At 38.1% G+C, this 72,089-nt stretch overlaps 2 protein-coding genes across 4 annotated transcripts; both read right to left on the reverse strand.

Moving 5' to 3' along the window:
- Positions 1-15,896: 15,896 nt before the first annotated feature.
- On the reverse strand, positions 15,897-24,849 carry khdrbs1a (KH domain containing, RNA binding, signal transduction associated 1a). Of its 3 annotated transcripts, none has more exons than XM_036575099.1 (10): positions 24,527-24,849; positions 21,777-21,898; positions 21,438-21,554; positions 21,087-21,233; positions 20,158-20,297; positions 19,490-19,742; positions 19,310-19,383; positions 18,735-18,793; positions 18,078-18,227; positions 15,897-15,981 (listed from the first exon to the last, which is right to left on the reverse strand). In XM_036575099.1, exons 1-9 carry the CDS (start codon positions 24,684-24,686, stop codon positions 18,121-18,123), a joined length of 1,179 nt encoding a protein of 392 aa, XP_036430992.1. In that variant the 5' UTR covers positions 24,687-24,849; the 3' UTR covers positions 15,897-15,981; positions 18,078-18,120. The 3 variants fall into 3 exon arrangements, 2 of the variants coding, with proteins under 2 accessions (XP_036430992.1, XP_036430991.1); XR_005007451.1 differs by having other exon boundaries at positions 15,911-15,981; positions 18,055-18,227; XM_036575098.1 differs by lacking the exon at positions 15,897-15,981 and having other exon boundaries at positions 17,266-18,227.
- Positions 24,850-28,218: 3,369 nt separating this feature from the next.
- Positions 28,219-45,808, reverse strand: chp1 (calcineurin-like EF-hand protein 1). Its single transcript, XM_036575100.1, has 7 exons — positions 45,392-45,808; positions 41,962-42,034; positions 37,613-37,693; positions 35,749-35,876; positions 33,011-33,072; positions 31,462-31,584; positions 28,219-30,093 (listed from the first exon to the last, which is right to left on the reverse strand). Exons 1-7 carry the CDS (start codon positions 45,456-45,458, stop codon positions 30,040-30,042), a joined length of 588 nt encoding a protein of 195 aa, XP_036430993.1. The 5' UTR covers positions 45,459-45,808; the 3' UTR covers positions 28,219-30,039.
- Positions 45,809-72,089: the final 26,281 nt, after the last annotated feature.

Raw genomic sequence — 72,089 nt, forward strand, 5'->3', positions numbered from 1 at the left:
TGTGACAAGCAAAGCAAACATCACATGAGATGGTTGAGACTGGTACCAGCCTGCAATAAAGCTTCTCACAGTTTGTCTAAATGAGCTCTTGGGATAACTACTTAAAATTGGCTGCGATGGGAAATCCATATTTAAGTCAGAGCTGGAGTCTGGCATGTCTGGATTTTGTGGAGGATGAAAGTTTGCTGCCCTCGACTGAGGCAGTAACATTTTGCTCAGTGTTGGTAGAAATGCTGGGTTCCACAGTGGAGGCAACATGCACTAAAGTTGAGGGTGCCTGCTTTTTAATGAGCCATGTATCCATGCTATAAGATTTACTTATGCAGCAAAATGAAACTAATCGTGTTGACTATGCACACTTACACCTTCGAAACAGTCAATAGGAAAGCAGTGCATTTTTTGATGACCAATGACAAAATTACAAAAACCATTAATGCTCAAGAAAGTAGCTATAATCATGATTTTATTAGAGTTTTCATTGGATGGGCAGATGATTCCTCTGGATGGGCAACGCCCACCCCTGCCCACCCATAGACATGCTGATCTGTATTCAGTCTAAGTTACATTTTGTAAAGGCAGTATTCAGAATACACTTACTTTTTACATTATAGGTAAATAGTTTTAGAACACTTAACCATATTTTCAAAAGAAACACCATCAGTGCTTATTTATTAACTATTTTAAAATCAGCACATGGCATGTTGGCAACATGCTCATTAAACAGACCCTAAAAAGGAGGTCAATTCATGGCTTCTTTACAAACACTGAAGTTCCTGCTAAAGCCTGAGTAGACTGATAAATCAATGTGATGATCTGTTATTAATCTCAGTGTTACTGAGCTCTGCTAAAGCCTGAGTAGACTGATAAATCAATGTGATGATCAGTTATTAATCTCAGTGGTACTGAGCTCTGCTAAAGCCTGAGTAGACTGATAAATCAATGTGATGATCAGTAATTAATCTGTGTTACTGAGCTCTGCTAAAGTCTGAGGAGACTAATAAATCAATGTGATGATCAGTTATTAATCTCAGTGTTACTGAGCTCTGCTAAAGTCTGAGTAGACTAATAAATCAATGTGATGATCAGCTATTAATCTCAGTGTTATTGAGCTCTGCTAAAGCCTGAGAAGACTGATAAATCAATGTGATGATCTGTTATTAATCTCAGTGTTACTGAGCTCTGCTAAAGCCTGAGTAGACTGATAAATCAATGTGATGATCCGTTATTAATCTCAGTGTTACTGAGCTCTGCTAAAGCCTGAGTAGACTGATAAATCAATGTGATGATCAGTTATTAATCTCAGTGTTACTGAGCTCTGCTAAAGCCTGAGTAGACTGATAAATCAATGTGATGATCAGTTATTAATCTCAGTGTTACTGAGCTCTGCTAAAGCCTGAGTAGACTGATAAATCAATGTGATGATCAGTTATTAATCTCAGTGTTACTGAGCTCTGCTAAAGCCTGAGTAGACTGATAAATCAATGTGATGATCCATTATTAATCTGTGTTACTGAGCTTAATAACTGATATTTCCGAGAATGGGAAAAACGTGAATTACCTACGGTGAATCACCAGTCTACATCATTGCACTGCTTTCACCCCACAGGCCAGCTTCTCTTTTAGCATCTTTGATTGTGCAAAAAAACCTTTTGAGATGCTGGCTTGTCTGGCGTCTCTGCTTCTCCAAGGTCTCGCCCAATGTTTCTGTACAACAGACAAAAACCAACGTGAAGAAATGAAAACCATGGTTGGAAAATGAAATGAACTGTTTATATTAAAAACAAGCACACTGTAGTCACTTAGTGCCTTGTGTCAGCACTTCTTACAGCGGCAACATCTTGATATATCTGGTGTATCTGCAAGCAGTGGGATGTTAGTTCATGAGAGCAGGTAGGTTAGGCGACTGATGGATGTGGCACTGCATGTGCAGCAGTGCTCAATTTCAGGTGTCAGAGTGTTTTATTAATGAAATATAATGTATTCAATATCAGTTCTTTCAAAAAAAATGGACCATGTCAGAAATCATCATCAGGAATCAGTTAACAGGGCAAACTATCTGTGCTGTTTACCCACAGGGCCACCCATAATAGTGCATTTGTGAGGTCAGACACTGATGTCAGACGAGAGGGCCTGGCTTATAGTCTCTGTTCTAGTTTATCCCTAAAGTGTTTGATGGTGTTGAGGTCACGGCTTCTGCACCAAACTTACCCAGCCCTGCCTTTATGGACCTTGCTTTGTTCCCTGGGGCTCAGTCATGCTGGAACAGAAAAGGGCCTTCCCCAAACTGTTCCCACAAAGTTTGGAAGCATAGAACTGTCCAAAATGTCTCGGTCTGTTGAAGCATTAAGATTTCTCTTCACTGGAGCTAAGGGGCCTAGGCCAACCCCTATCTTCAACAGAGAATAAGCACTGTGCGCTTCAGCACTCTCTGGCCCCACTCTGTGAGTTTGCGTGGTCTATCACTTTGTGGCTAAGCTGTTGCTGTTCCTAAGCGCTTCCTAAGCGATTTTCATTAAAATCTCCCATTATAATTTATTTCTCCAGAGAAATTGTCCATGTGAGTGCTCAAAGCCACCAGTGTAAAAATGCTGTCAGATTGTAGGACGGTGGTCTGTACAGAACTGCTGCTGTTTACTGATCTGAGGAATAATGAACATCACACTCAACGTTCATACATGCTAAATTAACAAGACTGCAGTTAGTATGCTCTTCATAATATACACCAACACCACCATGTTTTTACTCCTTCAGTTCTGAAAACATTACTTCTCTACTGTCCTATGCAAGACATCTTGGTGTGCTTGTTTCTGTTATGCAGACAATATTAGCTTCCATACATCTCCTGTCTTGTTTTAAGGTCTGTGTGACACGCTAATCCTTGAACATTGTGCAGAAGAATTTTGCATGATGCATGTGGTGCTGTCTTTTGCATATATACCACTCTCTTTGAAATCTTCCACTATGAGTCCCTGCAGAGACGTTACACGACTTAAAGCCATATGTGTTTGTCCTCCTGGTTCTGTTGGTGTTGTTTTTTTTTTGAGTCTGTGTTTCAGGCATGGCTTTTTTGCTCTTAATCCTTTACTAGCTCTTTATTTTTGAAGGGAATTGCTCATCAGTATCAAAACATACTTCTTTAACTGTACCAAATTCACCATTTAAGTCCATCTGAAACATCAATGTTTTTAATTAGCATGACCCGTGCATTGACATCTATATGAAGTGACTGTGGCAGACATGTGTTGCAAACATTGGTTTGATGGGCACATTTTCTTTCCAAAGGACCAGTTTTAGCAACCCTCTCGTAATCCTAGGCACTAACAACAATAGGGTTTGAGCAACCTGTTGTTCATTGGTTGCATAAATATGGAGATCAGGACTCTTCTCTCCTTCACCTGTTTCACGTAGTTTCAGCACAGAGATATAATGATCTAGCATGACATCAGCTTTCTTGCACTTTCTTGCAAACTCTGCGTCTTTTTGTCTCATGAAGTCTGTGAGCTCAGCCAAAGCAAGATTCACATCCGCAGGCTCAGTGTACAGAGCTTTTCCTTTCATAGGAAAAAGCTGATAGAAATCTCCAACTGCAATGACTGAACCTTTTCCAAAAGCTGAAAAATCTCCTGTTTGTTCAATTTGTCTCAGTCTGCCATGTGGTGGTCGATAAGGCAGCTTTACATCTGTTCCAATACAGCAGGATGCATGAATTGTTGCAGCATCAATGTTGTACGCATTGATACCAGTTGGAGCTGCTATTAATACAGGGTGATTCAAAAAGATTCATCCAAATTCAAAATGATTTATTTCACTTGTAAATCATTACAGAACAATGCAGTAAATTGTAAATGCTTTAAATAATGCTTTCTCATGCTAAACACTGATTAAACTGAAGTCTTACTGGTTGGCCCTAAACCTTTACTATCAAAATCATCCAATTTTTCAGTTAGTATTGATGGCCTGCTCGTTAAGCCTGCACCTGTTGTTAGAAATCTTGGTGTTTTACTCGACCCATCACGTACATTTGATCTGTATATCAAGTTCCTCACTAAGGCTGCATTCTTTCATTTACGTAACATTGCTTGTCTTCGCCCGTTCCTGACCGATAATGATGCAAAAACTTTGGTTCATGCCTCCATTATGTCCCGTATTGACTACTGTAACTCCCTCTTTGTTGGTCTCCCCGTGAAGTCTATACAAAAGCTACAGTACATTCAGAACTCTGCAGCTAGAGTTCTCACTCATACTAAGCGTTCAGCTCACATCACCCCCATTCTCTTTCAGCTACACTGGCTACCGGTCCCGTCACGTATAAAGTTTAAAATTTTACTACTCACTTTCAAAGCCCTGCATAACCTTGCTCCCCCCTACCTCAGAGAACTGCTGACCTCTTACACTCCCTCTCGCTCTCTCAGGTCTTCTTGTAATAACTTACTTGCTGTCCCAGCACCAGACTTGTCCACTTTGGGAGGGAGATCCTTCAGCGCCATGGCCCCCAAACTCTGGAATTCTCTTCCTCAGTCCCTCAGGGACTGCTCTTCTTTCTCCTTCTTCAAATCTGACTTAAAGACTTTTCTCTTTAATCAGCATTTTTCTTCCTCCTTCACTGCTTAGGAATTTTTTTTTTTTTATAAAATTTCTGTTAAGTGTTGAACTTGGAGTGTTTCAGTTGGCTATCCAGATAATGAGGCAAAAACAGTTGCAAATTGCTTTGATCATATTTTTCTAGATTCTTTGTGGGTAAAAACTGAGCATATTGAATAACAGCAGCCTCTGTACATGACCTTCTCTTCCTATCAAGCTTTACACTGTCAGTAGATAAGCTCTCACATTCAGACAATATTACTATTCTGGACAATTTTGCAAGGCACATTTCTGCCAGTTTGTTTTTGGTCTTCTTTTATATTTGTCATTTATGCTGTTCATCCAAATGTACTTACTGTCTTCTCCACAACATTCAGCTTTCTTTTCTACGATACTCAGTGGCAGACTCATCCTGATTGCATCTACATCTCGTTCCTGAGCTGAAACCTCACAATTATGTAGGAAAATCCTGCCAAGTTTGCATAAAGCTTGTTTTGCATCAAAATTGCCTTGTTCTGAAGCCTCTTTTTGAGTATGTGACAACAGCAGTCCCATTTCTCTTTCTGCTTTGGATCTGAAGAGATAATGTACACAATACAGAAATATGCATCAACAACATACTGGACAGCCATAGTTGAGTTCCAACAGAGTAAAAAGGCCTTTGCTACAGTTCAAAAGCGGATCTTGACCGCCCCAACATGGCGGACGCGCAGACGTATGGCCTCCAACTGAGAACAGCAGGCAACGCGGTATCAGGTATATCTATGGTCAGGCACGACCGAAACAAACAGACGGACCAGTCTTGCTCAGCCACTGAGCATGTGTGCTGTCTGTAAGGATATATACTCAGCTCGCTCTGTTTAGATGTTCATACAAGCTGTGAACTTAGGACGAGATGAGATGGCGACTCTGGCGCAACAGCAGAAACTGGACACATGGGCTACTGGACACGTCCAGAGGTTCTTGCACAATGTAAGCCCCGTGAAGATCTAAATACGCAACTGCAAGTATTTCAGCTTTGTGCTGCAGACCAGTCGTGAGGAGTTTCCCCGCGGCGTGGTCTTCTCTCCAGAGAAGCACGAGGTCATCCAGCCAGCAGCGCGGCGGAGTAGCAGTGCAGCTGGTCAACATCAGGAAAACTCAGAGTAAGTGGCCACCATTTGTCCACAGCAGAGGTTCTCAAGCTTTTCCACCTCAAGTCCCGTCTGTTTATCTAGAAAGCATGAAGGCACACAAGAAAACACAACAACAGTTTTGATTAAAAATGTAATTTATGGGAAATTTTCACTGCAGTGATGTGATATGTGGGGGTCAACTCTTGCAATATGGGCTGTGTATCAGTGAACAAGGAAGTATCAGCAGAATATTGATGTGAGTGGACAACTGAAAGGTCAGCTGTTTCTAGGAAAAAGGCAAAACAGCTGCCTTTGTGCACTGCTATTGTGGGGATTGTATTAATGCTGCTAACTGTCTGAAAACATTTTATATTTCTATATTATTGTTAAGTCAATTATTTTTTCACTGATTTTTAATGCCAACATGCCATCTCAGGCCCACTATGGACCACTGGCTCCTCCCATAGGTCCAAGGACTACCACGGGGTGCCCTTGGTTGAGTGGTTCAGAAACCCTGGTCTACAAGATGTACTTACAGTGCAAAAAACGGTATCTTACCAAGACAAATTATCTTAAATGTAGCTGATATATCTCATCTTTCATGTTAATATTGTTGTTATAAGCTCATAAAAAGAATATTTAATTCCACAATTTTTATTTGTTTTGTCATTTTAGTAAGTTAGATTATCTGCTTCTTATTAAAAATATGCATGAAACTAGCAAAGTTATCTACGAGGAGAAAATTTGAGTTAAGGTTAAAGTCGCTGAAAACCGTCTCTTGCCAAAATACCATTTTTGCAGCGTAGGAACAGAACATCCCAGAGTGACGTCACAGTAATGACATATTCTTTAGGTTTTGTTCTGTAGGATGTTTTATTAATCAAGTATCCTTAAATTCAACACATACTACTGCTCAGTTACATTAATTACAGTAGAATTTTGTTAACTCCCAACATTTTCATTTAGATCTTCAAAATGCTCAAGCATTCAACTCCAGTATATTTGCCCTTGTCCATCACAAAAACGCCGATCATACTGATCTCACTTTATTAGTTTAGCCTACATGCTGAGTGTATTTGTGCACATGCACTGATCCAGGAAAACATAACTTACCGGACTAACAATATGCACAAGCTAAATGAGCACATTATTCGTCAAAAATATGCGTATCTTTATCGGACTTCTCAGATTTCTTCACTTTTAAAACAGACGTGTTAAAAAAACAACACATTCTTTCTCTAACTAGACACACAGTTTGCTGTTACTTTTAACACAGAATGTGTTAAATCAGAAAACAATATGACACAAAAAGTGTTAAAATGGGTAACACAAGTTATTGTGTTGTTATGTAACACATCACTTTTTAGCGTTCTGTACTGTAGAACGGTATACGACATGTTTCCATTAACAATAATTTGAAAAATGTGCATGCTGTTAAAATCGAATAATGATCACATTATTATGCATTATTATGATCTACAAATGAAATTATTCTACACTTTTTACACTGTAAGCAAAAACAATAACATACAATGTCTGGACTCTGTTGCATGCAGTCTTATCACACTGTAAAAATGACACCTTTGTAAATCAAATCATATTAAATCTAGTCAAAATATGCTATGTTAACTAGATTTAACATGATTTCACTTGAAGAGACATTATTTCCCGCACTGCCTGTTCAGCCATCACTACACACTGAGCTCATGCTGAAAAGTGCTACTGCTGTATTTTTCCTACCTAGCTACGTTTTGTCCCTATGTATTTTCTATGTTTAGATTTGCACATTATCCCTGGAAACTGCCTCAGTAATATGTCCATAAAATGTACTGATCACTTACATATTTTCTTTTCTTTTTTTTTTTTCAAATTCAATTTACAGACCTTGGGGGTGGCTATGATGTACAGGTACATCAAGGATCCAGCACTGAGCCTACAGAAGTGCCATTTGGAATAAAAGCTCCAACAGACAACCGGACCTTCAAAATCACTGACATCATGGCTCTTCCACATCACCAAAAAGTGAGTGTCTGCGCAAATTAATAACTGTAAACCAAAATGTTCTACAGCAGGCACTTCATGGCAAAAATCTTCCAATATACCACGTTATAAAATATAAGACTGCTGTAAGATTATTTAATCCATTTTACTATAAATGGCATTATCTGATAATGAAATAAAATGCTTTCACCAGAAAATGACTTCAAAGTAAATCTTGAATAATGATAATGTTCTTACAACATTTTCACAGAAAGAAACATTAAATATAGAAACTATATTTTAGATGTTTTGTACACAGTGGGGCAGCAGGGTGGCGCATTTGGTAGCACTGTTGCCTCACAGCAGGAAAGGCCTGGGCTTGATTCCCCAGCTGGGCAACACGGGGTCCCTTCTGCGTGGAGTTTGTATGTTCTGTGTTTGTGTGGGTTCCCTTGGGATGCTTTAGTTTCCTCCCTCAGTCCAAAGATGTGCAGTCAGGTCAACTATAGAGGCCAAACTGCGCCGAGTGTGTGTTTCTCTCGGCACACAAATTGCTGTCATAAGTTGATAAACTATTAAAATAAAGGCTTTCACCACAAAAAGAAGCCCAATGTCAAATTAGCCAACTATGTAAACACTCTTTTACTATGGTGATGAGCTCTGCTGACACAATATGATAAACCAATATATAACAGGAAGGTTCACCAGCAGCAGATTGATTTACAAACACAAATTATGTATCTTATCAAGTATCTTCAAACTTTTAGGATGTTTTTTTTTTTTTATTTAAGGTGGAACAGAAAAAATTCAAAAATGGAGCTGGCGAAAAAGGAGCTGACTTTAACTTCATAGAGAGCTGAAAGGCGTAAGAGCATAGCGCCGACTACAAAATGACGATGGGAAAAGACCTGCCTCCATTTCAGACTTCTTCAATCAAAATCCGTATTCTTGTGGGCCCGTGCAAACGGGACTTTGAATTTCCAAGTATGCTTCACTCTGGTATGTGCTGTATACAAGCTCATACCACATAAATATCATATCCCTGCTTATGCGCCACATAAATGTGTAAATATTTACATAAACTACACAAATTCTCCTTATTTACTTTTATTTATTCCAGCATCATGCGGTCAGAAGTATTAATCATATTCAAATATACTTTCTTATACCATGTTGGCACATTCTTTTTGCCTTTTCATTGTGCTTCAGCCCCAGTATTTAAACTGTGCTATGAATAAAACTATTCTTTGTTTGTTTATTGTATCAAACAACCACTTTTCTTTTGGCACAACCTTTTATACACATCCCACACAACAGATTTCTCCGTTTTGCTCGTTCCTCTTTCTTCAACAGATCCTGAAAACTCTACTGCACCTTCCACCTGGTTCAACCCTTCCATTCCATCTCACAATGAGTCAACAGAGCAACAATCTCCATCCAAAAAAGCCAATAAGGTACAGACACACACACACACACACACACACACACACACACACACACACACAACATAGTCCTCACAGATATGCTCATACCCTACAGGCTCTACAACAGAAGATAAAGCACAAACTTGCAGATAACAAAGGAGATCTAACTTCATAAACAGCCTCAACCATATGTACTCCATAATACCATCACTGAATCAGCGCTCAAGACATCGGGTGATAAGAGCTCTACTTGACACTACTTTTTACCACACTACTTGCACTCTCTGCAGCTTTTTGCCACTGTTGTTCAGGTAACTCAAAGTCAGATCCTGGAACACACCAACGCCTACATCTCCACACTGCAACAACAGGTTTCCACACTCCAACTCCAAGACCGAATCATGGTAGGGCTCCATCCTTCATGCTACTCCAGTTGCTTCACCTAATGTTTGTTTGCCTCATCACACCACAAGTACTGCTGTATCTTCACTCACTTTTCTTTGTCCTCCTTTTCCTCAGGCTATTATCTCTGATCAACCTGGATCTTCAACTCCATCCTTGTAATAAAACGTAGCATGTAAGAACAGTAACAAAATGTCTGCTGCTTATGTACACTCCTGCTGCGTCACAGTTCAGGGGCTGCGTCACAATTCAGGGGCTGCATTTGAAGGCCAATTGTGTCACAGCGGCATGACCAGTCTTTCCCATGTTGGCTCCTTCATATGCGGCCAAGAAATGTGTCCTTTTCCATGCCGACAAAGGATCCAACGGGTGGATCCTGGATTGGATTCGACAATATGGCGATGTCAGTGAACAGAGGAGTGAACAGAGATTGAGGAGACAATTTTAAATGTAAATATTGGGTTTAAACCGAGTCAAATAGCTAATGATACAAATGTTAAAAAAGCCAGTGTGTTCTGAAGCGAAACTTACGCTAATGTTTCATTTTGTTTTAGAGAGCAAAGAGCGGACAGAGAGAAGCATCTCCAGCTCTAATAAATAAAAATAAATAAATAAATAAACCCAAAGTTTCTGGCTCAGTCTTTAAAGAACTTTAAAATAACTTGACAAGAGTGGCATTTCTTGATGCAATGGTAAGGGCGGGAACAGTGGTGCTGTGACGCAAACAGGAAATCCGTCATAGACTAGACCCCATGTGTCAAACACAAGGCCTGTGGGCTGGATCAGGCCCGCGACACAATCCTATCTGGCCCACAGAATTATTCTGATTTTCTATGAATATTAGCACGTTTCCTGCAGTGCACTACAATCCCCAGCATACACTGCAGCGTAATCTGTAGGGCAGCGTTTATACACTACCTGCAATCCAGCAGGTAAACCAATGTAAACACCTGGCTAGCTAAAAATATAATTAGCTAGCTAAAAAAATGACCAAAAGAAAACTGGACAGTAAACGCATGGGGTTTTACATCAGGTGGGAGCTTGAGTAATTTTTAACTAATAAGGATAAACCTATCTGTCTTGCAGAGATAATGTGGCTGGAATGAAAGAATACAACATACTACGTAAAAATGAATCTCTTCTGTTTCTCTGTCACACAGCTTCAAAGCTTCAAACCACTTGAACACAGTTCAGCACAACCAAAGTATTGCAAAGTATTGTGGATGCTTGTTATTTGTTTTTAAACATATTTCTGTGCAAACTACACACAGATTTACTGGACAAAAGTTAATGACTACAAATAGTAAACCATAATAAACAAACACCACATTTCTTTTACTTACGTACATTTGAATAAATATGAACTTATTGCCATTCAAACATACTAAGAATAATACAAATCCTTTATTACACACTTCTATAACCTAAGAATAGCTCAGCCAGGCTGCAGTGAAGTCCCTGTAGTTACTGAATAATAAGCCTTAGTATGTAAGTCTGGGATTTTAAGGGGTTAATACGCACCTTCAATAGGCAGCCTATTTAGCTAATACTTTACTGACATCTTGTGGCTGAAACCTGCTATGGCACCATTTTCACTGTTTCCATTACACTTCAGTTGGCATTCACTGCATTTCAAACACTTTATCACTAAGCCAATATTAAATTCACATAAACAGTTTTCATAAAATTCTACAGTAATCTCACGTCCAACAGTGCTGAGTCACTTTAACATGAAACACTTTCACATAGCAACTGTTTGTCCAGTCTGTTGAACCTCTTAACACGCCTCTATGCAGATTAATACAGATGTCTCAATAATCAAATAATGCTTACAACTGACCAGTCCTCACACACACGAATACTCAAATTCAACACATTGTTACATGACTGGTACTAACAGTTAGACCAGAAAGAGCACATTGTGGTTTAAAGTCTGTCATACTATGCACAAACCAAAGATGAAGTTCTTTTCATTGCAGCATTTGTAAATAGCTGGAGGCCAAAGTTACCAATAACAGCAATAAGTTACGTTTTTTCACTCCATCTGATTGACACAGTTCAAATTCCACCCGTTCTACACTGACCATTGCTAATAAGTATACCTAAAAAAAATGACAGTTTCATTTGAAGTTTGTCACACTATGCACAAACCAAAGATAAAGTCCATTTACTGCTCTGTTTTAAAAGTACAAGACAGCCACATTTGTGTTGTGACCCCTGGACTAGGGAAAATAGGCCTACTTCACATTAAATGAATGTAGGAAATGGTTGCTTGCCATTCCTATCATAATGCTTCACCCGCTGGCCTGTTAGTTGTTTGAATCCACCTCCCTCGGCTCTTTTTCTGTTTAATTCTCCTCCTTTTGAAATGCACTGCCTACTGCAAGCACCTAAAATTAACATTACTTTTAAAAAGAAATGCATTACATTTTAACCAATTTGAACAATTTATCTCATAAGGAGGGCATGTAGCTTCTATTAGGTACATGCTCGTTGACTGAAAATTCATCACAACCTGAATGAAGCATATTTAAGAAACACAGTCAGCAGCATATGTAACAAGCTAGAAAGAAATGTTTACGCCCACCTTAGCTTGTTTTTATATCACAAGCTAATGTGAACTTCTTTTAAGCAGCTTGCAATATGAAAAGAGCCAATGTTAGCTTCTTTGACATAACTGTCTATATGTTAGCCAATTAGCTGGCCTAGATACAACTGGTTCATGCAATGGCATAATATATGGCAACATTGCGTGATGTGATGCAAATGTGACCAGCTGTGCATTGCTTAGAAGCATATGTGTGGATGTTTATTCGAAGGGACTCTCACTGGTTATAGAATTTATCATTAATCATTTCCAAAACTTCAAAAGACTCACCTGGAGCCCTCACACAACAGCGTCACATCACAGGGGACGAAGGGCATCACTTTTAGTGTTACATGAGCATGTGCTGCAATTTGAGTGATTACCAGTGAGACCCATGATTTTAATCCTGTACAAATCTGCTATGTTGTTACTTTTTACAAGTCTGCTAAGTAATAATTCCGGAGCACTCTCCTACAATTCGCCAAACTCCCGAACTCCCTCAGTAATAGTGGTCCTGCCAGAGAACTTGTAGAGAAGAGAATTACCTCTTTAATGTCTACCGGGTTTCTCAAAAGCAAGACGGCGCAGTAGCAGTAATGTTAGCGTCCTGCTGCTCAAAACACGTTTTCTGTAGAAACAATTAAACATACAGGAACCTTTTCTTTGTTTTTTTAGTGAAATACATCCTTCTGTTTTCTAAAGTTAAAGGAAAGTTCTGGGCAAGTGATTAGAAACTATTTTAACTTTTCATTTTTAGCCGTTTAGCTCCATTTATCCCCATTCATTGAGGACCCTGTCAAAAAACAGCTCTGGTCCTGCTATGGACAAAAATTCGAACACGGAGCTGGTGAATAAAAAGCCTGAAATCCACAACCCTTTTTGTGATGGCTGAATTACAAGGAGAAGAAAAATCAACTTAAAAGCACCTTTTGCCTGGCAGTGTTCTTGAGCACCATTTGGTTAAGTTGGAAAAACCCACTTTACTAGCCTAACGCTAGTCCGCACAATGTGGTTATTTTTGCGGTGCCTGTTGCATAATGCTGATGTAAACGTCTGTGCGATGCATTCTGATCCGGGCTACCTGGGGTAAAGTAGGGAAATTACACAAATTATTTATCCTGTACAAATAGGCCAGTCAAAACATGCACAACTTACTCCTCTGGTAAAACTAATCCAGCTCTAATAGGGCTTATGACACATATTTTCCATCGGCAGATTTACTAGTGGGCAATATATAGAAGCTGCTGGTGATCTTAGAACAATGACCCTGTCCACCCTGTCCAGCTCTCAACATCACTGAAGACTGAACTTCAGAGATGTGGAAGAATATCCTACGGACGCATATCAGTATCAAAATTAAAAGGAAAATGTAATATGTAAAATGGCAATGTATGTCTGCATTTAAATTACTCCGTCATATATGCAATGTTGAGCTCAAAATGAATATTAAAATTTACTACTGCAATTTTAATTTGCCATTTGATATACTGACATTTTGTTCAGACTTAGATGCTTTGAGTAGCTTTATTTAAATTAAAATGTATTTCCAGAATTGCATATTTATGCTTAATGTGCTTATGTAATAATTTTGTCAATAACATTATAAGCTTTTCACTCTTCAAAAATACATTTAAATTGTATTATCAAAGAGAACAACAAGCTAGAAAAAAGCGCCTCCCATCTTTACTAATACATATTTTCACCTACTGAGCTCATTCTGTAGCAAAATGCCTTTGAAATTGCATTTTCATTTTCATGGACTTCCCAACCTGTCAATCATCTCATCAAGGGGCCAAGAGTGGAAAAGGCTTTATCTAAAAACATGGTGGCCAAAGAGTCTACAGATACCCTTGCATTGATGAGGTGAGGAGAAATACAGCCATTTGTGACACTTGGCGTCTTTATACATGACCTCACGAGAAAGTGTTTAATCAAACGTGTGGCCAAGTTTTCTGGTTTATCAATCTGGCTGATAAAAAAAGAGGCTGATCAAGGCTGACCTGAGGCTTCGTTCTCGTCTTTTCCGGTCCACCTTAAACAGTGCAGCAGGTAAAATTGGGTAATTTTTTTCAGACCTATGCAGATTTTCATCCTAAAAGCCTTTGTATGCTTCCACGTTCATGATTCCATCAATGAACACAAACTCACCAGCATCACTGTATGACAAGCAGCCTCAGTCTTTGACATTTCCATCTGTGCTTTACAGCACTCTCAGTGCAGTCTGGTTGGAATTATTCTCCAGGCTTTTTCCACACTGACTCTACAGTCAGTCTGGTGCTGGGCTAAAAAGTTTTCCTTTGAACCATCACTTGGTTAACATTTGATAAGGTACCATACAGAATTTTACTAGTGTTTACCACTGGTTAAAATGTCACTGTATCTGCAACAGTTATGCGGAGTGAAATGTCTTTAGAGGTCAAGAGAATGGCCTGACTGGTTCCAGCTGACAAAATGGCTAGTCACTACTCAGATAAACACTCTCCGGTGAGCAGAAAACATCTCAAAATGCACAACAAATCTTGAGGTGGATGGACTACAACAGCAGAAGACCACAGCAGGTTCCACTTCTGTCAGTCAAGAATAGAAAGCTGAGGCTGCAGTTGGCACAGGCTCACCCAAAACCGGACACCTGAAGACTGGAAAAACATAGCCTGGTTTGATGAATCTCTATTTCTGCTGAGGCACACAGATCATGCAGTGAATCCATGGACCCAACTTCTCGTGTCCACAGCTCAGGCTGGTGGAGGTGGTGTAAAAATGTGGGGAATGTTTCCTTGGCACCATTTGGGCCCATTAATACCAATCAACACTAGAATGCCATAGCATATTTGAGTATTGTTGCTGACCATGCACATCTCTTCTGGACACAATATACCATCTTCTAATGGCTACTTCCAGCATGATAATGCACCATGTCACAGAGCAAAGTCATCTCAAACTGGTTTCACGAATATGACAATGAGCTCAGAGTTCTACCGTGACCTTCCCAGTAACTGTCTTATGTGGTAAAACGGGTGATTCACATGAACGTGCACCTAAAAAATCTGCAGGAACTGCATGATGCAAATGTCAACATGGACCAGAATCTCAAAGTAACATCTAGTGGAATCCACACCATTAAGAATTGTAGTTGTTTTGAGAGCAATGGGAGGCCCTGCCCAGAACTAGTACAGTGTTCCTAATAGTGCTCAGTGAGTGTTTACATACATTTCTCCTGACTCTAACATCTACATTTGCATACTTAAGCCCATTTTTTACAATTGCCCTAACCGCTTTTTGATTTCCCTGCCCCCCCCACTGAAGACTCAAAGGTTAATGCTGAATTAACAGTTCAGCTATAAAACAGGATTTTTTGGTTACAGTAACAATTAGCTCTGCAAGATACACTACTGCCACAGAAATCACACACAAAATTGTACAAAAAGTATTAAGTTTATTGAAAAGGTTTACACATTAAGACCATCATTAAAAAAAATGTAAAAAATGAAAATTGTTTTTAAAAAGAACTTGTGTGAAATAAGTTTCAAACCCTCACTAAATAGTTACAAGATTTAAAAGAAAGCATTTAAAAATCAATTCAGCTCTCCTTAGGAGATCAGAAATGGCACCAACAGCCTGTTGGGGGCTGGACAGAAAGAAAGAAAGAAAGAAAGAAAGAAAGAAAGAAAGAAAGAAAAAGAAAGAGCAATTAACAACAGCTTAGACTCCTCTTTAATTCTTACATGTCTCATTACTGTCTAGTCATTTACACAGAGAAATTTAAGCCACCCCCCACATCCCACCCCCAATTCACTACACTAAAGTCAACATGGAAAACCTGCCTTTAGTGGCCCTTTGGTCCAGTCACATTACTTGAGCCCTGAGGAACACCATCAGGTACCAGCATCAGCATCTGGTCGACAGTAGAAAACGAGAGTCAGTAATTCATAGAGATCACAGACAACTAACATGTATTACTCTACAGTTATGCAACTCATGCCTTTTTATAATAAATTTTATTCAAACTATTTTTAAAAGACTTAAAAACTAATAAAGCTATTTTATGTATAACTATAATACCGGATTTAGACTATTTTTCAGAAAAAAAAAAAAATCTCATTTTAGAGCAAGAGTTGCACATATTTCTATACAAATTCTACAAAATGTGGTTTTCAAAACCAATTTTAATGGCATATTCATTGTTTAACTGTATCTATAGATTTTGAACTTGTAAAGACCTATTTCTTTTATTTATTTTTGATTTTTTTTTGTTACACAAAGAAAATAACAGTTCTATTAAGAAAGAGATTTAGGGCAGATGTTACCTTTTGTTGCGATTCCTAGACTTTACGCCTCCTTCCTCAATTTTGTTCTTTATTATGTCAGCCCACGAAAGCCAAGTAAGCCTGCAAGTTTGCAATCTTCTTCACAGTACGTGTTTCATTCACACTACACATACAGTTATCCGCGTGGCGAGCACGAGGTAAGAATAGTTCTCTTTTCTTGATACATTTTGATGTACAAGCCCAATGAGATACATTGTTCTTGAGACTTGCTGGTGCCTTTTGATTATACGTTACCTTCCTTTAAAGGGTTAGCTATTTTAGAGGCCACTTTGCAGGTCTCACCTCATGATCCTTTTCAATAGAAGAAAAATATGGAGTGAGTAATAAGTTTTTTTCCTAAAAATAAAAAACATCAGATGGTATTGGTGCAGGTGAACAGTGCACAGTGCACCGACCTCTTTCAAGACAGTAAAACTATTTGCTGTATTGTGTATAAATCATTGAATTCAAAATTTAGCATAAACAGGTAAATTAATGGGGGGGGAAAGTAATTTGCAAGCTACTGAAGAGACGCAAAAATTGGGAAACTGAGCATTTATTTTTCAATTTTAATTGTCTTCGTTAATCAAGTATACAAACTGGGGCCATGGACTTTGAATTATGAAAATTAGAATAAGCAATTTCCACAATTTAATAACAGCCGTCTTAATTGGTTTCTAATTAGCAACGGTTTATACACAATATTTTTCCATGATATTGAAGTGTTGCATGGAACAAACTCAGCTTTGTATAAAAGTACATGTGGTATGTCTGCATGCAAAGTTTTTGAAACAAGGTCAGTTTTGCAAACTTACTTCAGTTAGTGAATGTCATTTATGTACTGACTGCTACAACAAAAGCAAAATACCAGGTTTTGTTAGCTGGAAAAGAAGATTGCGCTTTATTGACATACTACAGAAAAACAGATTTAGTTTCCTATTTAGGCAACGAACACAAGTATACTTATTTTGTGAAACGCAAAGCTATAAACAGCAAAGTAGAGAATTTGAGTTTAAGTAAGTGGAGTATATAAGTCCAGGTAACTTATATACATCATATTAGGCTGGCCATATTTTTCTTGCTGGGAGAGACAAATGTTTGCTCCATCCTTCATACAAAATAAGACAAAATTGCCTGAAATTAATGAGCATTTTGTTTCTGCTAACCATTGTCAAACTATTAGTGTTGGTTCGTACATGTGTCCAACTTTTGTACAAATTTTAAATACTTTCCCCCATTCATTTTGAAGCCTTTGGGTGAAAAGGCCATTTAAGTTTTTGTATTTGGGATGCTCAAAAGCGCTTTTATATAAACTAAGTGTATAACGATTGACATGTGTTAAGTTTTTGAGACAAAATCAGGCTATTCATAGGACCTGCAGAAGAACACTACTTAAGAGACATAGGCCTAAATACTAACCAGAAATAATTAGCTGTTCAAATCATAAGCAAAAATATCAACGCGCAAGACAACAATGCAAATAGGAATAAACAGAAGTCAACAGAATGCCTAAATAAGCATAATCCTTACTGTAACTACAAAAGGTTGTCCAAACAAGTTTTTTTAAGCATTAAAAAAAAAGCAGTCAGTGGCAAATAAAAAAAAAAGAAAAAGAAAAAAAACAAACAAACAAAAACACCGAAAAATAAATCTAAAATTACTTTGAGTTGTTAAAAGGAGTTACAATGGGAGGTGGTTGCCCAGGCAACCCAAGTGATTGAGACGTCTCAGAATCTTCCATATGGATGTTCCCGATATGTTCCTTTGTTCTGCCTTGAAGAAGCAGCTTTTCCCCCGTTTCCACCCCAAGCAGCACCATCCCAGTTATCGTCAGCTGGAAAAGAGGGAGAAGAATAGGAAAAACGTGAACAATCACATGCACAAAGCTAAATCAAACACAAAGCAGCGTTCATACTCATGAAGCCTCTCAGAGTAGAAGTACTAATCTAGCACCTGTTCTTGTCAGGAAAGTAAGAAAATATGACTCTTCCTAAATAAACAGTCCTACTCTGAGAAGCTTTGTGAATACAGGCCCTGGAGTGTAACTCAGCTCAGCTTTGTGAGAATGAAAACCTTAAGAGTCATCTTGCTTGATTGTACCATATTAGGCCACCTCCCACATATCTAGTACGTTTTAAAACTTCAGTGTCCATACTACATTCACCAAAGAGAAGCAATGGAAAACTACGAACCAAGTTATTCAATTATTTAAATAAACATTGCAAACAAAGTGCCATCAAACAAACAGACAGAACATGATTGCAAACAAATTCCATGCAGCCATTTCATTGGTTAATCCTGTTTAAAGTAACAGCGCTGTGTAACATTAGTGGTGTCTTACCATAAGATTCATAGGTATCGGGAGCTTCACCGTGACCGTAGTCGTAGTACTCTGTATCGCTGCATGAAGGCAAGAAAATATATCAACTTAATGCAATTTGATTCTGGTGCTGCTGACACCATGTTTGATTACAGGATTACATTACATTTAACAGACAGTTCACTTCAGTCCTGCCCAAAAACGACCGCTTGGGGTGTGATTTGAATATATGGGGGTCCAGAGTGTCTTAATATTTGTTTATTCACATATTAACATAAAACAAGTTTGGATCTCAGTTACAAACTCATTTAAATATATTTTTGACTACAAGTGACAGTGGCACAAAGTCAGGACACCAACAGCTGATGGTCACAAAATCAAACAAATGATCAAGTACAGATCTTGTGCTTGCTGCATACAAATGAATGTAAGCTTTGTTAACATAGGACATTTCATGACTCACTGCAAAAAAAATTTAAACAGCAAAAACAGTTCAAATGTCCAATATATTATTAACATGCAGCAGGAAGAAGGGGGGGGAGAAAAAAAAAAAATTGGAGGAGCACTTTCTATTGGTCCAAAAAGCGGTGACTTACGCCTGTGGAGCTGACTGGCTGTAGTAGTTATCGTACCCTTCGTAAGCAGGTTCAGCATAGCTCTCATCATAAGCCTAAAGGGAAATTATGAGTTAGCAAAAATCATAAAAACATGCCTCAGGTAGGGCAAACGAGTCAAATATTAAGTCTTTACTGGATGAGCAAGGTGCAGAAACTCACATATTCCTCGTATGATTCTGGTGGCTGTTGGTGATGTGGCTGGTGTTGCTGGTGGGACATTGCAGGGGCAGGGGCCATCCTCTGAGCGGCAGAAGGAGGCCTGGATCGCCCGGCAGCTCCACCACGGTTAGAGGAAGATGGAAGGGGGCCACCACGGCCCACAGGTGCCCCTCTTGCTGAAGCTCCTCGGCCTGGACCTCCTCGAGGGGCCCCACCACGGGGTGCTCCACCTCGTGGGGGCATACCACGACCCCTGAAGCAAAATTTCAATGAATAGGTGCACTTTCTATAATTTGGTCAATCTTTGCATCAGCACTCGCTGACTGTCAATCACTTAAATTTCTTTCAAAAGATGTTTTCTACTGTGTGAAACCATTTCATTTACAATAAAGGTCACATCTGCACGGGTGAGTGAAAACCTTAGGTGCGCAGCATTGTCACAATAAGTCATCAAATCACTAAAAACTACTTTCATTACACTTTCAAGTTCAAAACCAGAGGACTTCCAGTACATTATTTCCATTACAAAAACGAAGTGCAAATACCACAATGAGTAGGTCTCTAGTACAAAACCGCAAACCATTTTCTGATTTTATCATAAGACCCCTAAATGCTGCCTTGTAAAGCATTAATGTCTTAGTTGTAAGAACAAAATGAGATTCCCTCACCTGACTCCACCCAAAGGAGGTGGTGGGCCTCCACGGCCCCTGACGAGACCACCTCTTCCACGACCAGGGACATCCTGAGATCCGTTCAGATAGCCAACATCCATGAATGGGTCTGGGTGCATCTCATCCATGTTTTCCACCTGAAACACCACAGAAAGGGCACTCTTACAACAGATCTCACCCTTCAGAATTTACCATGTACAACTATATACCAGGGAGGACCTGATTAAGTTGAGCAATTGTTACATAAAAACTAAAAGTAGTACATTAAAACTCAATTCACTAACATATGTATAGCCTAAAACAAAATACTGGAGGAAAACAAAATCAATGAATCTCATGAACTGTCCCTACGTAGCCATATAGCCGTATAAAACACTTGGAGCACAACTACAGTAAAATTGCTAGACACTTCTTGAAACTCCTATGATGACAAGATTTTTCAAAGTGTTAGAAGTAGGAGGTTACAAACAACCATGTAAAACAGTGGTTTACAACACGTTGCAGCAGCAAAGCCCTTGAGTAACTTTCAGAACAGCATGCTGGGAAATTTTTTTGGGAATGCGGGGAAGGTTTCTTCAAATCAGCTACTTAAAACGTTGTCCAAAAGGCTCACTGTCATGTTGCACAGAGCAGGTCAGTAGACTGCATGCTGTTGGTGAGTGGTTAGCATTTTGATTTAAGGTGATACATATTTTAAGCCAGCCACCCAATTAACCATACAACAAAGACAAAGCCAGCAATGTCTCACCAGAAAACCTGACAATATTAATTTTACACGTCAGGCTGTTAATTTTTAATTTGAGTAATTCATTTGTCTCTTAACACTCAAATTAATCAAAACACCTATCCTTACTGTAAACTGATGCAAAGGCAACTTGGCTTCAATGGAACAAATCACTGTGCATTTAATTTCACTTGAGACGTACAGGCATAAGGAACTTCTTGACTTCATCCATAGCATGAGCCATACGCAGGTAGCACTCAGGGATTGGAGCAAACACTTCAATGTACACATGCAGCTCCATAGCCAGATGAGCGTATTTGGGCTCACCTCCCTTCCTCAGCTCCTCCTCCTAAAACAGACAAAAGCCACATTTTCAATCAAAACTCTCGAAATCAAGCTGTTTTACATCAAAACAGTTTCATAATTTGATAACTAACACAATGTAAAAAAGGACTGGAAAATAACTGAGAAAAACAAACAGTCTTTAATTCAAAAGACTTTCATTGTGCTAGCCAATTATGTCCTGTACACAGGACAAAAACATAGTAGTTACCTTGTTCTTGTCCCTCATGGAGCCCTTCCCCAGCACTGAGATTTTGGCTCCAGTGTCCTCCTGCAGCCGTTTGATGGTGCTGCCCTGGGGTCCAAGAATCTTCCCCACAAAATTAAACTGAGGGGATAATAAGGATATAGTTTAAATCACCAATTTGTACTGTATGCACGCTTGCTTAGACACTAAGCAAGTGAAATCCTTTGAAGCAAGAAAGCTCATTCACACTTTGGCTAGCTTAACAATATCAATATTAAAGCCTGAAAGGCCCAACACTGAGCAACTGTCCAATATCCACTCAATACACTTGCAATCTACTTTTAATATAAACGTTCCACTCACCCGAGGGTACTGCTTTACAGGAATAAGCACACGCTCCGTCACCCGGACATTTTTGGTGGTGAACAGGTCCAGGTAAGTTTCTTCATCTTTTTTAGGCTCTCCTTTCTGAATCCTTTCAATCTCTGCAACAGTCACAATATAGGCAATGTTACTCCTGACACTCTCACTTTCAGTTTCACAATGCTGTAGCCAACAGGGTCACTATTTAAAATATATTTAATTAAAAAAAAAGAAAAAAAAATGTATACTTGTGGGGGATTGTGTCTCAAACAATCCAGAATGGGTGGTGAAAATGAGCATCAGCCACTTCGGGCAAATATCTGTGATGTACTGAGCAAGATGGTGGGTAACGTTTTTAATGAACTAAAAAATACATACATAAATACATAAACTTGTTAAAAGTACAGTGTAAGTAAATTACCAATGGGGGAAAAAACCTGATGGTCTGATATCTATCTCTACAGCCCGTCAACATACCTGGGTGGGGGACCTTATTTATTAGCCATACGATTTATTTAAAATTCATCCCAGTTTTCACTGTGCTGAATAAATTCAGGACTGTTTCCAATGCACACACTGGTGGAGTGCTGAATGGGTGGCATGGGACAGTGCAGGAGGAAAGAGCACTCAACGTCTACAGCCCACACTCTCCACTGCAAGATTATTGAGCAGCTGACTCATCATAGTTGGTCAATTGCCGGTCCAATATGACAGTTCAGATCTGTTTAAGTGGAAGCTTGCAGCCCTACACAACTGTAAAACTGGCCCTCTAAACACTACACCACACAAGCAATAACTAGGACAGAAGAGGCTTAGTAAGCATTTGCTGGTACTTGGCACCTGCCTTGGAGGCAATATCCCAGCCCATTTTATAAAATAACCCAAATAACTACTTGTACCACACCTGAACCAGATTTTACTAAGTTGAGAATAACACCAAAAAAGGAGTCCTTGTGCTGCTCACTGCAATTCAGAGTCATCAATACAATTCAAGCTAAACCGATTAAACATGCACCAGGACGGCAGCCAGCAAATGATGCACTAATACGAGCTCAAGAATTTGGCTCCACAAACACCTTTCAGGAACTACTTTACATTCCATATTTCATGGTGAGAAGATAAACAGGCCTCGGTACGACAGTTCGCACGGAGTACGTTTATTCTGCACACACATTTCCACTTTCTGTTTTGTAACTCATTTCACTTCCCCTGGTTGTCATCACTGTTTTACAAAGTCCAGTCCAAAACCAGGACTAAATTTCAGGACATAACTGGCTTTTTCCATCAAACACAACAGTGCCATCAGGAGGAGATTACACTGCATTCACTGAATTCTGCCCATTTTATAAAACGAGATTTGTATCTGCCCACACTGAGGGATTCTTTATACAGAAAACTGAAGAGGGAAAATGGTTTGACTAAGACTAAAAATCCAATCAGATAAAATGATCCAGGGCAGCCACGCATATTTTGAACTCATCTTCTCTACACACTTAAACATGGTTTTTCAAGAATGATTTAGTGAAGACAGTGGTTCTATTTAAAACAGAAAACCTTTTGCATGGTGAAAGGTTCTTTAAATCGTGGCGAATGCGTTACTTACAGTTACATGCAGAACCATTGAATATGGTTCTATATAGCACCAAAAAGGGTTCTCCTATTGTTACAATCTCAAGCTTGTAACAATAGAAGAACCATTTTTGATGCTACAGAGAAACGCATGCAGGTTAACATTCTCCACCAATCAGAACTCCTCCCACATGCAAAGAACCAATTTAGCATGCAAATGGTTCTTTATTGAACCATTCCCTCACAGAAAGAACCCCTGAAGCACCACCATTTTCAAGTATGTAGTAAAAGCAGCCCATTCAGATGTCTCTAACTGGACAATGAGTTCAAACACGGGAGAAAAGCGGACTTACTCAAAAGAAAAACACTATTTTTTAAACAGAGATTTAAGATGTTCAGTCCTGTGCGTGCTGCTCTGTAACTTAGCAGAATCTCTCACATTCAGGTTTACATGTGGCTAAATCAGCCTATTGTTTAAAGTGTAACGTTATTAACAGTTGGAAAAAACCTAACGAAGCTTTAAGGTTTGATAGTCTTAGAAAAGTGATAAATTTCTCTTCATTTATTTGAAGCTACACTGAATTAAAAAAAAAATCAAATGTAACGCTACACCGTTTCGTCTGGTTTTCAGTAACCATGGTAAACGCTAGTATCAACACCTCGTGTTTTATGTTCTCAACTGGCTAAATATCGTATTGTCCAGCAACTAAACGAATATTTACAAAGAAAATGTTCACTAAATTAACATTTACAAAGAAAGCTGTTTTCAGTAAACGAACAGTGAAAGGCTCTGAGAATGTGGGCCATATTGTTCAATAGCCGCCTGAAAACAAACGGTTCCCGAGAAACGCAGCGGTTAGCTGAGCTTCAAATTCGCCAAGTTAGTTAGCTCGTTTGAATTTTCCCTTTTCACCCCAAATTAAACATCGGTAGCGTGCAACTGCTGCACCATTTAACGTGGAACGGGAGAATCTGAACAAGAAGGCGGCGAATAAGAAGCTTCGTCATTAGCTGCTAGCCTAGCCTGGCTAACGCTAGGCCTCACTCCACGTTGTCGGCGTTACGGAGCCATTAGCGCGCCATTTTAGCCAACAAACATGCGCTTGAAAAAACACCACATAAACAACAAACAAACAAAAAACAGATTACAGACTATCTGCGGACTATAAGGCGCTGCGCACCTGCAGTGAGGAGTTTCATGGCGTGAGTAAAGGACGAGTCCAGGCTGTCCTTCTCCGCCAGCAGCTCGGGCAGATATTTGCTCTCATTCTCCATTTTGGGGCCGCCGGGGTTCGCCTTCTTCCCTTTATTGTTGTTGTTGCGGTTGTCTTTCACATCCATGTTGGCGAGTTTACACGACGGAAAAACGACTCCGATGTAGTGATGAAGCTGTATTAAAGTGCGGTTTCCTCTGTGGACCCGGCGCTGCTGTTGAACGAGGAGCGGGTTTTATGCAGCTTCTCGAACAAAGAAGCTCGAGGAGGGCTGAGCCGGAGATGACGTCGTGCATGAAAACGAAGCTGATGCCTTTTGAAAAGAGATGCGTCGTTTGTTTGTTTGTTTGTTTGTTTGTTTGTCTGTTTTCACGCTATAGATTTAGGCAAAATAAACGTAGAGTCTGTTTAAGTGGGTCACTGGCAGCGTATCAACCTGTGTAAAATCATATGGAAACGTTTGGGCCACAATAATGTCCATATCGGTGTGTTCTCCGAGACTCGAACAACCCAAAATGATCAAACCGATGGCTAAAAGTGGCTTTTAGCCAGAGGTAACACTAGTTGTGTTTGTTTGCTGTAAGTAAAACAAACAAACAAACAAACAAAAAACATTCAAGAATTATTTTTGTTGTATCATTTTGCCAAAATAAATTCAAAACAGTCCACTATATTTCCTGGTGACGCATACACTCTTTTGTGGCTTACTGTATTTGTTTTAGGTTGATATTTTAAGTGCAAAATACATATTTAGCCATATTTAGTCATTGGATTGTTGTTGAAGGATAATGGTATTTGTTAAAAACTGTTTTTGGAGCCTTTTTGGCGACTTATTGTTTTTTACATTGTTCAATTAACAAAAAGCAATGACATTCCCATTCTCAACCACTAGAGGGCATGGATACACCACTCAGACTACAGCTCCAGCTTTAAACTGCAACCTCTCTAAGTTTTGCAAACAGCAAAGGTTTAAATGTGCACTTATGTTCAAAATGTGATCAAAAGTATGATCAAATATCCGAGAAAGTGCAAGTCTATGACCAAGGGTCAGAATCTAAATAGAGCAAAGATTACAAAAGCCAGTTTATTGTAAAAGGTAACAGAGTGTGTTACTGGATGTTTTGAGATCATTCAGTGTTGCTTCAGCTTTTATGCTCCTCTAACGTAAGCTATAAATATATAGTGAGTTCCAAAAGTTTTTGAGGCTTATTTTTCCACTCACCAAATTATTTGTACAAACATTCTGTGTGAGTGAGATTCTTACAAGATTCTTATACAAAGATGTAAAGAAATATACAGTCCAATATCTATAGGACCTATAGAGTTCTATAGGATTTATAGAGTTCAAAATCATCCAGAAATAACTCTATAGTTGTGGTTCTACAATTACAGATTGTAGCCCATCCGTTGCTCTGCATACTTTGTTAGCCCCCTTGGTCAGGACCCCCACAGGACCACCACAGAGCATTCATTATTTGGGTGGCGGATCATTCTCAGCACTGCAGTGACACTGACGTGGCTGTGATGTGTTAGTGCGTGTTGTGCTGGTATGAGTGGACCAGACACAGCAGTGATGCTGAGAAACAGATGGACTACAGTCTGTAATTGTTGAACTACAAAGTGCACCTATATGGACAATGAGTGTAGAAACAAGGAGATGGCTTTAATGTTATGGCTGATGGCTGAATCTGATTGGTACATCCTTATATATCCTTTCCACAGCTTTCCTGGTGTGTATGCTTTGCTAGGTAGTTTCTGCATGTGCTGAATTGCCGATTGCATCTTTCCCCAGAACTAGTAAAGAGTGAACAGGGAGTGAAATGTAGAAATGCTGGTATAAAGTTTACATTCTTTGTTAATTCAATTTTAGAAGTCAGACGTCACACACATACTCAGCTGAGCGGCTTCAGCAAATCAGGGGGCATTATTCAGTGCTTGCCTGACGATCACCTGCAGATTGCCCCATTGACCACAATGGAAGTGATAACAGGTCCAGCCTACTGGTCTTCTTGTGTCTGTCACCCGATAGTTGACTGCTGTGCGATTCACAAAAGACTGAATGATGGTCCAGTTTATTGTTGTGGCACTGTGCTGTCCCTCTTAGAAATGCAAACAGTTGCTTGGTTAAATGGCTGGACATTAGATCACTTAATCTATTTACAAATAAAGAAAACATATGCAGTAAAGAGATATACAGATTTTCAAATATATTCACACATGAAAGAATATAATTGTAAGGTGTTTTATAGATTGAGGGAAAATAAACATAGAACCTGTGTAATAGGTCACTGGTAGCATGTCAACATGCGTAAGATCGTATGGAAAAATTTGGGTCACATTAGTGTCCATATCTGAATTTTAAATGTCCTTTTTTCTGTATCTTCTCTAAGCAGAAATCTGAAGATATTATCAAAATTGATCAAACTATATGGCTAAACGTGAGCTTTATCATTTAGTTTCTCATATTAAATTCAGTCACATGTGACCACTGATTTTTAATCAAATTATGACAAGCACACTTAAACAAAACAATCCAAAAGAGTATTATTAGATGGTCATCCAATATATAACTATACAACATTTACAAAATCACGTTAGACCAATCAGAAAGAGTTCTGTGGTGTATGCTTTATTGTTACACTAAATATAGTTATTGGACATGAATGGGTTAAGACTGTTTGGCATTTATGGATGGAGTATGGACAGGTAAATTCATTCAATTTCCCATTAGCTTCAAAGACATCAAGTTGCTCAAATATTAGCCTATTTAATTCTATCCTTAAAGAGGAAGTTCACTGTAGTTTCGAATTTTATGTATAATTCAGTCATTAAAATCTAAATGCCTCTAAATCCTACCTGACAAAAATGAAATTGTTATGAATGTGCTGTCTGATGCCTGAGACATTGTTTTATGATAGTTTTGAGAAAAAGTTTTGGCCTAAAATGCATTTTTAAAACACATTCATAGTGGAGAGTTACATATAGATCTTTATAAGGCAAAAATAGTCCTCTAAAAACATGCTTTTTCAGATTTACTGCTGTTTTCTCATAATCATTATTACATATACAACTCATGTAGGTTCAATGGTCATTTTGTACTGTGCATAAACTGGCTGTATTTACATTGTAGACACCATGACCCCTGATTCTGATGACTGCTGTAAGGAAATTGGAGCCTGTATACTGTTCACCAATGAACTACTTCACATTCAGCCACTCTGGACTCTCAGAAATACTAAGGGTACTAAACTGTTACTGGGGTGGTACCCTCAAGGGTACATCTCAGTATCTTTAGTCAGAGAACATAATTGTACCATAATCTATTGAAATCATATTTTCTAAGCTGTACTGGCTCCACACACCCCGTCTCGTCTCCAGGCTTTTTATTTTATTGTTCTGTTTTAAAACATTTGGTTATCAAAAGGTACAAATACTAACTTTTCACCTGGAAAAAAAGGTATTTAAGGTTCACAATTAGACCTTGAAACCACTGTTGTACCTTTGAGGGAACATTTACATTGTTTGTACCTTGATGAACGAAAAACGTACCTGCACAGAACCTTTATTTCTAACAGTGTATATAACTGTTTACATCATCAATTAGAAAAATAGGTGTTCATTTTTAACCATATTCAATCAAAGTAACAACTGTGCTGAAATGACTGTACAACAGAGGTGAACATGGCACTTTTATTCGATCAAAGTCACACACCACGTTTTATAATTTCCTTGCTTATCACAGAGTATATGATCATCAATCACACTGAGTAAGAAAAGAGTAATAAAACTGATTTGCTTCCTAGAGCCAGTCCAGCACTGCTGTAGAGCTTCCTCTGTCTCTTAAAGAGACGCCCCACACAATCAACACCAATCGACGACTGCTATGGGCGCACCGTCCACAACGTTATACAGATCTGCACATGAAGAGAGAATCAGCAAGTCCTGCTGAGTTTCATTCGAAGTACCCTGGATTAATACACAGTAACAGAATTAAAGACAAATCAACAGTGCTTACTCTTACATAGACAATGTCTTCGGTTTGGGATGTAATCTGTGGGCATACTTTAACCAAATAGCAGTGGGTACAAAGCTGGTTTACTGGTATAAATGAGCAAAGCTAGCCAGCAATCAGCCGAGGCATTCTTCTTCTATCAGCCGCTGACTGATTACTGAATTGACAACTGAAATGACAACAGTGTTACCAGCCAAGGCCTTGGTAATCCAGCCCAGTAGCATTAAACCTTCATTTTTCTCCAAAAGCGATAACAGAAAGTGGTTAACTTGGTGGTTAACTTTGTCACCTCAAATGGCCAATTGAACTGAACAGTCAGAAGGTCATCAAACTTGGTTGCCAACAGCATTTAGTTCACTACAACTAATATTAGCTTACATGGCATGACTATAACCTGAGAGAAAAAAAAAAAACAACATTTCAACAGAGACCATCATTTTGGCTGTGAAAGTCTCCAAGTTCATGCAGAAAACCATGGAAAAAGTATACCATGCCACTTGGTGAGAACCCGCAGATGCAAAAGCAAGCAAGAAAGTGTTGGAATGCTCTAGAACAGCTAGAATTTCAAAGAAGAGTTCAATAAAGTCTCGAGAGAAACTCCACAAACAACCTTTGTCTCAGTATCTTAAGATAACTTCCTTTACTGATCTCGCTTTTCCTTCTATCAAGCAGTAAGAGGAAGAAGTACATGGCTGAAGGTCACTGTGAAACCTCTCTTTGTTGGGCTGTGAAGGGACTGTGCAAACATCCCAAAAATATCTCATGACCTGAGCTGCCACATTGATATTAAGAGAAGGAAACAAGGTAACAAGGAAGCGCATGAGCACACCGGAATGACACTATTACCGGAAAAATAGTGTCAAGCAGCTCTATGTTATATGGGCAGAACAGAGATAAGATATGTTTGCATGTTTGCAGGTCATTGTTCTTTTATTGTTCTGGGGAAAGCTGGAAAATAAATATATATATAATTTTATTTATTTGATGATTCATTTTTACACGGACAAGACACAGAACTAAAGACATGCTTAACTTTAAAGGGAAAGGTTTGGCCTTGACGGAGGTATTTTCTGCCCACTGAAATCCACAACAGTAACCCATATTAAAATGTTCGTCATTGCCATCTAAGCCCATTCTATCTACGCTGTATTGCACGGAACGAGAGAAGTGGACCTGAACCGGGAGCGGTCCGGAATAAATACGATTTTAACGTTGCAGGGAATAGCCATAGTGACTGTTTGAAAACAATCGAAGGCACATGAATATTCCCCTTGATCAACAGTTTGAGAAGTGATTTGAAAGAAACAACGAAAATAAATGACGAAAGAAACAACATCAGCAGACATCGTCGAAAGAAGGAGTGAAGAAGGCCGAGCAGCCTGAAATATGAGGGACCAGGTGGTCTTGCTTATATCGTCACGGATGGCCTCCAATCAGAGTTCAGTGTAGATTTAGGCAGGGAGCTGCTTCAGTGCAAGAAGCGGATACTCATCTTCTGCTCAACGTCAACCTTCTCCAGCACCTTAAAGTGAGGAAAAAGACAAAGTCATGCACCCTAGACACAAGACTATGTATGATAAAACCACTCATCATGTCATAAACAAAACATTTAGCTTGTATGAATTATCTACAACTGGTACATATACAGTACTGTGCAAAAGTCAGAGACAAAAAAGCCATTATAATTAATCATTGAGGAGTATTAACTTAGCATATCACATTTTCAGTATTAAGTGTGTCCACCCAATGGATTTATTACAACTTTCTTTTTTTTTTAAAGAAATCTGCAGGGATATTTTTCCACAGCTCCAAAGTTCAGTCTTAGAAGTTGACCATGTTTTCTACTTCACACAATTTAAAATCCGTGCTAAAAAATTTGGATTTATCAGTCCATAAAACCTTTACTCCACATCTTAGATATTGTGTTCTAGTGCAGATTTTTCCCCTTTTTGTCTACTTCCCTTTCTCCGTTACTGCTTCTTGACAGCTACAGCTTTCAGATCCATTTTAATAAATTTTGAACTCCAATTCTGGAAACTGCTGCACACCCATACTTATTTTCCCCTTCCTTATGCAAAATCTTATATCTAATCTCTTCAGAAACATGTCCTTGTACTCAATGGCCATTTTGACACAGTTAACATTTTGGTGGAATTTGGAAATTAAATAAATGAAAGATTGTTGCTACAGACTGGACACAGGATACAAACAATGACCTTGACAAAGGTTTGACTGGGGTTAGACTGGCTTTACGTGGTAGAGCTTTCACCTAACTAGTTGCATGTTGCAAGCAAGCACAAAGCAATTAAAAATAATCAAAGTTGCATGCAACATATTTAGTTATTCCACTAGTTATGTGAGATGGTGAGGTTTGACTGCATTTAGTGACATTATTGAGGTCAAGTACTGCTGTTGGATGAGGAGTTCGGGATCACAAACACCACTACAGCTCATCTCAAAGCTACTGGACGGACTTTAGGCACCAGAGCATCCATTCTGGACACTTAAGGTATTTATCATATCTTTCTTATTATATAAAACAATTTTCTATTTTCTAGCCATCACGGCTATGAAAGAATAAGAAAACAATTCTGTGTTATATTGAGGAGGTCTAGAGAAGAGAAGACAGCTTATAACAGCAGGTTAACAAAGCAGAACATTAGAACCAAGCACCTGTGTGAACCATGTAAAGCCAGCCTAAAAATTCTGTGTTCCTTGTATAATCAATAATCAATAGTGATGTTGTATAATCATTAACAAATGGGCTTTGAGAAACAGGTATGATTATGCTCTGATGAGCTCCCAACTACAAATGGCTGTATCTACTTTCTGAGTTCCACACAGGGCATTTATACACTGCTGACGTAACTGGTGGTATGTGGTAAATCACCTTAATGAACTCGCTAAATGAGATGCACATGTCTCCATTAGTGTCTGCCTCCTGGATGGTCCTGTCAGCAATGCTGCCCAACTGCTCATCAGAAATATTCACGCCAACCATCATCCGCAGCACCTGAAAACACACGTGCACGAAAGTTACACGATGAATGTACGCTACTTAAAAATTGGAATCACTTGTCATTCATATTTACTGTTATGATTTTCAATAATAACTTGTACAGTGTAAATAGAAATACTATAAGCTGTTCACCAGAAAGTGTTTTAAGACATTTTATTAAATAATTCAATTTATTAAATAATTCCAGTTATTTTTTTTTTTAAACACAAAATGTTTAAATAATAAATAATTGCTTTATTTATGTATTTATTGTAACTTCTTTATTAGATGTCTGTCTGAAATTTGATCACCACTTTTCAAATAAATTGGAATTTTGTGAATATTAATTTTATCAGTGATTTACAGCTTTCTCAATAATGTTTGTATAATCTACAGACCCATTCATTATTCTGGACACATCTAACGTTTCTTAATGTTTTAAAGCTTCCAGCAGTTAAAACCACAATTTTGTAGAATAGTATCATCATAACAGAACAGAACAGAATAGTATACATTCATTTTCAGAAAATGCATTTTATATGACAGAACACACTCACTCTAAACTTTCAAACAGTAGTGTATATTGGGAAACACAGACACTACTTTTTTGTAACATTAGAGCAGATACAAGATAAATGATATCAGTGATCAAAGTGTCTCTGCTGCATATAAAGTGTTAATTGTCTTTCAAATGTAAATGTATGTAAACGTGTGATATTCACTATCTTTATTAACTAAACAACCAGGCGATACTGCATCTTATGCTAAGCAAAATGGCCACAAGAGAAGATTAAATAAAGAAGGAAAAATAAATAAGATTTATTTGCTGGATGTGTGACTCAGAGTTATCAGAGTTAAAGTAGGAGTGTGTTAAATCACATACACCTACAACACAAAGATAAATTACTAAATGAACCAAAAAAATCAGGTATGGATCGGCTCTTATGCTAGCTGCACACAATAAACACATGATAAATGTACTCTGTTCCATTAAAATACAAAACATTTTCATTGGGATAGTCAAACATTATTTTTGTTTAAAAATGCCAATATTTGAAATGACCATTCCTAAAACACACTGAAACTGAAGCTAATGATCCTACATTTTAATTTAATCTTTAATTTTATCTGAAATGTCCCTTTACTTGTTACATTCATGTTTTTTTATCTCTGTCATTGCTGCGAAATAGTGCCCTTAGTGGAAAATAAGGAGTGCCTGAGCGTAGTCTCAGTTAGTCCCTTCTCTCATCCTCTCCCTGCACTTTACTGAATAGCCGGTTTCAGGTGACAGGGAGGGGTGTCTTGGAGGGGATTATTCGCTTTAACCAAGCAGTCTCTGTTCCCCTCATGTAGAACAAGAAAAAGGTGTCCAGTACAGTAAGACTGTAAGTGCCTGATTTGAGACTTCTGGTAAGCCTGAGCAATAAAAATCTCTGCTTACCTGGAGGAGCTCATCTCTGGAGATTTTATCATCTCTGTCCAGGTCATACAGCCGGAAAGCAACTGGAAGAGGATGACAGATCAATGATCAACACAGTAAAGCTGAATTATATTGACACTGGCTTGTTTCTAGGCAAGAAAGGCTGTGTAAACACTAATTATAGTAATAAAGCTTGAGCTATTGGTGTATTTCCAGGAAAGAAAAACTGTATAAGCACTTAAGGGCTTTTAAAGGTTAAACACACTGTTGCTGTTCTATGTCAATTTTTTAAATTGTCATTCTTCCGCATTATTTGAACACGACAGCTGTCCTTTACATTGTTTAGGCATTTCACGATGAATAGACCAATAGAATCCGAAATGACAGAAAAATTAAATCTTATTACATTCGCTTACATTAAAAATGAAGAACCTTAACCCTCTTCTGTTTAGTTACCACTTTGGACTTTCTGACATTCGGGCCCAACAACTGTCAATGATCAAAAGGAGTTTATTCTAGGAAGGATTAAGCAAGGAGACACTGGTGCTTAATAAGCTTATGGGTGGACACTTAAGGGTGGTTTGTGCATACATTAGGCTTAGTCATAGGCTTAAAAAGATTTACAACTGCTATTGAAACTCCAGGCTCTATTGAGAACCACCATTAACAGAATTTCTAGCAGGATTGATCTTAAACCCTTCGGCACGTAATTTCTGATGCTCTCTACAGCGCACGTTGTCTTTAGAGCATGTGTTCTGCATTCTATGAGAAGCGCTTTAAAACTTACTGTACCTCACAGATTTTACTACATTAAAGCAGCATCCATATAGTGTCCACTAATCAGAGGAAAATAAACTACTACAAATGGGAAATGCACTTTGCTGAACCTACTCACAGTGTAATTTCTTTCAGAAAAATACAGCAATGAAACTGAATTAAACAATGACAATCTGACAATGACAATACCAATGCCAGTGTTACTCCCTTTTTACGCTTGGAATCTTGTGCAACTAATGGACTTACTGCAATTACTGTTTGGGATGAAGACCACACCTGAATACCTAGCTAATATATTTCCTTACTGTCACTACCTTCTCTGTGATGAATTTTCACATACACACCCTTTTACAGAAATAGATGTTCATGAATAACAACTGTGATAAAGTTGACATACCTTACTTGCACTGAATAGTTATAAAACAAGCTAGCGTTGTGTTTTATGCTATAATATGGATACTACAGTAATGTAACGAGGGTGTCTAGAACAAAATAAAGTTACATTTTTATAAAAAAATTAAACAATTTCCTCCCCAATTTAGTCAAAAGAAGCACCACTGCATCTTTCTGAACTGCCACGAACACAATGGCATTCAACAGCTAAACACGCTTGGAGGAGAACACTAACTGCTAATTAAGTTACAGCACCAAACAGAGGCCTGTGTTGGGTAGCACTGCATTAGGTAATGGGAGGAGAGACAGTGAGAAGGAGGACAATTATGCTCTCTCTGACTCCCGATTGGATGAGATGGCTGCGGCATCGCTGAGGTTCGAATTCATGTTCCCGACTATACGTAAAACTCTTAGATGCTTGCGCCACTTAAAACTACAATCCCAGAGACAACCTTGGATTATTTCCCACTTTTATGCAACAGCACAGCTAATGTTAAATGCATTTTATCTACACATTTAAAATATATTTTGATTAAAAAAAATGTACAGCTTGCATACTAGCTGTTCAAATTTCTACAGCACAGGGTGGAATATAAGCCTTGGGAAGTTTAATGTTATACTATGGCCAAACTATCCAACTGCAGTGTTGCTCATTACTATTTAAACTAAGTCGAAGATTGTTTGCTTAGTTGTTATCACTTAACGTCCCATTAAATGTCAAATGAGTGTTTTCAGACAATACATAGTTTGGGCTTTGACTACAGCTGAACAAAGCTGAAAGTATGGCAAGAACAGGAATCTTACAAGCCCAAATCTCTCAAAAAAAAAAAACAGTGCTTCCTTGAAAAACCTAGTTGTTACTGTTGAAACCTGGGCTCATCCTAACATGTAAACATTTCTATGTAGTGGCACTGCTTTATGGTTTTATGCCTGTATCTGACAGTGTAAACAAACTTAAAATGTTGAAATAAAATGACTTTACTGCTGTCAGTAATTTGTGTAGGCTATAAATAGAATTTTCTGACTAAAGCTTTTCTCTTGCAGATTCAGATTTTGTTGACAGGTCAATTACAAACATCAGCACACAAGCATTCAAGCATCCCAGCAACAAAAATTACATTTTAATTCATTCCCACATTTCTATCATGTTAGGATGTCGTTAACCTTTAGCATTTGGTCAGTTTTACGTTTTGCCAAAGGTTCTGTCCATAAATCAGTCATCCATTTATGGTGCATAGGAATAAGGTAGATAAAACTGTTCTAAAATCAAGAAGCAACATTCAAAGCCATAATAAAATACTTTCTACTCACATTAATGCAATTTGCATTATTTTTCAATATTATTTTAAAAATGTGCTCTTCATGGAATAATCTTTGACTGTTAAGAAGCTTTTTGACTAATACAATTACATATTTTTATAATGATAGATTTGGTTAATATATTGCTTTAATTTGTGGGGATCTGTTTCCAGCCACATATTCATATTTCACAGGGTTAAACTATATGTAGGAAGCCCACTCACAGGTTTATGGTGATTAGGGGTTTGGTAAACGCTCAGTTCAAGGCTTGATGATCAAAGCATACTCACAGAGCAGTTTATTGTTCCTGCTGTTGAGAGGCTCCCCAGCACTTGGGTCTTTGTTCTTTTCATTGTCCTCCACTGGCCGAAAGTGTGCCAACGTTCGCATGAAACCTCGGAAGTTCACCTGATCCTCACTGTAGGAGTTGAGAGAGGATCAGAAAGAAACAAAGGAGGACAAGAGCTGATCATCAGAGGACTAGAGCACTAAATACACAAAGCGATATCATGTTAGTCTGGGCTTTCCTGACCATAGACAAAAAAAACAGTGTGATAAAAAAGTGGGTTTTACACTTGTATATAAAGTAGCCAAAAATCCTCTCCCAGTTAAAAACACAGACACAGCCGGGTCAAATTTCTCTGAATCCAATGAACATGAAAAAATGTGGGGTATACGACTTTTTGTTCTGGAGTTAAACCACTGCACTTTAGTCGAATGGGATGATCTCACTTCTGTAAAACTTACTGTTTGGCTTGCACAATTACTCTCAAGAATTCAACACCTAAACACCAGGTAACCTTCTTCATTCACTATACCAGGGGTTGGCAACATGCGGCAGCCGCATGAAGCTCTTTTACTGCTCTGTTGTGGGTCCACAGCAGAAATTGATTTCCAGGTAAAAATAAAATAATCCTCCTTTGCAGTAAAATAAAGCTCTGCTGATGGTTCTAACACAGTTTTAACAATAAATGGTCTTAAACGCTGGAGTTAATGTTTAACTACTAATTCACCCTTTAACCCTGAAGACTGGCGCACAGACTGCTGGTCACCATAGCAACACAGACAACAATCTTGCCTAGCTAGTTTCTAATGAAAAGGCAAAGAGAAAGATTTAAGATGAACATCGATCATTTGGAGACGAATATAAGCACTCCAGCTGGTCTCCTGATACGTTTAATCTGCAACGATAAACTGTCAAACACTGCTGCCTCAGGCACTGTTTAAGGTGGAACGGGAAAATTCCAACAAGAAGCCAGCAAAGGAGAAGCTGACTTCAGTCTCGTAAAATTCAAACATTGAGAGACATTTTACAAGACACTGTTCTACTTTTATGGAAAAGTTTCCTGCTGGAGATGTGAGAAAAGTGGCTATAGCTGAGCTAAAGCATAAAGCAGAGCAAAGTAAGACTGTGTTTTCATTTATATTATATTTTTAGCCTATACTAGGACATCGGCACATCCTGAGACATATTTACAGCCAAGATAGTAAAATGGGCATAAAACGTTGTGGCTCTCAAAATGGTTTGATTTTTGTTGAAAGAACAAAATGGTTCTTCTTAACATTTGGGTTGCGACCCCTGCACTACACCATGCTTGAAGACGACATCTGGATGTTTCTAAAATGATAAATAATTCGAAATGTTTTGTCTATCTGCCTATCTAACTGGCTCACTTAGATGCCCTTTGGAAAACACATGGTTGCCTGTGCCTTCTGTTGACACACCCATGGAAAATAAGTTTGTTTTTTTTTACATCTTGAGGGAAACCACTCACTCAGACCACAGCAAACCAAAACATCCCAGAAGGACCCAAAAAAACATCTGAAACCATTAGAATCAACAGCTAGAATTACTCCGCCTACGTGCCATTCCTTCTGGGAGCATAATGATAGAGTCTCCACAGGCTGTCTCACAAAACATGTTCATTCAAACATAACCACAATCAACCAGACAGAAACTAATAAACAAAGATCCACAGAGTGGAATAAAAACAGTCATAATAAAGAAATACACTACATGATATTACTCTGTCTTAGTCGTCTCAGAACATTTTTCATAATAGTAATGAAATCTCTGGACCCTGGTCATATACATAGTCTGAAAGATGGTTAAAGTCTTGTGTAGGAGGGCTGTGCTAATTACACTCTACTTACCCCTCAGGGAAGAAGGCATTGATTATCCGATCACCAAGAGGGTTGATGGCCAGCTCTGGAATTCTCTGGAAGTCTTCACGGCTGAGCAGAGAAGAAAAGGACGACACAGAGGAAAGTAGGAGAATTGTTAATGGTTACTTTCTGGTGCAAAGTGCTTTTTTCATTTTTATGTGACTGAAAAAAATATGATGAGTGGCAACACAAAAGTCTACAAGTAAGGCAGGGAGTTATGCAGTTCTAAATCATATTAGGTCTTATAACATAGGTTTTACTAGAGGGGAGCCCTCAGGACCTTCCAGGCCTTCGGAAGTCTTTAGTACTAGTCTTTAGTCTGTAACTTGTAGTTCACTTTCATTTAATATAATCATCATGGTTGCTGTATTTAAAGTTTGCATGTATTGTAGTAATGCTCTTAGTTCATCGTTAAGTGTTGGTTCAATCAGAAAATTTGATTATTTTTTCCATAATATCTGGGTAGATAGAGCCAAACTAGCTCTCCCGTTAATCAGGAGTTCAGAAGCTGGACAGGCCTAAGTCAGATAACATAATTAGTGAAATCAACTCATCATTTTCAGTGGGTGGAACTGTTTTTTTTTGTTATAAAAAACATCACTCTAGACCTTCTGGAAGTTCTAGATAGCTCACTGTCAGCAAATATGAGCGGCATCCTGACCAGGTTTCAGCAAGTTAATAGAAACTGAAAACAGCAGTAGCTCTAAGCTAGGGCTCTTTAATGAAAGAGTAAAGCTGCAACGTAACGTAAAATAAGTTAGTTGCAAGTTTATAAGTTAGCTATAAGTTTAATGAAACATGGGTATGTTTGGATATGACATAAAAAATAAAATGCTTTCATAAGTTTCAGATACCAGTGTTTAATCTACAACAGCCAAAAAATGTTGATGTGTTCCAATGCTAGCTTAGTGCTAACATACTGCTGGCAATCCCATAGGGGCGCTAACAGAAATTAGTATTATCATACAGACAGTTTTTCCTACTTTTCTGACATTTGTGGCCTGAACTAAAGGCCTAGCTCTAACAGCCACAGTCCCAAATGGGATTTTACCAGATTTTAGCAGATTATGTGAAAAGTCCAAAAATGGTGAAGCACAAACAGCCGCACCCCAAAACAGATTACATTCGAACAGCCTGAACTGATTCACACAAATATTTACAGTTTTGGTACACATCACTACTTTTTTTGTCGTAAACAGGCTTTCTTGTTCACTCTTCTGCTGTGCTCTAATGAATAAAACATGTGTTACATGACAGACTAGCGCAGAGAGGGAAACTTTGCTTATCATTACCATTATTATTATGTATATTGTCATGTCATATTATTGTCAAGGTAATGGAAAATATTGTCAAATACATTTGATTTCATATCACTAACCCCTAGCTATGAACAGTGTACAATGCCACCTGACATGATAGCTGTACCAAAATCAGTGAATGCATGTTAAAATGAGAATAGGCCATAATACTGTACATGCAGACTTCATTGTAATTTGTCCTGTATAATTTCATATCGAGAGTTAGCAGCGGCTGAGTAATAATAAGCTCTCTTAATTTATATTAGTCATTAGTTGTCTTTTGTTATGACAACTAATGAATGATCAAGTCACCTTCAAGACAGTGATGCCGAGAAACAGTTTACAATGTAGCGTAAGTGGCACAAGGACACAGAGCTCCAGATCCTGTTTACTATTGAAACAGCAAAAGCATTCAGCATCAGCCACCAGCCTTTCTGATCCCATGTTTAAAAAAAGAAAACATAGACCTGTTTGGAACGGCATGCTTATATTTTTACCCCAAACAATGTTATCAGCCTGTATAACCTGCACACCAGCATACTGACCACACCAATTCATCAGCAGAGCTAACACTGTGTGGGCATGCCACGATCATCAAAGGAGAACACAAAGAAACTAGAACTGTTTGGACAGTAAATACGAAAGTACAACGTGATGTGATTCAGTGTGACTATACACATTACAAGAAACAAGCTCTCATGGTCAGACAGACATTATAACAGAGAAATGCTGCGTAATTATGATACAGCTAACTGTAATATTTCTCAAAACTCTGGTGCTAAATATTCAGGTAATTGTCATCCGCTACAGCATGAAAGTATGGAAGCACACAGTGAGCTGGTTTCTGAAATTTTGAAAATAGACCCAAAACAAACACAGCATGTTTACCAAGGAAGGTTTTAACCAAATGTTTACCAAAATATTTCACTTATCACTTATTTTAAATATCTCACGTTGCAAAGGGGATGGTTTCCCAGATCCAGATCAAGCTTAAGCCTAGACTAAATGAAGTTTTTAAATGCAAAAATACTGTTGGCGTTGCACTTTTGTCCAAGACTAAGCTCAATGCATATCCAGGAAACTGGTCCTTAAGAGTCTTATAATACTGCCTTATATTGGAAAATCATTCAGCTCCCTACACTGAGCAGCATTTCATTCTTTACAAACTCCTATTGTAACACCTGATTGAGTGGATAAAACCTTCAGGACTATCTGGATCAGGTAGATCTGAGCTGCAGTAAAACTTTGTGGGAATGTTTTTGTTAATGCAGATATTTCTAAAGTAGTAAACTAGTTCTAAAGTAGATTATTCCTCTAAACACTCATGGCCTGTTACCATTTTCACTCAAAACAGGCTGTTCAGGTTCTACTATAACTTAATATACTATACTTTCAGGCTGTCTGCAAAAGCAACAGAAGGCCAAGTGTATGTGGAGCAAAGTCCCTGCATGAAAGCGGAGGCTCTGCTACCTGCCCATTGTTTCAGTCACTGAGATTTGATAAAGGCCAGGCCTTACAGCCGTCTATACAAACACTGGACCCAGATTACACAAACCCATGAAAACAGCTCAAGATAAAAAGATGAGCCACAATGTACAGAGGTCAGTTCTCATGCACAGCAATGCATTGTGTTGATTGTGCAAACACAGGCTAACTCTGCACCGGAAACACTTTTGCAAGGAAAGGGCTTAGACAATTTCACAATGTGACATACAAGTAACTCTACACTGCAAAACCAAGTACCCACTTCATTTAGGTTAGCCTCACAAACATGTGTGTGTGTGTGTGTGTGTAAAATGTACTGTTCTGCAGTTTTATCTCATAACCACAACCCACTGAGAGCCATCAAGTTTTTTTACAGACATGTTTTAAGGTAGTTTTGTGAGAATGACTCTCTTGCAGATTATCGAATATCACAATTACTCCAAATGCATGTCCCTCTATTGCCTATGGGCAATAATGATATGCATAATTGCAGTATATGTAGACAAACAATTACAATAATACATGTATGAAACTGTCACTGGGGCAGTACCTCTCTTGTCACTGGGGTGGTACCAGGAAGGGTACATCTCAGTATCTTTAGTTAGAGAATCCACTGAAATTATATTTTCTGAGTTGTATTGAATCCACACACCCCGTCTTGTCTCCAGGCTTTTTATTTTATTGTTCTGTTTTAAAACATTAGATTATGAAAAGGTACAAATATACACTTTTCACCTGGAACAACTTTTTTAAAGTGCACAATTGGACCTTAAAGCACTGTTGTACCTTTGAGGGAACATTTACATTGTTTGTACCCTGATGAATGAAAAATGTACCTGCACAGAACCTTCATTTCTATCAGTATAGAGTGCAACATAACTAAGTAAAAACAGCCTTTTCCCCCCATCATAAACTAACAAACTCAAAAACACCAACACTGCTAAGAGTTGCGAAAACTGTTTTTAAGCAAGTTTAATCTGTCTTGGTGGCATTTCTGGGCTTATCACAGCATCCACTATATGGTAAAACTCCACGACATAACATTTTACCCGTATTCACTTTTAGACTGGTATACCTCCCAACCCTATTAGTGAGTGAGCCTGTTCCTGCACAAGTGACAATTACGCACATTTTACAGACAAAATGTTGATTAAGCAGCAGACGTCCTCCCAGACATTATTGTCTCAACACTAATTATCTGTTCACTTTGCATGACACAGCAGTGTTTATTAACGGCCTACGAAAGACACGAGACTTTAACCTTTTCAGCGTCTGCTCAAATGAAATGAATGAGCTATTCTTAAACACAGTAACCTTCTGGTTACAATAAGAGGTTTTGACACAGAAGCCCTCTGAGCAGGATAATCATAAACCACCTGGTAAATATATTTTGTGTCTTGTTTCTGAAACTAAAGAGAGCTGAAATGATTTCCCAACTCTGTTCTTGGCTTAACTGCCATCATTACTTCCCCTATTAGATATTCCAAGGCGACTTTCCCATCACCTCTCAGCTGTGCTTCGTAGCTGATTAAACCGTCCAGTGTGTGTATATACCTGAGAGCACCGTTTTCTCCTTTGTCCAGGCTGTGGAATCGGCTGTAGAGGCGAGTGATCTGACTGTGGGAAACTGCAACAGACAGGAAGGTGGACAGACAGATTTAGTAAATAAGCACAGAACAGGGTTACAATCATCTCTACATGACTTAAGGTCAGTCATTGAAATTGTGTGAAAACTAGAAGCAAACTGGTTTAACATTACAGAAAAGACTCCACTACCAACGGGAGGAATGAAATAACAATAGAACATAATAACACTGATGTTTGAGTAAAGAAAGTAGTACTGAGATGGAACGCTTTCTTTATTTATTTAGTTCATCATTTTCCAAATATATCACATTATCAAAGTTTTAGATAATATCTGAAGTTAACTTGAAATAAATTGAACTATTACACCTTTTTAAGTTCAAACTGGTCACACAAAGCATGACTCATCATGTCACAACATGTAAAAGAGAATGATTACATCAACTACCACACCAGCAAGTAGGGAAAAATAATATTGACCAATAATGTCATGTTTCACCACCCCACCCATCACTGAGCACAAACACAGAGCTAAGACCCTCCCTGATATGGTGATTCACCCCGAAATACATAACGGTACAGAAGGAATCCGCAATATGATGTCCGGTCCATGTTGACTTTAAGGGGACTATATAAAATACTGTAAAAGTTAATTAGACAGATACCAGATTTCCATAGAAAAAACCTAGAATTTATTTAACTTTATTAGTGTTCATACATGTTTTATTACTGTTCTGTACTTTCAACTGTTTTTTAACAATGTGAAGCATTCGTTGAATGACATACATTGCAGTTAATCAAGCTTTTGTCATCTATCAGTGCAGCTAAAGCTGAACATCAATATTATTATTTGATGTCGAGACCAATACACTGGTAAAGATTAGAGCTGAAAGATTATTTGTTTTTTATATCGAAATCTCAATTTAAAAGAGTGCAATTTTCAATTCGCAAGAGTTGCAATTTTCATTATGGCCAGTGTTGTCTTAATTTGGGAACATTAAGGTAATATCAGAGTTTGTAAAGTGCCTGTTGACGAGTTAGACCAATCAGAAGCAACCAAACAACTATATGCTGTGACATCACAACCAAACATAACTGGCAGTCTGGCATGTTCAGTTCAAGTCTCAAGCCAGAATAAGTTCTTGGCCAAAATAACAGGCTTAGACTTAAAATTTACAGAAAATAATCACAATTTAAATTGCAGTCGCAATATTGATCAGAAAAATCACAATTAGATAATTTTCTCAAATCGTTCAGCCTCAGTAAAGATGATATCTTCCAGCACTTTTATATATGGGTATATGAATAAGCAAGTCCAGAGCCTGTAGCTGATCATTCTAATAATATAATCAAGTACGCTAAACGTGAAAGGAAATAGGTCCAAAGAAAAAATAGGACACTGAGCCACATAATGACACTATTTCACACCAGTCATCTATGGTTTCCTTGAATAATAGTAAGCTTGTGACTCAGGCTGCAGTACTACAGAACTCACAGCTTCAGTCTGGTGAGTCCTGTCCTCAATGTGACAATTAAAGGAAGGACAGCCGAGAGACACACGACGCTGGTCAGCAAGGAGTGGTGCAACAAAACCACAATCATGCAAATAACGTTTGAAGATTACAGCATTGGAGAACCTGTCACAGGCCAGATTCAGCCATGTCGAGGCTTAGAGGAAAACACCAAGAAAAGAAACTGATCAGAGATCTAAACACTGGGGTTATAACATAATAATTGTGCTAAACATCACACAAAAAACATCCAAACTGGTTTCCTGGATTTAGACGATCTTTAGATTTAAAGATAATGAGAGAAGCTTAGTTTTGTGAGACACAACAGTCCTTTGACATAAACGGTTTGGTGTAATCCCAAGGAGTAAGATTACCGTGTAAACCATTCATTATAATAAAAGTGAACTTCCTTGTAAGGCAAGTTCACACAATCATGAATAGTCGGATTTGCATCATTTGCTGTACTAGATATACTGCAAGAAGTAACTTTCACAATCCGTGCCCTAAGGAAACGTGCAGAATAGACTGTAGGTAGCTTTCTGTTGTGATCACAGTCGTATGGTCAACAGTACTGAGTTCCATTTACTCAGTTCCATGTACTTAAGAACCATTTTGATGCTTTTCTGAGTATGTTCAAATAAAACTAACTTCAACTCTGGTATATTTTTAGAAGAAAGCAATGCTCAGTTTTATATGAGTCACAGTTAACAATTCCTCACACCTCATAAATCCGAGCTTTAGCTTGTTATTTTAGACCAAAAGGATCCCAAAAGAAGAATAGAGCCCAAAACTTAAAGGGGAATTCTCTAATTTTTCTAACGTTCTGCATAACTCAGTGGTTGAGTTGTAAACAAAGTCAGTCAGAGCGGTTTGATGTGAAATAGTTAATTTACAGAAAAACTTACAGACTCTGGTTTCTTTACAGTGGTGATGATGCAAATCAGGGGCCCTGATGACCACAACGCAGATATAGCCATTTTATTTACTATCCAAAACCACCAGTGAACTAGTGAGTTTTTTGTATGTAATGCGGATAATGGTAAAATAGTGGTTACTGTGAAAAAATTATGTTTTCTTTGTGGACTACTTTGCCTTAGAACATCCGTCCAGTATCCTCCCACCATGGATAGATTAAAATAAACTGATTAAAATACGTTTAGACCAAATTTTTTCACAAACTACCATAAAACAATGTCTCAGACATCAGGCAGTGTATTCATAACCACTTAACGTAATAACTGTATGCGAGGGAGCTTTTGGAGGTGGACGTCTGGCTCCTATCACCACCATTGCGAACAATTCTGACTCGGGCAGTTTCTCTAGAATGAAGCACTACACACCAAGCCACTCTGAATGACCTTGCTGACATGTTACCCATTTAATCACGCAGAAATTTTGAAAAATCGGTGGCTTTCCCCTTTAAACTCTTATACGTATAGATGCTGCAGCTCTATAGCACTCAGAACCTGGGGGGTTACTCACGTCGGTTGAAGGTAGCTACTTTTACTTCTACTTGGGTAACACTACTTTTAATAGTGGCATTTTAGGCTACAATGCCCACATTTGGTCGTTCATAAAGGACATTTAACCTAGAAGCTACCGTTACCTGCTTGGCTGTGGCACATAAAGCCTTTCACCCACTAGGCATCAGTAGTATGGTGTTAGCCAACATGCTAATCTGACTAATAGTACCCAGCCGACGAGGCTCAAGTTGGTTTCCTACTCGCCAGCTTCTTGTTAGGATTTCCCATTTCCACCTTAAATGGTGGACTTAAGGTGGAACGGGGAAATTTGAACAAGAAGCCGGCAAATAGGCTGCCGACTTCAGCTTCGCCAGCTGACAGACTTTTAGCTGAAACGACAATGTATACAAAGCTTTAACAACTTACATCCAGTCTCCTTCTTAATCTCCTCGATGTCCTCCTCTCTCAATAACGACGACGCTCTGGAGCCCATGGTTTCTGTCTCCTGTCACCGTACGTTAGCTCTCTAACTCGCCCTCACTGGTCAGGGTTTCTCGTCCAGGCTGCTCCTCGTTAGCTGCGGTAGCTAACGGCAACTTACAGACCAGTCTGGGAGTCGCCTGCTGAGCGGGTTTAGCCGGCGAGCTAACTTAAAACACAAAGCCGGGCCTCACAATATATCTGAACCCAATTAGTGCCTTCGATTACTTATTCAGACGGAACAATCTTTGTCTAGCAGCCTTTAAAGGCCTAACCGAGTCAGTTACACACAGCCCAGTGCGAGATTGACTGGACAGACTCTGAACACTCTGTACCAGCGACCTTAGGAAGGCTATGCCTGACGTCGCTAGTGACGACACACAATGGGCGTGTCCGTACGCGCCCCCTTTACGTCACGTTACTTTTGCATTAAAAGAAAGATAATTTTTTTATAGCGTTAAAGGAGTAGTTTTTTAACATGAATGGCATTAAAGAAGTGGTTTAATCCAACATTTCGCGTTAAAAAAATAAAATAAAAAAAATAAAAACATTTTCCAAGCACGTAATTGCTGCTTTCAGACAGTAAAAACTTTTACATCTGCTTTGAGCAGAGCTTTTAAAGGATCACTGAAACTCTTATTCTCATAGGCCACCAATAGCCCTACTTTTAATATAATTTTGCCATCATTTACCCTGTTTTCCCTCACTTATATTTGCCCATCATTCCTGCAATATATCTGTTATCATAGGTTACCTTTCAAGTAACATTTACTGGGGGAAGCAAACATACAGTTTTTTCAATTTACTTTTAGTTATAAAGCTAAATTTTCCATGTCATTTTATTGACCTTCAGTGTATGGCAGCCTGTTTCTGCCAGGTAGAAGAGAGAAAAAACATTGCCTGTGTCTCTTTTTTCCCTTCTATGTTTCTGGCTGGACATGGTATCTTGAATTCATGACTTATTATTATTATTATTTTTTTTTAATCCTGACTTAGGATCTCAAAATAATGACTCGTTGTCCAACAATGTTTGAACTATATGTTTCTATGAAATAATGACATGTTTTCTCATCATTTTACCTCAATTTTGAAATACTGGCTTACTATCCCAAAACATATTACTTTCTTGAAATTTAAGTAATTATTTCGACATAGTAAGTCATTATCTTTGTCAAAATCTTCGTCAAAACAAGATTTTAAGATCTTGTCAGTATTTGACATACTTCTGCCAGAGACAGAGAAGCAGAAAAAACACAGAAAATAGGCCCAAGTGACCCTTTTCTCTTCTACCTGTCAGGAATGGGCCAGGTTTTGCCACGATATTTGATTCCAGGTGGCACACAAAGAAGACAGTGAGAAGAGTAGATAAGGTTCATGATTTGGCTCAGAAAAAACAGCATGGTGAGACCAACACATAGACAAAAATATAAAGATGGGTTAAATTTAGTTTATATCTTTTGTCTTGGAAAACAGTGATAAGCAGTAGAGATTGTTTTGACCATATAAATTTAAGTGTCTCACAAGTTCATTTTATAAACATTAATCGAGCAAGTTTGATACTACTAGCTACTAGCATATCTAGCTAGTAGCTAGATATGCTTGCTTGTAGCTATAAGGCCAAGTTACAGCATTAAAGGAGTAGTTTTAGGTATCATTAGCATTGAGGGAATAATTCAATATTTCCGAATCCGTCTTCCTCATGACTGCTGTAGTCTTTCCTTACGGGATGTTTATTGCTATGTTGCTGCTGCTGTGACTAAGTGACTACACAGGCCTGCAGTGATGAAATATCATCTTTGGAAACTTTAATATAAAGGTAATGCAACTATATTATCTAAAAGTTTTGCTACTGCTTCTATCTTATAATAAGCTTAGATAAAGAAAAGGACACAACATAACCCTATACTTTGCCTAGGCCTGCTTTACCTCTCCTCTCTTGCACAGCTAGGCCTAGGCTATTAAGCTAAAAGGTGAATAACAATTTATTGCTAAAGAATTCTAGAGTATGTCAAACTCAATCATAAATCGTGCATTACTCAAGGAGGCAAAGTTGTTTATCTGTTTTTTAGCTTGTATCTGTACAAGGCCCAAAACATTTGAACCATAACTGCAATTCTATACCCTGTTGAAGCCTTTGGGATGTTTGTGTTGTCTTACTTTAAAACCATGAAAAAAGTGTTCCATTATTCTTCTTATTGATATGATATATACTCATTATAGATCTATCATATGTAGAAACATAAGAACAATTCCAGCAACACACAGTCATATAGTGATATACATACAGCCAGCAGTGACAGTAATTATAGTCCTGAGGAAAAACTGGTAGGGAGATGTTTGAGCAGCAGATTTTCAAGCTATTTATAAAATGCTATTTATAAAAAGTCATCAAAGTAGACTTGAAAATAAAGTGTATCAAACTGTAAAATCAGTGTTAATTGTTACAATTTGTTCCATATAAGCATGTAATTTTTTCTTGTTTGTGTCTGCTGCCATCAGTGATGCGAGGAGGACCTCTGACCAATCAGACGCCTGGCTGGTGTAACTGGGGGCCTTAAAAGGAGGCATTTAAGCTGGCTGAGGGAGAGGGGATGGTTACTGCATACATGCTATATTTTACTTTGTTTTAAATCACTTGTGTTAAAGGGGAACTCCACCAATTTTTCAAAATTTCCTACAGAATCAAATGGTTAAGATGTAAACAAAGTATGTCAGAGTGGTTTATGTGAAATGCTCCATTCTAGACAAACTTACAGAGTCAGAATTATTTACAGTGGTCATACTAGGAACCAGACGTCCATCTCTAAAAGCTCCCTCACAGAATGTTTTTACATGAAACGGTTATAAAGGCACTGCCTGATGTCTGAAACATTGTTTTATGATAGATTTGTGTTAAAGCTTTGGCCTAAAATGTCTTGTTAATCCATTTTAACCCGTTCTGTCAAAGGCAGAGGGGTACATGCAGGGAGCTGTGAGGCAAAATAGTCCCCAAAGAAAACTAACTTTTTCAGATTTTTCACAATTTTGCCGTCATCAACATTCCATACAAAACTCAGAAGACACATGTAGGTTCACTGGTGGTTTTGGATTGTAAATAAAATGGCTATGTTTGTGTTGTAGACATGGTGAGCCCTTGTTCCTGTCACCACCACTGTAAAGAAATCTGGGTCTGTTAGTTTCTCTACAATTAACAAATAACTGAATTATGCAGAAAATATGAAAAATTCACCTTGTGCTTTTGCTTTAGTTTGGGTGTTTTACCAGCATACCCCTAACAAATTGTCTCCTGTATTAGGGATGTGTTTAGGCTTTGGTGTTTTATCCTCACATTTTAACTTTGTTTTACAAGAGATAGCAGCTCACGTGTTGGGGTGTGCTTTAGCTGAGAGATTTATCAGCACGCTCCCTTATTCTGTTTACAGAAGGCTTTGTTTCTTGTGTTAGGGTTGTGCTTATATTGGGTCTGTTCCCAATGCTTTTAAAACTCCATCACCAGTTCAGTGTTTTAATGCCAGATGTTACTGATCCCACAGCACCCTAGACAAAACGTGAGGTTGTAAGACTGTTGCAGTAAAGTTGCAATCTTGCAGGCTTGCCCAGTCATGCAATGGTGATTGTAACAATTTTGTTCTTTTAACTCCTGTTAGTTTCACAGTGACAACATCTAGAGATAAGCAAGCTACACAGCTCAGAGCTACGTCAGCATACAGCCAGGAAACATGCATTCTTGGCAGGTATTTGCTTTTGTTTTTAATGATTTGTGTATCATCACTATCATAAAATCTTTTTTCTCCACATTGGTCACTTTATATGAGGAAAAACATACATACATACATACATACATACATCCATCATCTAAACCGCTTATGCTTCTGGGTCTCGGTGGGGTGCTGGAGCCTATCCCAGCTGTCATTGAGCGGAAGGCAGGATACACCCTGGACAGGTCGCCAGTCCATCGCAGGGCGGAGGAAAAACACTCTTTTTCAAATTTCTGCATAATCACCCACATCATGGCCACATCATGGAAAAACACATTATCCTCACTTTTTGAAATAAGAGTTTGATGTAACAATTACTACGCTGCTCACTCTCTGGTCCATGCAGTCCATACATAGAAACTAAGCTGCAAAATAGTTCATTTTGAGCCACTGTTCACTGTTTGTGATGTCACAAAAATGACATATATACCTGTTCAACCTACAGCCATTTAGCTCTGCCCATTTAGCAGCCTGGGCTGCTTTTAAAATGAGGCACAATACAGGGCAGCCAATGTGAACAGAGCTCATTTACATATTAGTCTTAAAGGTACAGTAACAAAAGCAGCCTGTTTAATTCTAAGGGATAAGGAGAGGTTAGAAAATGGTCATATAAAGCTGAATTACGATTGTTTTGGTTCATAAAGCTACACAAATTAGTTGGGTCCTCAGGGGAAAACATAAATAACAAGTACACAAAATTATTTATGTTATAATATATATATATATATATATATATATATATATATATATATATATATATATATATATATAGTAATCAATGTCTCTAAAAGCTATCTCACAAAGGTATTATATTAAATGTTTACATATATGTCACCTGATGTCTGAGACATTGTTTTATAATAGTTTTGCAATATGGTTATGGGGCCTGGTACATTCAGGGTGTTGTAAGGTAAAATAATACCCCAAAAAATCAGAATTTAAAAAATGACCAGATTTACCACCACTTTACTGCTACCAGCATGACATATAAAACTCAGAAGGCACATGTAGGTTCATTGATTGTGTCTGATAGTAAATAAAATGGCTACTTTTGCAGTGTAGATGTCACAACGCCTGGTTCCTATCACCGCAATTGTGAACAATTCTGACTGGGTCCGTTTCTCTAGAATGGTGGATTTTGTATCAAACCACTCTGAATGTCTTATATTTACACCTTAAAGACTGAATTATGCAGACATTTTGAAACATCAGTGCACTCATCCTTTAAATGTTAATCTAAGTTAATGTAACTAACCTTATTTTGTCATGGTATGTTTACATAATGTAAAAGACAGCTGGTATCATCAAATAATGTACAAAAATTGGAGATAGTTTAGTACAGCATATAGGCTGAGTCTGATATAAAGAAGAAAAGGATGGTGTAATTGTAATTGGGAGTGGATGACATACACTACATTTCTCTTAACTATCTCAGTAAATATGTAAAATACCTGTCAATTAAAAATCCCAGTCTAAGAGTTTTGAGATTGTAAGTTAGAATATGACTGGAGCCGAGTTAAAAGAGGGCAATAACAGGAAAACGAGAGTATGAATGGGAAAATAAATGCAAATGCACTCTTTCATTGGTATAATATAATATGTTGTTATTGCTGTGCTTGGCTTTGGCTGGTGCTTTGAGTGTACAGCCTACACACTAATGCCCCTTCATGCAGCTGGGTAAATATTGATGCTGGTTAAGTACCCAGCATGGAGGCATGCAGTGCGGTGGAGCTCAACTGGGGGGAACACCTGGAGCACGTCCAGTCCCCGTGTGGCACCATCACCACCAAACATGTGCTGATCTACAGCTGAGCTGGAGGCCATTAATCTAACGACCACACTCGTGCTACAGTGCAGACTATTAAAATGAATACATTCTGAAACTGAATATGGTAAACAATAATTAACAAACTGGAATTTGAATGGAATTTTCTTGAATAGTGAACACTGGATGAGCTTATTTATCTAATTCGATCCCTCACACACATAAATAGAGGCCAAAATATATGAATTTTGAAAAACTGGACTATTGAAATGTTGGAATACAGTGGAATATTGGAATACTAGGATGTTGCAACAGTGCAGTATTGGCATGTTGGAATACTGGAATATTAATACCATCATAATTTAATACTGATGAATGCCTACAAATAGTCTTTCTGTTCTTTCTAACCATTGCCTTTCTGGCCTAAACCTAGAGTTTGTTATGTTATTTATTGTGTTATTTATATGTTAGGCAGCTGAGCCTTATATTCCTCAGCTTCATCTGTTTGACAGAATCCAAAGTTTTATATTGTTTTCATATTTTTTGTTCATTTGTGTTCTCTCACTACAACACCCAGCAAGCGCTACAAAAATACCTTATAGTGCCATTGGGAATCCCTGTTGTGTCAACCATTACTGTCTGCTAGCCTAGCCATAGATCCATAGGCAAATAAATACAACCACGCTGTCATTACTACAACTCTCACCCAGTGGTGGACAGTAACTAAGTAAATGTAATTTATTTGTGTACTTAAGTAGTTTTTTTGTGTATATGTACTTTACTCAAGTGTTTCCATTTTGGGAGACTTTTTATTTTCACTCCACTACATTTCAAAGTCAAATATCTATATCTTTTTACTCCACTTCATTATGCGAAATCTGTCATTCCTTTTGGCTCATATGTGTATAAAAACGTAACGTCAAAACAAAAGAAGCATGAAGGAACAACACCAATCAGGGCACAGCGCACTTTGCTTGGAGCTTGTTTTGACCTGTTGGACATACCGACCCAGTGCAAGCATACGGTTCAACATCAGTGCAGCAGCGTAAAGTTTTGGGAGAGTCTATTCAACATAAATGATGAACTAACCTAACTTTGTGTAAACAGACCACAATATAGAAATATGTACACATATGCAGCTGTGACTGACGTGTCCTTTTTCTGAATTTATACAAACACTATTTCATTTTATAGTAAATTTGTTTTTGCCATAATTAATCTTTAAGTACTTTTACTTTCGATACTTAAGTACATTTGAAGGCAAATACTTTTGTACTTTTACTCAAGTGGAGGTCTAAAGGGAGGACTTTTACTGTAATATTTTACCTTGGGTATCTCTACTTTAACTCAAGTACATGATTTGTGTACTTCGTCCATCACTGCTCTCACCTCAGTTGTTGAACAATATAGCTTTTTAATTTATCTAAGACACAATTTAATTGAGGAATGTCTGTGATGTGCTGCATACCTGGATGTGCGAACGAATGAACCAAATTCAAGAAAAGTATCTACATAGCCTGGTGACTTGCTAACTTCTATCCAATCCATTGTAATGATGATCAGACAGTTACCACAGTTAACCACAGTCGATATTCAGCTTCCTAGAAGAAACGTTAGCTATCTGCTATCCTTCTGCATTTTTCATGTAGTGAGAAGATAAATTAGAAAAAACATTTCAAACAGCCCCAAAAAGGTCCTCCCACCTTTAAGATACATCATCAGAAAAAGGTTTTTCTAGTCTTTAAACAGAATAATCTCACTTTAGAGACTACTGCAATACCGCTGAAGGTCAGAAAGCATGTTTACAACAGATGCAGTGATGGTTAAACTTTCTCCCTTGGCCTGACTGTCTCTCTAACATACCATACAACAAGGTGAGGATGGCTATTGTTTCGAGGTTGCTACTTTAAGTGACTTGAGGAAACATTTTCTTGCCACCGTCACTCTGGCGTGTCCACTAGAATCAAGATTAGTTTGGCCCTGAGAAAGTACTGTAACATTATCTATGGTGGGAAATTATGAATATTAAAAATAACCTTCAGTCTAGCTTGTATGATAAACTGAATGAACTATCAGTGCTCTTACACCAAGCTTCTCATCAGTACAAACTTCCAGGGAGGTTTGTGCATTAGCTCCTTAACAATTATTACTCTCTGCTGGGTTACATATTGCTGCTGTCGGAACAAAACCTTGTGTCGTTTTTTAGTTTTTGACATAATTTGAAAATGCCTGTTGCCCTTTATATTGTGTGTAAATTTCATGATAAATGGACTAAAAGAAATGACCCAAAATGACTTGGAAAAAGTCTGGTTCCATTGACTTACATTAAAAGTAAAGTATGTTTTTTCCTTCTCCTGTAAAGTTACCATTTTGGAGATGTGAGGTTTTGTTCTGACAACAGCGATATTTTCTTCAGAGTGTGTCATGCTCTCAAATTTGAGATAATAAGAGATTATGAGAAAAGAGTTAATCACAATGATGGTTGCTCTTGTCTCTAGTGTAATTTTGAGGCTTTAGTCTCATTTTGTAGCTTAGGCTTCATTTGTGCGTCCCAATTCTTTGTACACACTGTAGCCTGCAGTAAATAACACAAAGTTGTAGCTTGTAATTGTATGTAATTACTGTTATTGTGATGAATTATATGGTCTCTGCTGTACAACGCTACTTTAATGCCCCCTGTCATGCATGTGGAGTAATACAGTGCTCTCTGTTTTTAGGTTGAGTACCCGGATTTAGAGCTACACTACTGCAATCAAACAACAACAGAATTCTCCCCAAACAGCACAAAAATAGAACTTGCAGTTTGAGAGATAATAAGCATTCTTCAGTCCAGCTTCTAAAAAATCATGATAATAGAACACGTAGTTTCCAAGATGTCTTATTTCTTTGCCCTGTTTGACTCTTCCTCCTCTTCAGTTCAGTTTAAAGACTCTTTCCAACGTGCTGCTCTAAGTTCATTTTCAAATCTTTACAACATGAAAGCTGTTAATTGGTTCTAGGCATGGACATATGGATCTAGGAAAAGCTTTCATTTGCACAGAACCTTTAGACTTTAAAAAGGTTCTTTGCATGTACATCTCATTTACAAAATGATTCTTCAAAGAATCATCCATGGAAAGGTTCTTTATCACAGCAGTTCTCAAACTCTTTAAGTCTCCCTTTGAGGATCGTAAGTTTGAGAACTGCTGCTTTAGTGAATGAAATGTGGTTCTTCTATGGCATCACTTCAAAGAATCATTTTTGGTGCCTATATTATTATTATTACTTATTATTTAAATTTAGTTATTTATTTTTGGATTTTTACCAATTTAGTCATGCCAGATTCAAGCTGCTAGCTCACCCACTGTGCGAAAGATGGTTCTTAAAGGGTTCTTTAGTAAAGAAAATGGTTCTATGTACAGCTTTTTGAAAAGGGTTCTATATCACCAAGAGTAGTCCTTCTATTGTTACAATATAAACCCTTTTGGGGTTCTATATAGAACTGTTTTTGAAAAAGATTCTATTTTGCACCAAATATGGTTCTTCTATTGTTACAATATCAAGCTAGCTAACAATAGAAGAGACCTTTTTGGTGCCATATAGAACCCTTTTCAAAAAGGTTCTTTATAGAACCATCTGCAGCACATTCTCCATCAATCTGAAGAACTTTATTCATGATGCAAACAACACCTTAATCATGTGAAGGGTTCTTTGAGTGTCCAAGGTTCAATATAAAACCTACTAAAGAACCCTTGAAGAACCATCTTTTTAAAAGTGTACCAAGCTCGGTGGGTAAATGCTGGCATGTACTTCCTCTGATGCTCATGAAGTACCTGTATCTTTTTAAACTGACGCCAATGCAACATCATTGGACAGCTCAACACGCTTTGAGGAGAACACTTACTGCCCAATCTCTTATGTCAGCTAACAGAATCTTGCATTTGCTAGTGTTGAGTGGTGGGTGGATGCTACCCACCCAGAGAGAGCATTACACTCTCTTGGAGCAGACAGATAGCAGTGGCTGTGGCTGTGGATCTAACATTTAGATGGCTCCATTATTTCAGAACAGTCAGCCTGATGGGTTAAAGGCAAGTACAAATGTTTGGCATGTAATGGTTCATTATTTTACGTACCTCTTAAACATGACCCATCTGTATAAAATAAAATTCATAATTTGGTGCATTTTAAGCATACTCGGTTTTTTGTGCATTGCAATGTGTTATGTGACTTTGAGTGCTTTGGGTTCTGCTCAAACTGTGAAGAAGACAGAAATCCTAGTAGTGCATGATCATAAACAATAAACGGAGCCCTTTTTCTGTTGTGAACTGCAAGAGTTTTTAGGTGTTTCGTATAATAAGAATCAACCTTTTAAATTTGTCTCATGTTGAGTCATTAGTTCCTCTGTATTCTGGATATCACTGCTGTCATATCAAAACTGTGTAACTGTGCTCATTCTTTCCATTTTAATTTTGGAAAATGTCAGGTACCATTTACACTGTGTGAACATGGTCCAGTATTACCGGGATTAAAATCCTTTTACATAAAAGGGGAATTCCACAAATTGTTCAAAGTTCCGGCATAGTTCAGTTGCTGAGATGTTACCAAAGTCATTAAGGGTGGTTTGGTGTGAAATGGTTCATTGTACTGACTCTACAGTTATGGTGATAGGAGCAATGCTGTAATGCTGTTAATTATACATAAACAAGATGTAAGTGGTAAATTGGAAAAAAAAAAGGTTCCTTACAATGCCCTCGGTGTACTTCTCTGACTTAAAGGAATACAATTAAAGAAACCAACTATTGTAACAATGTTTTAGGCATTAGGAAAAGTATTACTAGCCATTTCAATTGATAACTTACTGTGAGAGAGATTTTGGAGGCATTAAGACAGCTGGTTCCTATCACCACCACTCTGAATAATCCTGTCTCAGCAAAGTATCTGTACAGTCTTTAAAAAATGTTTCCTCTAGAGTTCTTTGGTAAAGACAATGGGCCTCATTTACTAATATCACCCTAGGTTTTTCTTAAATGTGTTCTTGGGAAAGCTCCTGAGAAAAAGTCTGCATCAGATTCATGACGTGTTCTTAAACCACAGAACTGTTCACATCTTTGTACTCTTGAATGTGTGTAGATTCCGTTCTTACCTAAGAATAAACATTGGCGAATGTCAGAATCTTCATAAAACTGCGTAAGTGGGTTTTAAGAAGAAATTTCTTCTTAAGAACGGTTGGTGAAAGAGGCCCAGTAATAATTCTATAGAGAACCCTGAACACTCAAGGAAGCCTTTTCAACTTAAATGGCTCTTTGCATGAACTTTTATTGTTTATTCACCTTGACAACTTATCAATAGCAGAATGATTTTCGGTGCCTTATAGAACCATTTTCAAAAAGATTCTATACAGAACCATATAAAACACATTCTCCATCAATCTGATGAACCATTTCTCCATGCAAAGAACCACTTAAGCACGCAAAGGGCTCTTTAAGTGTTATCGGTTCTATATAGAACCTCTATCTTTACCAAAGAACCCTTAAATACCTGTATTTTTAGATTGTAGAAATGAGCATTTCACATCATACCTCTCTGAATGACTTTGTTTACATCTGAACCATTTAATTACTCAGAAATTCTGAAAAAAATGGTGAAATTCCCCTTAACGTACAGTAAAGTTAAGAACATTTCTTCCTCCTCTTGTCATTTTGGAGACTTCTTGAACTACTGCACTGGGAGATCTCCTCACCTGCTATGAATTCCTGTTGAAAGTGCCACACCAAGTTATTACCATGTAGTGGAGCTTCTTTCTAGAGATAGAGACTGAAAATGAATTGAATGTCTGGGGGTAAATATTCTAGGCTCAGTATTTGGAAGATCTCTATGCCAAAAGCATTCAGGGTTGAATGGTTCCATGGCTTACAGTACAAAGCACCCTGTTCTCTTCCAACATGCTTGCATTTAGAAGCCCAATCTTATGCTCACACGCACCTACCCACTTGGGACATGAAAAAGGCTGCATTTGGCCTTCATACCAAGTAGTGTGCTGTTGCTCTTGGAAAGTGTCGGAGCAGGTATAATTTCTCCATGACTATGGTACTGTAAATCTGTGGGTCCCCAAGAGCCGTCCAGCTACTTTATCTGTGCTAGATCTTGGGGATAACTTTACCCAGAATAACGCTATTCAAGACAAATATTGGCTTGTAAATACTGGCGGCGGAAAAGTTGAGCCTCTGGAAAGTCAGCAGCTGTCACTTGATACTGATTTCCAATGAACAGATGTTCAGAACAAGAGAGCTGCTGTCAACAAGAGCGAAATGATGCCTGAGTTAATGTGTTAAAATGCAGTAATCAGCAATTTACAACCATTCAAGTTATATATAAATGTTTGTGAAGTAAATTGTATAAAGTTTAATCACAGTCAGTAGCTTAAACTGCTATATTCCAGGATTGTTAGTTCACTGCTGGCTCATTTTCTGGTTACCAAGATATATAGATTTGCATAACATTACTGTCATAACAAAACCTTATATCTCTGAAATTGTAACTCTGTGGGAGAAGGAAAAACATTTTTTAATGTTTGGTAATGAAAGTAGATTTTATCTAGGATGGTTTCACTTGTTCTAATCACTTTAAAATGTTCACACAATGTGAAAAAGCAGCTGCTGGTTTCAAATGTGAAAAAAAGAAAACAAAAAAAAAACAATGATTTAAAATCAATTGATTAAAAATATATATACACTGGCATTCAAAACTTTGAAATCACTTCGCATGTATTTGTTATTTTACAGTATATGCAATAAAAACTTGTGTGAATTTAAATAATACAAGCTATTCACCAAAAGCTTTAGATGTTTTATTACAATATTTCAAGGATTTAATGTGTTTTATTTGCATGATTTTTTTGGTGAAGTTGCTCGCCTTGAGATTTGATCTCTGCTTTTTATTATTGTCACGGTCCAAAAAATAAAATAGAAATTCATGTATCTCCAAACTGGCAATTTTACATGAGAGGGCAAAAATGTTCTTTACTTCTGATGTTAATGTAAGTTAATGTAAAGTGATTTGTGACACATTTCTATTGGTCCATTCATCATTATATTTTCACGCACCTGAGCTCAAATGATGTAGAAAAAAAAAAACACAAAAAAATGGAGATTGTTTTGACAGCGACACTGTGATGAATTCTGGATATTAATTTAATTATACCTTAATTGTTGACGTTATAGAGCTTTCACAGTTGTTTTTAGAATCTTCTACAGCTCTGTTCATCATCCAGCACTGCTGCAGGTGAGTTTGCTAGAGAAGAATCCAGCTTAAGTGTAGCAGTGCCACCAGACATGAACCACACAGTTTAGTCAGAGTGAAAGCCAGAGCTCTCCACATGGCTGGTGTAAAGGGAATTGTGAGTAATGTGGCAGAATATCTACTTGTCATGTGTATGGCTACTGTGACCTCTCCTTGAAGTCGGTAGTATCTGACTTTGGCTTGTGAGCGAGGCCAAGATGGTATCAGCTCATACTGTAATCTCACTTGAACACTGGAAACTGTTCCTTTAGATAACTAAACTAGACACTGCAAAACACTTGAAGAACTGTAAAGTCCATACACACATTAGTTTTCAGTCTTTTTCAAAATGACCAGTTATCAGTGATAAATGTTTTGTACCTTTCCTGGTATTGCTATGTAAAAATGATAACCTATATGAAAATCAAATCAAACTATCTAAATGAAAATTCATTAAAATCAAAACAGTTACATTTAAAATTGCTTGATTTAACAGCAGAAATCCTTGAAGCCAAATTCTGAGATTATAACAAATCATGAACACCAATGTGGGGAAAAAGAGCCATATTAGAGAAATGCTCCAGTGTCTGCTGCATGTGTGGCATGCTGAAGCAACTGCCCATTGGCTTCCACTGTGACTGCGTTTTGTAAGTGCACTTACATTATTTAAACAATAAATTATGAGATGGAGTGTGTTATCGTGACATCACGGCTATGATTTGGCTTCAGGCACAAGCCAAAGACAGGTGGTTTGAGAACTACTGTTCTATTTTTTTCATACAAAATAAAGACAAAAGTAAAGTATTCCCAAACATTGTGCTTTAATATTACCAATTCCTTCAGCCAAAAAGTAAAAATCTTTTGCAGCAAATACAGAAAATAGTAATTTTGGAAAGTTTAAACACCCTTTCAGAAAAGTCTCAGTACCTAATTAACTAGGCCTCAATTGACTCATAAGAACGGTTCTTAGGAATTGTCAGCTGATGACAGTTTTATAGAGTAACAAAATCTCTGCCACTTCAAATTGTGTGCTAACAGTCAACAACCTCCTCTATGCAGCTGGCTGAAGATCTGAAAATGAAACTAATCAATGCGTACAAAGCAGGGGAAGGCCAGAAATAGATATCAGAGCCCTTCCAGCTCACAGTTTCCACTGTCTGACATGTCATTAAGAAATGGCAGTTAAGGGGAACTGTAGAAGTTAAGGCAAGATCTGGAAGACCACCAAAACTCTCAGAGAGAACTGCTCGTATCCTGGCAAGAAAAGTAAAGCAAAACCCCTATATGACAGCAAAGGAAATGCAGAAAGATTAAGCTGACACAGGAGTAGTGGTGTGCCACATGTTAGTGCCTCACATGATCAGCATGGAAGAGTCATCAGAAGGAAACGTTACCTGTGACCTTTTCACAAAAGTTGATTTCTGAATCATACAAAACTAGATCAAGACAAGCTAGAGGCATTTTGGAAATAAGTGCAGTGAAAATACAAATCTATGGCTACAATCACCAAAGATATGGAGGAAAAAAGTGCAGCATTTGATGAAAAGAACACTTTTGCCAACTGTTAAGCATGGGGGTGGATCGGATCTGTTGTGCTTTGGGGTTGTTTGGCAGCTGGTGGCACAGGAAACATATCACAGGTTGATGGAAAAATGGATTCTGCTTAATATTTGCAAATTCTTAAAGTAAATGTGTCAGTAAAGTCAAGAAACTGAAGCTGAAAAGAAGCTGTCTTCTACAACAGGACAATGACCAAAAACATACCTTAAAATCCACTAGTAACTACTTCATGAAATGCAAGCTCAGGCTTTCAGAATGGCCCTCAGAATCCTCTGACTTGAACATCACTGTAAATCTGCACATGCAAAATGACCCAAGAATGTTTCAGGACTAGAGGGGCTGTTACTACTTTATTTATTTATTTAAGTTAATCTATTTAAACTGTTGTGTTTATTTATTTTTTTTTCAATTTAGAAACCAAAAAAATATGTAATATGGTCAGGGGTGCCCAAACCTCTGTATACAACTGTACACTTGTGTTATCAATGTCCATCTATTTCTTGGTAAGAGACTCTAAGCTACACATGTGACAAAGTAAGTTTAGGTTGAAAAATGCTGTATATCTTTAAATTGTAAACATTTTATAATGAGGCCTACCACACATTTTTTATATTGCTTTGTCATTTTATGCATTTTGCACCAGACACTAGAGGGAGCCACATTCACAGAATGAGAAACAAAATGACTAGAAAGGCTTGAGAGGATCTAAAACAGGGGTGCAAACTCCGGTCCTGGAGGGCCGGTGGCCAGCACAGTTTGCTGACTTATCTACTCAAACACACCTGATTACATTTATCTGTGAATTGCCAGTGGTTTAGCAGGTGTGTTAGTATAAAGGAACCTCCAAACTGTGCTGGACACTGGCCGTCCAGGACCAGAGTTGTGTAACCCTGATCTAAAAGAAGTGACTTTGGTGGTTCATTATTATCTTTTGAATTTCTTTAATACAGTATTATATTCACTATTCCTCTATCACTTTTGATACTGTCACTTTTCAAAGTTACTCCAGTCATCTGATCATCACTAACTGATATGTAGTACAAAATAGCCTGTGTGTATGTGTGCCTGTCTGTCTTTAAGCGAAATAGCAGGTCCCCTCTGAGGCCAATAGCAAATTCAGATCCAAAGACGTCTTTGAAGTTGCGGCTGCTCCAGCCATCCATCTCTCCCTCTCACTCTTTCTTTCATTCTTTTCCAACCGCCACTGAGGCCGGGCTCATTAAAAACCTCCCAGCCTACGCTCTGTGTCATCATATTACCACAACCGCACTAATCTACACATGGACGCATGATGGCATCACCTCAGTCTGTCATCGAGGTAACTCTATAGTGACTGACTGGATTTGAGTCAGAAACAGCACCAGCAGAAACACATACACATTACACAGTCTCTCAATCTCAGGTCAGACAGTGAATTAATGGCCAAGTATTTTTATTTTTCTTCTACATTTTTCTTGTCGAAGTCCACTTCTAACTTTTGTGTGGTTTTAAGTAAAAAAATTGTGAAAATTCATTTGACATGACCATTTTCCAACCTCTTGTTATCCCTTAGAATCAAACTGACTGTTACTGTGTGCCATGAACAGCACAACGTTTAATAATTCCCCATATCTTCCATTCCAATAACTCTGTCTGTGGTAGCAATACTTCTTATCATAGGTGGGCCAAACTGCTAGATGTTGAATAGCCAGTCATATGTAAGTGTGTTCATGGTTGTGACATTAAAACAGCCTGGTTTCGATGCTTAGCTAAAATGGAGTACGTCTTTAAATGGTAAACATTTTATAATGAGGCCTACTGCACATTTTTATATTGCTTTGTCATATTATGCACTTTGCAATTGAACATCTAAAATTCGATTTCTAAAAAGAATTCAGTTTTTCTAGTCATTCACATTTTCAGATTCACTTTCAAAATTACATCCAGGTGTCTTGCAGGAAAAACCAGTCAAACACAGAATCTCTTAAGCACCAGTTAATAACGCTTGTTTTGTATCAGATGTGGTATGGAACGGCCTGTAAAGCGATAATCTCTGGTCTGCAGTGGTCCTGTGGTGGTCCCTTTGCACCGATGGATAGTGTGGTTGGTTGTGGTGGAGGTGATTGATAAACTGCAGCAAATTATGAGCTACAGTCAGTTACTAGTGTACTTATATGGAAGGTGTTTCTGATAAAATGGACAGTGCGTGTAGATAGAAGGTACAAGGAAGTGGGGAGATTTCGGTGTTTGACTGCTTTTGCCTGCAAGAGAACTGGCTGTTATTTTGAAAGTGAATTTGAGAATGTGAATAAAAAAAAACCTGAATGCTTATTAGAAACTGAATTTCAGACTGATTTTCATTTAATTGTGCAACAACTGTAAAATTCAGTTTCAGATTTTATAGTGCTCTCTTATAAGCTTTAAAATTCAATTTCAGTTCTATTCCAGATTGTATATACACATTCAAAATAGTAGCATTCAAATTCAAATGTTTGCAGTCAAATGTAAAATTTTGTATGGCTTGAATCCAACTCATACTGTATAGACTGGGAAGTAAACATTGTATTTGGAAACTACAAAGATCAGACAATTTTGTTTAAAAAGAATCAGTTTAAAAGGTACCCTCAAGGGTACATCTCATTACCTTTAGTCAGGGAACATAATTGTACCATAATCCACTGAAATTATATTTTCTAAGTTGTATTGACTCCACACACCCCGTCTCGTCTCCAAGCTTTTTATTTTATTGTTCTGTTTTAAAACATTAGATTATGAAAAGGTACCAATATGTATTTTTCACCTGGGAAAAACTTATTTAAGCTACACAACTGGACCTTAAAACCACTGTTGTACCTTTGAGGGAACACTTACGTTGTTTGTCCCTTGATGAATGATAATGTACCTGCACAGAACCTTTATTTCTAACAGTGAATAGACTTGCGTTGTCTTCCTTTTCATCCCCTCTCAGTACTGCCTGCTTTACTCACTGTCTTCGCTAATGGAGGCCACGACATTAGACATTAACTCACATCATGCAGGGTCAGAAAAGGAAATCTCTCCTGTTATTGATCCAAGGCCCTGTAGTGTATAGGCGCTATGCTTTAATTGCTTTCAACCCTTTGTTAGTTTAGGCCTCTGGCATTAAGCAGCATGGAAGACATGGCAGACAAACTGTTTTAACCATTAATAACATATGCATGCTTTAATCATACAGCGTTCCTCTCTCCCATTTCCATGCTGTAAGCTCTGGTGACTGACTTTTGTCTGCATATTTCAAAAATAAGGATCTACAGGCCTTTCACAATCAGGAAAATACAGTAAGTCTGTTTTATCTGTTTTTCCTCTTTTATATTTCTCCCTGAAAGCTTTAGTCTCAAAATAGCTCATGAGAAACAGTAGCAGGCTAAGAACATCTAGCTATCTGATAATGGGTAAATTCTTCATCCAAGATATGAACGGAAGCTAGAAACTTGCCTCTGACGCTTACTAACTTGATTATATTAGCCAATTTTAAATTACAACTTATTTAAACTGGGCTACCACAGTCTACATTCATATGTGGTGGAAAATAAGTTAACGACATTAAAGTTGACTCACTTACTTCAACAAGCCCACGTCTTCCCTGTGATCCCCACTCAAACCACTGTCTTAGTTTGAGTGGGCCAAAGCCTGGCTCAGTTTTAGGGAAGGTAATTTTAAAAAGCAGTTAACCATCTCAAAACTACTTGATGAAAAACAATAGCTAGCTAATATAGCATACAGCTCACTGTTAGCAGCAACAGCTAGCAGAATGCTTCTAATGAATGTAAAATAGGAACTTGTTTCTGAAGTTTAGTAGCCTAATGATGTCAGCCCAGACCAGGTTACCACAAGGTGTGTCAATTCTTGGAAGAAAAAGCATGATGGCTATATTAAAACTGCGTAGCTGTGTAAGGCCCTGTCGGCTAATTTAGCAAGCCCCCCTGTCTCTTCTCCAAGACCTCCACTTGCATGCTTTTTTTCTGTCTTGTGAGTTGCCAGAGCCAAAGTCTGCAGGTTAAGGACGGTCTCCTAAAAATAGCTTGAGCTACTTTGTGAAATGCTGTAGCTAGCTAACAACATCTAGAAATAGTTAGCTGAAAAATGCCTCCTTTAATGGATGAATGTAGCTTAGTATCCTAATTATATTTGTCTATTTTGAATTACAGCTCATTTAAACTGGCGTACAACAGTCTACATTCATACTCTGTGGAAAAAGTTAGCAGCTAAATGCAGGGAAATGTAGCAAAAGTAGTAACATAGGTATGTGTGAGTCAATTACTCCCCAGCATTACTGAAGACTTTGTCTAGACTTCACCAGGCAGCAGCAGAAGTCCAGGATTGGACCACAGGCCTGGCGCTGGTTAAAAGGCTGAAAAACCCACCGGGCAGGGCCTTGTTTTTGCTCACCCAGCTTTGGTTCTTTGTCCTGGAGAAATGCAATGAGTGGACATGTTGTTTTTATCAGAGTTTGTTTGTGAGGAGGGCTGATATTAATAGGAGGAAGATGCCTGCACTGCAACAAATTATGGCTGTGTTGTGGGGGATTGTGGAACTTATGCTAACTGTACTGCTCACATACTGGTCTTACACCCAGACACACACACAAAGAACATAATGCAGAAGTAGTCATCCTAAAAGTCTCGTCATTGGAGAGTATGAGAGAGTGAGGATTATTCGTATTCAAAATTGCGGCCTTTTTCATTTGGTCCATCTTTAAACGATTCCCCTCAAAAAGTAGAAATTTCCATTTCCTTTTGACTTGTTGGCCTTTCTTTGTGGTTAAAAGAGTGTGTGTGTGTGTGTGTGTGTGTGTGTGTGTGTGTGTGGTCAGGCTGATGTAGGTGAGAGAGAGGGTGTGTGTCTTTTCCGTCTTCTGCTTAGCCTCTCAGAATGACTTAGCGGTTGGTGTTTCTTTGTGTATCCAGTGGGCTAAAGCCATAACTTTCTGAGCAGTTTTGATGACTTTTAAATAGTCTGTGGTGTCTGTGTGAATCATTTGTAATCTAAATGTGCTTGTGTATGTGTTCTCTGAGCTGGAACAGAAACTTTAACCCCTTAAACTCTGTGTGGGTCCGTACTAAAGTTCCACACTCTCATGACTAAACAACATACAGTAACATGCAGTACTTCTGTTCTTTTCATGAGACTTTCTTTCAGTTTTTGTGAGGAATCCACTGGGATATTTTTCCACAACTCCAAAGTTTAGTGCTAGAAGTTGCTGGCATTTTCGGCCAATCCCAAATGCATTCAGTGATGTGGCTGGGGTGGCCAGTCCATTGTTCCAAGAACAACAACTATATCTATTTCCCTTTCTCAATAATGACATTTTTGACATCCTTTCAGATCCATAGAGTTGAGTTGTTTGATGGACAGAACCATTTGTGGATTTTTTAAGATCTGAAGTGATTTTCTCATTTCTTGTTGAAATGAAAGATTTAAAGATGCTCTCCAGTGGCAAATACATGAATGACACATAACATAATTCAAATTTTCAGCTACCCTGGGGTTGCAGCTTATGTGCAGTGCAACATTTATTATTTTCTTTTTATATCATGCTTTTTTAGTTCCAGTCCTAAAATCTGACTGGCTGCACTGCGTTCCAAGACACTGTAAAGTACATGATAAAAGCACACCTATGACCACTTCCTAATAATTTTGCCGTGTCGAGAAAAACGCTTGTGCTGTTAATAGAATAATCTTTGACTCTGATGCTGCTTGCATGAACCACTGACTGTACTGATGAAGTAAGAACCTGTTTTTTGTTTAAACCGAGGGGCTGGCAACTCATTTTCTGAACTAGAACTGGGCTGATCAGCTAGCTAACAGGCTAAAACATGCTAACCAGTGTCATCATTAATATTACAGGCTTGAATAAAAGTACTTGCCATATGATTCACCGTAAAACTGCGATATAAAAGTCTAAAGAATATCACTTGAGTGACTTACACGCTTGTTTCAGTCTGAAGTCGCATCAAACCCAGGCTGAATCCCAAACAACTCCATACTCCCTAATGAGTGTGCTCGCTATGGAGGTTTTGAAATTCTAGCTTCTACAGCCAAACAGTGCACGACTTGTTGAGTATGGATGTGGCTAAATCACAAATAACTTATTTTTTAGCCATATTTTGCACTGTTGGGCTGCAGGATCCAGTTTTTAAATTTCTACATAGTGCACTATGTAGGGAGCAGGGAGCCATTTGAGATTCAGCCCCAACACGAGAAGAAGGGCACAATTTCATTGGCACTATATAAGACTCACCGTGGTAATTTGGTGACCAAAAAGTACTTATAAAGTGAAGGTTTTTGCATTTGCTTTGCATTGTGCCTAAGAACACCCTTCCCCATGGTAAAATTGCAGTAACACACTGCTTCTCATGGCTTATTGGTTACTAAACTCATGAAGTGGACGGTGTAAAACCTGGAGAAATGGCCACCACATAGAGATGAAGAAAGTGACAGTCTCAGTAGTGTGGGAGGTTTTCCCCACTTGATTTGCCTACTCCAGAACAATAGGAGAGAACTTATTTCAGCATGCATGAACACATACAGTGTGTGTTTGAGCCTATGGAGTGAGGAATATATATATATATATATATATATATATATATATATATATATATATATTCTTTATTCTATATGCAGTCATACCATGACTCTTTCTGGAAAACTATGAATTTGAACTCATATTTCATAATATTATTGAACCAGCCTGTTAGCCTATTAGCTACCTGCTAAACTCTTTTAATGAAGGCAGAATAAACTCACTGGACAAAAATTAGTCATCTGTGACTGAAACATACCTAATAGAGTAATACCTCCACGAGCATGAATAACAGCTGTGATTCGATTTGGACTGGACACGTTTCTGGATGTTGGCAACATCAATGTTCAGCCACTCTTGCATCAAAGAATTGCACAGTTTCGGCCAGATTTCGTGGTTGCTTTCCCTGGTGTCTTACTCGTTGTCGCTGGTAATCTCACAGATTTTTAAGAGGATTCAAATTTGGGGATTTTGCGGGCCAGTCCAGATGTGCGAATGCTCCTGAATGTTCATCATGCAGATCAGTCACATCAGCGGCCCTGTGAACACGAGAACTGTCATCTTGGAATACAGGGAAAAGAATGTTATGTTTCTCAGTGAGATGATGAGCAAAGGCAAAACCTAGTTTTCTCAATGAAGGCAATGTGGTTCAAATTTACTGTGACCTCAATTTCTGCGTAATTAAAACACCCCCAGAACATCACAGAGGCTCCTCCAGCTTGAACCACCCCTTGCATGCAGTCCTTATTGAAGGCTTCCTGAGGTCTACAATAAACATGACGCTGAGCATCATTCACATACAGACAGAAACAAGATTTATCTGACCAGATAACACATTTCCAGTCATGAAGAGTCCAGTCTCTTTCGCCCACTGTAACCAGGCAACTTTGTGAGCAGAAGTGAGCAAAGGCCTCTTGTGTGCCACTCTGCTCCATATGTTCATGGTGTGCATGGTGTGAGTGTTCTTTCAGAAGTTGGTTGTGAAGAACCTGCGTTGACTTCTAGAAGCAATTCTTGCCTGAAAGCAAAGTGTTTTTTCTTCACAAGCTGTGAAACACGCCGGCGGTCCCTGTCCATCTGTTTCATCTTTCAACCACATATCTGATGAGAATTTACTGTAGACTGAGATTTTTGTCACTGCTGGTCGACCCATATGACCGTACACCTGCAAATTCAGCTACTTCCTTCACACTATGAACGCTACGGCAAATGTAGTCAGATTTACTAAGGACTACATTTTAGTGTTTAGACCAATTTTTGTAATGTAACAGAATGTAATTAGATTAAATGTGACACAGGAGTTCAGCTTTAAGTGCTGTTTATCTGATGGGACAGTTTTGGTGGTCTGCCAGGTCTTGCATGTTTGTTAGGAGTCCCATTTTCTCTGTATCTTTTAAACATTGTTGGAACTCTAATTTTGGAAAAAGCTCTTTTGGAAATCTTATATAGAATCTGTTCAAAAACATATCCTGAAAATGAACTTCTACTTAATGGCTCATTTGACTGGAAATAAAATAAATGAAGTTTGCACAGTACTGTATGTGTTAGCTTCATAGTACTTACTAAATAATCCATAGTAGTTATTAAATAATGAGCCTGCAGTCTCTGTGGCTGGTTGGAACGTCCAGATTGGGGGCCACTTTTAGCGTCTGACTGGACGTTCTGGAGGATTAGCTGGAAAAGTCTGTCTTTCCTCCGTTTTTCCACAGACAGTAAACGAAAGGAGAAAGTTCCTCATGAACCGCAGGCCTCATGAAGCAGCTCTGCTTACAGGCCCAGCCTGGCGCGAGGGTCGCCGTGGGTTACTATTAAACATCAGCTCGTTGTCTCTTTTTCGGCCCAGACGTTTCAGCACATGGATCCAGTTACGCGCCACCAGCTGCGTGTGTGTGTGTGTGTGTGGTGTGTATGGAAGAGTCACTCCAGGTCTCTGCTAAAGCTCCCAGTAGCGTTAAAGATTTCTCCATGCCTTTGCTGTGTGTGCTGTACTGGTAGGCACAGGCCCTGGAGAAGGAAAAGCGTTTTACAGATGCCAGTCCGCCACTGAAAAGCTTCTAGAAATATCTAATCCGATTTAGCAATGCTAAACTCACTTCCACTGAGACTGAATAAAGCCTAGCTCAGTAAAAAGCTGCTGTTTGCACTGTGTAGTGTTATGCTTTTGCACTTCTTGCAGTGTTACTTTTTCTCCAGTGTTTGCAGTCTATGGTTTTTGCACTTCTGTGTTGCTGATGTTGCAAGTTCACTTCAGTAATCAAAACAATCTGTTGGTCTATGTGTGCATGTATGCGTGTTTGTATGTATATATCTATCTAATCAGTTAATCTATCTATTTATCGATCAGTAAGCTAGAAAGCGTATTATAAATTGTCTATCTATCTATCTATCTATCTATCTATCTATCTATCTATCTATCTATCTATCTATCTATCTATCAATAATCTAGAAAAGTCTATCTACATAGAGTGTCTATCTCTCTCTGTATCTACGGAATCCTCCTGCACTGGCTCACGTTTCTCTCAAAATCAACTATCTGCATTTTTTTCACAAAGAAAACACAATCAGTTGCGATGAAGTCAGATGTAATAAGCACAACAATGCGGCTACATGACAGTCATCTCTCACAATATTCCTTAATTTAAAGGTTGTCACATAATGTTGTGTGACAGCATTAAGTCCTGTAACTGCACTGCAGCACATTGTGTCTTTCACCATGGGAAAAAGAGGTCAAGCGGTTTTGAAATTGGTAGTGAAAAAAAAAAAACGTCAAAGGTGTCAAGCAAGTAGTCTATAAGAGAGGTGTTAAGGTGCGGACATAGATGCCTGCGAAGTTGCTGCTAGGTGTTTTGCGCACAAGCCCTGCATTTATGTAGGTGTGTATGAATGTGCATGCATACAGACAAGCGTACATGACCAGTAACAATGGACTATTTGGGAGGGATAAAAGCGTCAGCCATTCAGCTATGCACAGCAAAATAAGAGGCCACTGCTACCTCTACTTTGGTGCATTCCACGCTGAACCTCAAGACAAAAGTGTGAATACTGTTTAGGATCAAAGATAGCAGCTGTTACACTGTGCACTAAGTTGTACACTGAGTTGTCACAGTGTCACAGTTAGCCATAGAGTATGATCAGACACCACTGTCGACTTTTCAAAAGATCAATTAAAATGCATTTCTGTCTGTTCCCATTATCGGCTCTTGAAACAGTGGCTCTCTGCTTATTTTAGCTGTGACCCCCCTCCTACCTTTGACCTTTATTGTGCTGATAGATTGGCTTTTTAGTCCACACACAGGAAGCAAGGCATTATTGACGATAAATGAGCTAAACAACATTGTTGCAAATATCACCCCTTGCATACATACTTTTTGAGTGATTTTCAGCTAAAAATCACGTCATTCTTCATTTGGAGGGGAAACCATGTCACAAATGTTGTAGGGCTCAAAAAGATGCTTAAACGATCAGGCACAGCTCCGAAGGTCAGTATGTACATTTACACAGTTGACCTAAGATTAAATAATACTTTTCCTTTATGATTTCTCTGATTTTTCTTTTTTTATCCTGTTTCATAGTCGCTCTGCATCTGTAAAACAGCTCATCACAAAACCCATTTTCAACATTTGAGAAACCATTTTTAATATAAAACAATATTTTTAAGAGATTAAACTTAGGAATTTATATAAAACCGATTCAGTTTTTCTTTTTATATCATTAATGTTATATGTCATTTAAAAATATGTTCATTTTATTTAAAAAAAAATCATTTGTCACAGAGATTTTGGTCACTGGTGTTATCAGGACTCTTATGTTTTAACATTTTAACACAGTATTTTCAGCTCTATTAAACTGCTTCTATGGGTCGAGGCTCATCAGAGAGGAAGCAGCTCAAAGCATAAAAAGGGTCCACACTTGCTCATTAGTGTTTGTCATTGGTGTTATGTACTTTAATGACTGGGTAATTAAAATTTTGTCCAAATAGTGCCAAATTTCATTTTTATTACTGATTTTAAATAGTTGCACAAGGTCACCTGACCACCAATGTGTCAGCCAATTTACAAAATCCTCAGTTTTAACCAGAACATCACTGGAGTCACAGTCACAGGTGTAACACCATATTCATATAAGTTTGGAATTAAGCTCTCCTTTTTGTATATATGATAATAGGAGATGTTAATCAACATGTTAAGATTTTTTAGTGCTGGGATAAAAGAAATAGATTTTTAAGAAATGTATCAACCTGAATTCCCACTCCAAATAGAGAATGACCCTCACATAAAGTTAGCAAAGTGAGATACATACTGTCAGAGAGCTTTTCCACTTACACAGCCACTTTGTTATATAAACATGCTACCACTGAGCTGGGAGATATTATGGAAAAATAATTCTCAAAAATATGCTGTCATGCCGTTTCTTTTCAGCAACCGTCTGCAATTTCTAACCCAATGAGTTAACCCAAGGAGAAGCACCACCCTCAACAACTCAATGGCCAACAGATATCATAGAAAAACATTAGATAATTGAGTCTTCTATTGAAAGTAGCCTACTTCTGTACTATTTATCATAACAAATAACCGTATAGAGTTTGTTTAACCTCACAATAATAAAGAAAATGTTCTGCTTAAAGTATAAAGAAATAGTTCTTCTAATTTTAAAAGAATAATGCAAATGTAATATGCTAAATTAAAAGCATGTGTAAGTGGTGATACTTCATAAAACATTTCCTTTATTTTTTCCCCCACGTGTGGTTTTAAATGGAATTTTAAAATGATTGAACTTTGGGAGGTGGACTATACCTAAAGCTCTTCTTCTTTCAAATCTCTGCCTTACGTTTCCTGTGACGAAGAATTCACACCCCACCACCTCCTCATCCTCTTCCTGTTCCTCTCTCAGTCCTATCTCTGTTCATCAAAGGGGATCCGGCCTTCTAAAGGAGAAGCAGCCCAAGTTCTCAGAGTTCTATCCCTTCCTGCAGTCATACAGTGTCTTATTATATTTCTTATTATATTGTAGTCTGAACTAGCAAAATAGTTGCCTAAGCTTTGTGTGGTGTTCATGTTGTTATTACTCAGTGGTCTGGTGGACCCACCGCATTATTGTCTTTTTAAATCAATACAGCCATAACAATTTATGTAAAAATACCAGATGTTTGAAATATCATAAATGGTCAGCGTAGCGTTCTCCTTTAGCAGCTGTAGCCAGTCAGCAGCCTGTCCGTGTTGTCCACCTTCACATACACACACATATACAAACACATACACACATAGAAACACATACCCATATAGAACAGAGTGAAGGACACAGCACCTCCACACTTTTATTCCCCGTGGATTCACCCCAAAACCACATGTGTAATATTAATGTGTGTGTGAACAGAGTGAAGGCACTGAAAATGTGTTATTTTATATGTTCTTCACAGAAAAATAGCAAAAGCCAAGGAATTTGAGGTTGAAATGATAATAAATCACATCATTTTTTCCATTAGTAAACATTGAAAATGGGTCCCACAGACCTCAACACCACACAAGGGTTAATACTGTGATATCATAAATCCTTAATGTTTGTAGACTAGATTATCATACAGTGAAAATGTTAAACATATTTTTTCTCATTATGCTACATACATATAGTCCACTGTCCACTGTAGGACATACAGTGTCAGGAACCACATAAGCAAGTCTATTTGAGATTATTTAACAATTGAGTGCAGTTTAATTCACAGGAATCCACCAATTACACATAGTGAGAGGTGGATGACGTGTATCT

This window comes from Colossoma macropomum, unplaced genomic scaffold (assembly GCF_904425465.1).
Source record: "Colossoma macropomum unplaced genomic scaffold, Colossoma_macropomum, whole genome shotgun sequence".
NCBI lineage: Eukaryota > Metazoa > Chordata > Actinopteri > Characiformes > Serrasalmidae > Colossoma > Colossoma macropomum.

Excerpts from the sequence above, each read along its gene's own strand:
- khdrbs1a (XM_036575099.1), bottom strand. The coding sequence starts at position 24,686 with ATGGATGTGAAAGACAACCGCAACAACAACAATAAAGGGAAGAAGGCG. Across the intron at positions 20,298-21,086 it reads TCAAGAAGTTCCTTATGCCT|GTGGAAAACATGGATGAGAT; the intron begins GTACGTCTCAAG and ends GTGGTGTTTCAG. Across the intron at positions 19,743-20,157 it reads CCTCCTTTGGGTGGAGTCAG|GGGTCGTGGTATGCCCCCAC; the intron begins GTGAGGGAATCT and ends ATTTTGCTTCAG.
- chp1 (XM_036575100.1), bottom strand. The coding sequence starts at position 45,458 with ATGGGCTCCAGAGCGTCGTCGTTATTGAGAGAGGAGGACATCGAGGAG. Across the intron at positions 37,694-41,961 it reads GGAGAAAACGGTGCTCTCAG|CCGTGAAGACTTCCAGAGAA; the intron begins GTATATACACAC and ends TTCTCTGCTCAG. Across the intron at positions 35,877-37,612 it reads AATGCCTTCTTCCCTGAGGG|TGAGGATCAGGTGAACTTCC; the intron begins GTAAGTAGAGTG and ends CAACTCCTACAG.